General features: G+C 38.3%; 2 long non-coding RNA genes across 2 annotated transcripts; both read left to right on the top strand.

Moving 5' to 3' along the window:
- Nucleotides 1-26494: 26494 nt before the first annotated feature.
- Nucleotides 26495-34753, top strand: LOC125322407. The gene is made up of 3 exons (XR_007201981.1): nucleotides 26495-26607; nucleotides 26941-27134; nucleotides 34468-34753. It is a non-coding gene; the product is annotated as an uncharacterized LOC125322407 (long non-coding RNA).
- Nucleotides 34754-46100: 11347 nt separating this feature from the next.
- On the top strand, nucleotides 46101-59360 carry LOC125322636. Its single transcript, XR_007202132.1, has 4 exons — nucleotides 46101-46184; nucleotides 56899-57046; nucleotides 58094-58217; nucleotides 59218-59360. It is a non-coding gene; the product is annotated as an uncharacterized LOC125322636 (long non-coding RNA).
- Nucleotides 59361-72089: the final 12729 nt, after the last annotated feature.

Raw genomic sequence — 72089 nt, 5'->3', positions numbered from 1 at the left:
CTGGCTAGAGGAATATTTGAATGTATAACCACTCAGGAACACCCTGTCTCACTGGAAAAATTAAAGGTACCCAAGAAGACAAGACTTATCTCTAACATTAAGAGTTGAGTACTTGCTTTTGAACTCCTCACAAAATAACAGGCTAATTTTCATAAGGCACAGGATAGACAAAATATTAAGTATAGAGACTGGTGTTGCACCCATGGTGCCTTGTGCCAACTTGGATACCACCTTGCAGGTAGAAATATGTACAGAATAATAAATTGTTTTCAAATTAATTTCCCTTCACTAGAATGTTTCCTTTATTAGGCATGGTTCTTTGGAACACAGGGTTTCATCCTGGAGAATATTATCAGAATTTGTTGGACTGGAAATAGAAAAAAGTGGGAGAACACTATAAAAGATGAAATTATTTTCCATTTATTTGTTCTTTTTTGAAGATACCGAACTTCTTCTGAAACAATTCCAAAACTCCTGAAATGGAAATTCCATAGGTCAATAACAGGAAATTTACAACTAATAACTTTGGGGCAAGGAAGAATGTGAACATTTTCTAGTATTTGATTTGTTAAAAATCAGTTTGTGAAGGAAAAGTTGGCTGAAATAATTTTGATTTCTTTTGTTTTATTCTTTTCTGGCCCATTTTCTGATAGAAAAATCTTTCTTCCCCATTCAGTCAACATCTTGGATAACTGTTGTTTTGATAATCATATCTGGGTATGAAAACTGTTGTTACAAACCCCATCTTTTTATGGATTCCTTATTTGGCATTTTGTTCTACTGAATTATTTCCTGTGTTTTCATTGACTGTGTTCTTGTGTATGACTTAAATTTATCTCTGCTTACACACAAAGGTAGCAGAAGGTGTCTTGGTAAATGAATAAAAACTAGTCCATCACAGTACTCACTGAATAAAATACCCGTGAAGATGTGTTCAGAAAGTGGCAGCAGGAAAGAACTGGGACATGAGCACTGAATTTGTTGAGAGAAAGACAAATGAGCTGCTGAAAACTGATTAGAATCATTGAAGAAACGTGCAGCATAGGAGTGAGAGGTATTCAAAGCAGAGATAAGCAGGACAATAGATATCCTCTGTGTTCATTACAGTGGAATCTAGGTGTCAAAAGTGGAAAATAAAAAAGCCAAAAAACAAATTAATGTGGATTATTAACTATGAAAAGTACTATCAAATACTTGCCGTCAAACAGTCAGGGTAAAATGAACCTGGAGGGAAAAAAGAGAAGTGTTGGCTTGGCTGCAGTAAATGCCATCCCTGAATAAAATATGAAACAATGCAGGAAGGCCTAAAAGCCCTCCTCCACATATTCCCTCCTCCAGACCTCCCCAAAAAGAAAGAAAATAAAAGCTGTACAACTTAGAACTTTTTAAAGCTGCCATTTAAAAAAACCCCTCCATTGCTGAGTGTTGCCAACTCATCTATGGAACAGTAGTGAGAGGAGAGAGAGTGGCAGGACAATGCCTATAAAATTTAACATTGCACTTCATGAAATGGAATCAGTTGGCTTGGCATGGTCCTATGGACAGGAAATACAAGGTTAAAAAACAGAGTGATAGACTCCAGTGCATCTTATGTGTGGTTTCAGAGACTGTTTCCTATTTGATAAAATTCGTGTCCAGAGACCTCTTTCTCCAAAGGAGAAAATAGATGTAATTCTGAGACAGGTACCTAAGTCTTATCACGTTGGCAGGATTTAAAAGCATGGAGTATCACATACTGTGAATGTGGATTTGAAAAAAGCCCTCATCCCTCTTACTGTTCTCAGAAAGACATCCTGCCCCTTCTTTAATACAATTAGTGATTTTATGTGAGGAGTCTGTTAGGGCCATGGCTACTGGCAGAGACACAAACTCATTAGACACTATATTAGCAATCCACACACAGTCACAAGTCTTTAATCATAGCAGGGTTCACTTTCATCTCCAGAAGTTTAATGAAAGAAGAGTTGTTTGTTGTTCCACATGTGTTTCTACTGATGCTTGTGAACAAAATGTTCTGTTTTCATAAACCAATGCCAAAGAAGTCCTACTATAGTCTTCAGGAGGGCTGACTAAAAAGTTAGTGTTCAAACACGATGTGTCTTTTTGTCCTCTTAAAATTTGTTTACACAAATAATTTCCAGACTTCACTCTTGAATTTTGTTTTGTTCAGAAGAGAGGAATAGCTGAGCTTAAAATTTGCCCTACCTACAGAAAAATCTTGTGTCTTCATCCAATGGTAACTAATGTAGGGGTTAACAGCACCTCAGCCTATTGCTACAGGGGCAATCCAGGAATACCCCAACAGCAGAAGTCTTCAGGAAAACTTCACCACTCATTGCTTTGTCTCCTGCATGCAGCTGTTGCTGATTTTTTTCCTCCATCAGCCAGAAGAAGCATCCCATGCAAGTATGACTTTGCCTTTTCCTGGATATGACCAATGGGGTCTTAGGGGTCTTAACTTTGTGACTAAATGTGAGCATGTTCAGTACAGGACTTACAGCTAGTCTTACCCCTAATACTCAATGGAGTTTATCTAGTTTATATACTCAGTAATGTATCTAATGCAATCCATCTTACCCTAAAGTCAATGTCTGTGTTTTCTGAATGAATCATGTTCCGAACGCCATTACTCTGAGAATGTCAGCTTTGTTGCAGATCCCTACACTGCCATTTAAAAAAGATTAATTCCACAGTGAGGTTTCATTGTATCACAAAACTGATCTATACACCTATTCATACTGCTCTCAAAATCAGTTATGTTCCCTGGGCAAACAGGGAACACAACTGACATGTAGACAGAATAATTTATTGTTAGTCTCATTGAATTCTTGACACATAAAACAAATAGTTGTTATTAGCCCAGACATAATAATAATAACAACAGTCATAGTCCAAAGGAACACAGGAAAAAAACCCAAAGAACCCATCTTATTAACAACATGGTTAAAATATTCATTTAAAAACCCCCAAAACCTGCAAAGACCAAATTTCCTCTTACGTAGCTGTTTGTCTCACTGATGTTATGGTCACTCGTTCTCTGAGTCACCATGTCACAGCTTCAGAGTCCTTCCAGAAGGATGAGGATATCAAGAGTCATTGGTGCCCTGGATGCTTTTCCCAGAAAGGGTTTGATATTGGTCTTTCTTGGTGCTGCAGTCTCCTAGGGGTTTATCAATCTCTTTTTCCTGACATATATGTATGTATATGCTCTTTCATTGCTTGTCATTTCTGTTTCAGTTGTGTTTGTTGTCCCTGATTTGCAGGGCTGCACTCCTGCTGTGACCAGTGGCTGCCACTGTGATTTGTGTTTGCTGTAGGGGACCTCTGATATCTACCAGTTTTGGTGCCCTTCCACAGCACATTTTATTCCAGAATTTATGCCACAGAACACAACTACTGGGTGTTGTTATTAACAATAACCATTAACCACATCGTTGCACAAAATTAAATGAAATCTAAAAGCAATTTAGGGAACAGTTACATAGTTGCCAGACAATTGCTGTCACAGTTTAAACAAGCTAAACCCAGCTTAAGACAAGTCAACATCAGTTCTGGGGTCTATTCCCATAACTAATGGCAATTTGCATTTCATGTGCTACAAAAAGGAGCCGAGGGCTGCAGATGGAGTGGGGGTGGAAAGTGGCTGCTGGAGCAAAGTATAAGCTGCAGTGAGAACTATTGTGAGATGTTTTAGCTGTGCAAAGACTTGGGGGCCTTGTGTAGGGCTCATCCTACAGATGGGGTTGGAGTCAGTATGCCATTTATTTTTAGTACCTGTGTGTGATTCAGTGACATCACTGCACTGAGCATGTCCACTGCTGAGAGTCTCTTGCCTTCATGCAGCTTCATTTTCTGGTACAGTGCCAACCATGTAAAATCTTCACAGAAAAATATACCAAAAATTCAGTGGGGTCAATCTCTTTTGAAATGTCCTTGTCAAGGTTACTGAATGCTGGCCAAGCCTCTTTAATCAGTGGAAGCTGCCATTTGAGTTATGATTGTAACCTTTGCTTTACCGTGTTTAACTCCCAGTGGAATCCCATAGAAAATGTGTTATATCCATGGGAAATTTATGTTACCTTCTCTTGATTAAGCTTTGTTATTTTAGGTTCTTACTCTCTTGCATTTTAACCTCAAAACATAAAATTATCACAATCTCATTCATTGTAACAATAATTTCATCAACACTCTTAATTTTTATCAAATGGATATAATTTAGATTTCTTTTTGCTCTAGCCAGTTGCTTCTGTCAATCTGAAAACCTCTGCCTGCATCTTTAATTCTCCTTGCAATAGCTATCAGCTTAAGAAATTTTCAGAAGAAATTCTTTTTGACATAAAGAAAAATCAAATCTGTTATGAGTTCGCATCTTTTCTTTTTGCCAAAGTGTACAGAAAAATGTATCCCCCAAATAAGACCATTCCCAAATGAGTCAAGACATTTTATTATAGTATTTTAGGTGCACTGGTTTTTTTTTTCTGTTCAGAACAACTCAAATCTTTGAAGTTTCTTTCAATGTAAACATAATTGTTATTGGTGTGTAAAAGTAATAATTTAAGACATCAGCTCTTAAGCAGCTCTCAGAAGCAGTCTTTGTAGCATATTTTTATAGTCCACAACAGTCACCACATGATTACCTTCTGCTTTATATTTCAAAAAGCGGCACTCTTATCTTAGGGAAGAAAGAAGCAACTGGATATCTTCTTAGAGACAAGGGTCATCAGTGGGCCTGAGGTTGCATGAGCCATCAGCAACATATCACTTTAAGGGAAGAAGAGAACCAAGTAGAATTGGTATCCTAACTTTTTCCTGGCTTAGTAAGTTTTGAAAAAAGGGATGCAGATATTTATAGAAAGAGAAAAAAATGCCACGAAGAATTCTTGCGTCATTAAAGACAACTAAAATACATTAAATCGTTTTCTTCAGTCACAGATTAGTCTAAGGTGTGATAAATTCTGGTGAGGGTAAGGCATATGACAGTTCCCCCATTAAAAAAAAAACAAAACCAAAACCCCTTTTGGAAATATTTAACATTTTTGGAATCCAAGTAGATATACATGCATCCACCCGAATATCTTCCAGTATACTCTGGTGTGTCAAAAATAAAGGCCTTTGAAATCATTCTCATAGGTGTTTCAGAGTTGGATTTCTCTAGGTTTCTGTGTGAATTGTTAATCATAATGCTTCCTATTATTTGTGAGAAGATATTTTGCTGTCACACAGACAGCATGAGTGACAGGTTTTTCTCCCACCATTTTATATGAATAATGAATAGTTTCAATGCACACATAAAAAGGACATAATTTAGAGTTAGTTATCATTCCCAGACTGTGCTTTATCTATTTTTTACTGGGCAGAAAATGAGCCCATATCTTACTGCAGGCATTTCTACTTCTAACTTCTTTTTAGTATTTTTCAACAGAGAGTATTTACTTTGAAAACTGTCTTAGACCATGTTGTCAGTGGTTTTGGTTTTGTTTCTTTATTTGGTTGATAGGGTTTTGTTTTGGTTTGGTTTGGTTTTTTGTTTTTGTTTTGTTTTGGGATTTTTTTGTTTGTTTGTTTTTTGTTTTGTTTTTCTGTTTGGTTTTATTTTTGCTTTATATTTCAATCTGGTCTAAATGAACCGCTTCTGGAAAACTGGTATTTAAGTTCTGAGATTTGTGCTTTGTTTTTAAGAAGAAATGTAGGCTCTTAGCATCTCAGTTAAGCGTATGATATCTTGAGTATATCATCAAGTCAAGGGAAAGCTTTTGCCTTGAATTTAAGTGGAGAAAAATGCATCAAAACTAAGGCAGAAACCCATTTGGAACTCTAAGATATTAAAATACAAAGAAGCATTGACTATTGCAGAAGCTACATACACTGAAATGATTTCAACTTTTTTCATACTCCCACTGTTCTCACTGAATTACTTTGTCCATTATTTATGAACTTCTTCTTCTTAGTTGTTGAGTTAAAGTTACCCTTTTATTGTTTAGTTCGGTGAGTAATTGACTTTGTCTCATACTCCTGCTGCAATCCCAGAACGGTGTGGAGGGGAAATAATGTTCATTGTTGATATTTTAATTTTTTTCTCTTCTTTTTCTATATTTCACTCTCATTCTCCACTGCTTTATGTTTTGCATAGCTACTAATAATTACACCTGTGCACCATGGGAACTTAAGCTTTTTGCATCAGAACAAGAGAGTGACATGTACAAATGATGGGAAAAAAATTAAAACCAAAAAAACCACAATAAATGCCCAGAAACATCAGGCTACAGCCTGATTTGTTTGTCATTATTTCTCCATTGTCTTCAGTATCAACTACTGGAACTACCAGAATCCCTTAATATTCTGTAATTTTCCAACTGATATGCAGAAGAGTCTCATCTCTTCTCCCGTTAAACAAAGATGATGTAGAAAATATACAAAATGTACTCTAACAAGTTACTTCAAAGAATCATCTAAAACTGGTACCCTTTTGCTAGAAATTGAGCAAGGCTGGGTGCTTCTGAAGAAGATGTAAGAAACACTAGATAACGATGAACTAACTTGTCATAATGACCAATTAGTAGCTGGCTTGTGAACCTAAGCAGCAAGGTTGGTATTCAATCATCTTATTTTTTTTAACACCTTTTTTTCTTATTGCTTTTCCCCCTACTTTATTTCTCTACAGCAGCACTGACTGTGCTCATTATCTTCATAGATGTATATTGTTCTGACCCTTGAGAAATTCTTGGCCTTACTATGTCAAAGAAATATATTTATAGGCTAGTTATGCGATATGTTAAAGTGGCAGGTCTTTTTCTCAGTTTGTTCCGTGCTGAATAGGTAAGTGATAAAGATTGGTGCAAAGCAGAGCCACAGAAAAACTATACAGTATCAGGAACATCAGGAAACTCAGGGACAGACAAGCTAGAGGACATTCCTTCATCTTATCCAATGATTTCCACCTTTTGATATTAGAAATCATATCATCACTGTCATAAACATCAGTGTTTATGCCTCTGAACTCCCACAGGGAAGCTGTTCTCACTTTTATGCTTATGAATAGAAACTGGCTTCACATTGCCAATGTAAATTTATTTATGGACAATGTTTTTCCCTTTGACAAATCTTTTTTTTTTTGGTCTTTTTTTTGTTTTTTTTTAAGTTCTGGTTGGTTCTTCAGACAATCTTGCAAGATGCTGTTGGATCCTCACTCATTCTTTGGTTCACTAAACAAGTTGAGTTTTCCTAGCCTCTCCTCTGAAGATCATCCACCAAGTTTATATTTTCTTACCTGGTTAGAAACTGCTTTGTGCTAGGAACTGAGGATTTGTGCAAAATCCTGGTTAAGGCTGTACCAATATCTAATAAAATATTTCAATCCCATCCATGCATCTACTAGAAATAGCTTGTCTTCCTGTTTACCATTTTCCAATATTTAGTTAATTTAGCTTTGTTTACTGAGATTTCTGTTTTTTAAATTTTTTTTATGCAGGCTAATTATTTGTGTTCTTATTGATATGCTTTTGATGTCTGCAAACCTGGAACTGTTCTCTCATTTTTTTTCTTTTTCAAGATTCAGATTTTGGATAGTTTTTTTTAAAAGTATCTATCCAAATAAAATTCCAGGTGCCCTCTCAATATTTTCTTGATACAGTTAACTTTACATTCCTCTTCTTTAATTAAAATTTCCTCTTTTGGCCTAAAGAATATCAATTACAGATTTACCTTTATTGTTTCATTTTGTTTAGATCAAGTTAATTATAGATCATTCTTCTTGAGATAAATTTCTATAGCCATTTTTTCTACAGTGTCCTCAGTACTTTACATAACTAATTTTTTTTTTTTTCAGCTAGTACCTGATAGGAAAAATACCTCATGTTATTATCTCCAGGCACATTTGCACCCAAATTACTATAATTTCTGTCTCTATACCTGGAAAGTTGAATCCTCCTGGAAAAGAAAAATAGAAGGTTGATACTTTATTTCTTAAATTCTATTGCAGAGATTTTCATCCATAAATCAGTCCAACCCTGTGAAAACTGTACTAGAGTCCTTAACTTTCCTTTAGCAGATCAGAAATATTCCACTGAAGATTAGTTGTAACTCTGTATCTTCCTCATTCTGATATCATCATTCTTGTTCTCTTCAATAGTTCTTCTCATTGGCAAGAACTGGATTCTTTTCCTCTCCCACTGGGATCCATTTCATCCTCAAGTCCAGATTCAAGTCCTCAAGTTTCAGTCTCATGGACTCACTGATCCCTTCTACAGCAATGAGCTTTGAAAGCACAATCAGACCAAATTCAAATTCAGAAGCCATGGCTGTTGCACAGCCTATAGATCATCATTTGTCCAACACTTTCTATTTAATGTCACGTCTTCTTTTTATCACTCTCAAATCAAGGGTAATGCCAAATAGGACTGGAATAGGATGGCAAGTGGTATTTTCATTACAGCTGGGATCAATTATTACAGCTCATTATTTTCAGATATTTTACCTTGTGTTATTATAAAATGTTAGGTCATGCGAATGCTCCTGCTCCAGTGATTCCTAGAGAATATTGACTATCCAATATTCTACTCCATTATTTTTCATCATTATTTTTACTTAGAGTTCTTTAATTTATATTTTCCCTAAACAACAGCTCTTTGTGACTGACTTTTGCCTTACACTCCTGCAGCTAGCTCTCCCTCGCTGTTCCTGCACATAAAAATCAATAGAAGTTCTGCAAGGGTAGCTCATGCCACAGAGACTTTGCCAATCCTCACTTTTTCTGGTCAGACCTCAGAAGGCAGAATCCATATCAGTGGTAGGGGCTAGGACTGGCCCCATAGCTGCAAAGCAGTCTTCCAATTAATTTGTACTACACTTATCACTGTAGTATGCGAACACCTTGCATGCTCCCTCTGTAGATTTTTAAAGACCTATTTTACTCTGAATTGAAGAAAATACACTTGGCTTAGCTGTTAATTGCTGACAGACAAGACAAAAAAGTAGATGAGGCAGATATAATGGGGGCACAATGTAATGTTATCTGGCTAACGATTTTAGGAACTGTCCTTAATAAATGTGTGCTCTACCAGGTCATCTCATTGAAGTACTGTTGTGAAGAAGGTTTCCCTTTTTCTGCCAAAGGCGAGCTAGGCATGTGATCAAAGAGGACACACATCTTTTATTAAAGTAGTGTCACAAGCCAAATGTTTCCGTTTGTCAAGGAAAATAAAAAGAACTCTCATGACAAGGGTGAGAACTGCTGGTTAAAGCAAAACTGGAGGACAGGAGATTTGTATTCTCTTCCTGTTGCCGATACAGCAGGCAGCTATGACTTCAGACTTACCATTTATGGTCTGATTTGAAGAGCTCACTTTGTCTGGAGCAAAGGTGTGCTCAACACCTTTGAAAATAGGCTTCCTAATTGTTTTGTGCTCTATTGCAAGATGAGGAAGAAAACAAGATCTAACTCATGATTTGTAAAGAGCACTGGAAAAGGCTACCCAGGGAAGTGTCAGGCCAAGCCTGATAGAGCTCAGGAAGTGTTTGAACAATACTCCCAGGCAGAGGGTGTGACTCTCGGGGATGGTGCTATGCAAGGCCAGGAGCTGGACTCGATGATCCTTGTGGGTCCCTTCCAACTCAGCTTATTCTGTTGTAGCAACTACTCTGGAAAAGCTGCTCTTGCTGAGCTAAGCTATGCATAACAGGTGCAATATTCCTAGGAATGATATCATGCCATACCCCTCCCTTCACTGATCTTGCCCTTGCCCTTGAATTTTCTCCAGGCTCTAGCCTCTCCAAGCCTCTGAATTGAAAGGTCCATGATGTACTTTGCTGCAAATAGCAGGATCTCATGAAGCACGTTTTAAAACAACAAATAAGTCTGCAATGGCTGCTCATTTCACAAAACTGTTAAACATTTCAGGCTGTAAAATTTTTTATATTTCACAAGTCTTGCTTTTAGGGCTTTCAAGTTCCTGATTTGCAGGGAGAAGCTAGTATTACTATCCTAAAGCACTTGTGTAGTATTAAGCTGATAAAAGTCCTTTAGGTTTAGTCATATATAAAGAGATCATTCATCCCTGTGTGCTGACTGGAAGAAATACAGACCTACCATTTGTGAAACATATTTGTTAGCAGATTATCTATTAGCACTCAATTAACTTATTCAATTTAGGATCTGTATTCAATCTTACATTGTAAATAAGAGATAAAAATACATTTTTGTATCATGGTAATATTTTGTGGAGATTCTTTGCTGTAAGCTTCCCCTATTTTGCAAGGTTGTATTTACATTGTTATGTGCTGGTGCTGCACAAAACATTTAACTGTTCCGGTCTCTGCAGCAGAAGCATGTTTTATACAGCTTGGTGTCTTCCAGCTATCCACCTTTCTCCTTGCTTTGCTGAGGACATCTTCCCAGATAGAGGAAGAGAAGGGAACCCATCATGTCGCCATCAAATTGTAGAGACCTGGTGCGGCTGCAGCTGGGTATCTGCTGTCTCTCTGCAAGTTTTTTCCAACCAAGCCCCTGTCATTTTGCCACAAGTGGGCAGTAATTAACTGCTAATTGAAATCACAACAATCTCAGATTTCTCAGTCCTGGCCGAGACTCGTAACCCTCAGCCTGCTTTGGCCCTACCTCACTATCTGCTTTAGGAAGGAACCTGGTAGTTAGTGCCAATTTGCTCTGACATTCCTACAGAGAGTGATTTAATAGTCTGCACGGGAGTAGGGGAATGTACATGTTTCTGATTGAGGAGTGACACCCAAAGCACCTTTCAGAGCTACTGCTATCACTTGTTCAAGCCTTGTGTTCTGCTCCCAACAGTTTACATAAGAAACTTAAGAAAGTAGTTTATGTAACAAGGTATTTGCAATATTGAAATTACTGCAGTTCTTACAAAGATAAAAAATTCCAACAGAACAAATTTAAGCAAATCAATTTGTGTTTGGTATGATTGGCAAGGCTTTTGGGGCCAATGTTGCATGGTGTTAGTACATCTGGTTTATTGCACTTGTTATCCTGAACAATGGAATATCTGCTTCCATTTAGTTGGATGATATACGAAAATAATAATTATTTAAGTCCAGGTTCTTGCCTTTTTCATTGTAAGAATATTGTCACCGTGCTGTTTTGGAAAACTGAGAATGGTTTTACCTCACTTCAGTCTCTTTTTAAACTAGAAGATGACTTATGACTTATGACATGACAGGTAATACTTTATAACAAAAAGCCATATGTAAACATGACATGTGTCCCTTGACACATGCCAGCCAAGTGAATTAAATGCTATGAGATGTTTGTCTCATTTTAAGTTAGTGTGTCTTGAAATGTGCTGACAGCAGGCATTGAGGCATTGACTCCAGGCAGGAGGACAGAAGAACTGGAGTATGTGAGAACTGAACCTGGAAGATGACTGAGCTATGCATGGCTGCAAAACTGTTTCTAGGAAGTTAGAATGTATGTAGTCCCATTATGGGAAAAATGTCAGCTCTCATGATGGTGGGAGATGCTGACAGCAGGCATTGAGGCATTGACTCCAGGCAGGAGGACAGAAGAACTGGAGTATGTGAGAACTGAACCTGGAAGATGACTGAGCTATGCATGGCTGCAAAACTGTTTCTAGGAAGTTAGAATGTATGTAGTCCCATTATGGGAAAAATGTCAGCTCTCATGATGGTGGGAGACCTCAGTTCATAGCTGAGATTTATCCAGAAGAAAGGTCTAGGCCAGCAATAACTTCTTCCCCAAGGAGTGTCCACTTAGCCTCTGTGGGAACAATAACTTTTTTCTTCATCCTGCTATGGACATTTCTCTGTCACTGCTTTGCTTATAAAGGTGTCTGCACACAGAGACAGGACACTCGAGGTGGGGCATTTCTTACCTTCTGAGGCTGCCTGCGTCCTCTCTCTGCCCACGCAGGCCTGGGCACAGCTGGACCCCACAGCCTACTGGAGAGTGTTCCAGCATCTGGATGGTTTCCAGAGGTGCCAAAGCCCTTTTCTGCATGGAAAAGTCCAGTGTAATCAAAAAATTCTTGGCACATCCAGAAATCAAGACAATGTAATTCTGTAATCCCCCCCCACCGCAGTCTCATGTCTCATTTGCTCTTCTGACCACCTCTGCTCACTGAGCAGATGTCTTCAGTGATCTGTTCATGATGATGCAGCCAGTGTACTACAATTTTGCTTGGAAATAGGCAACAGATGGTGCTAAGAAGATAAGAGAATTTTCTGCCATTAAAGGGAACAGGGCCCAAGACCAGCAAATGTGCTCCCCTCCCCTCCCCTCTTTTTTTTTTTTTTTTAATTTGAAAGAAGGACAGTTCAGGGAATTATAATATGAAGCTAAACAAGGGGTAAATAAATAGACAACCAGGTAAGAAAAGCTTAGGATTAAAGAAACACTGGAAGGGAACGAAGTTCAGATGAAACTTATTTGCTTTCAAACAAGAGCAAAGACTGAATAAAAAGAAAAAAGAAAATAAAAGGAAAAAAGTTTTAGATGTATATAGGCAGTCCGTGTGCAATTTCAGGGGGCTACTCAGGAAAATGAACAAGTCAAGTAATTGAAAGGAGAAATGAAATTGCAAAGAATCACAGGATTTCAAATTAAGTGAACAAATTGTATGGGGGAAGGGTACAGACCATACAATACAATAGCTTGAATTGGCAGACAGCTTACAACAGTGGTTCTGAGTGAATGACCCTTCATCTCCTGTGGCAAATTGAAGATAATGCCAGCATTTCATAGTCATTTCACTTTTATTATCACCAAAAGTTTAGGCCAGCATTCTATTACCTTGAATGTCTTTAGGGTGTCAAGTTGAGCTGGACAAGAAATGAACTTGATGACAAATTTTCTGACTCTGAAAAAGCGGGTAAGAGAATAAGGTAAGGCATGTAGGATTATTAGAAATTTAAAGAAATAAAAATGATTCAAATAATGCATTTGGAATTGAACAGAAAATATTTTACTTTGTTTTGAATAATTTTTGATATTTCTAAACTTTTTTCAAAAACTGTATGTCAATATAGAGAGTGGCAATGCTATTTCAGGAGATCACTATTTTACATTTTAAAATGTCAAAAAGTTATGGCAATTTTGAAGCAAAACATTTTTACCAATGAACAGCTTTCTTCTTGTCTCAGAAAATCTTGCCTCTTATAGTTGTCCCAGCCAGAATTTTCTCCTAATTTGGGTCATAACCTGGCTTTAAAATGTTTTTGATTATTAGTACATTCACTGGAAAAATCTCAGCCAAATTTGGTGTCAAACGTCCAAGCTGTACCTAACCCATGAAGCCTAAATTTTCGTGACAATGACTAGGATGTGACTGAGTCTGTCAATACACAAATCCAGGGCACAGCAATAGTAAAAATAAATAGGAACAAATTAAAGTCAAGAGAACTGAATTAATCAAAATAAGTTACCAGCTACTGTGGTGACTCCATTAGTATTATATTCAGTTTTCCATCTTCTTCTTACCTTCCAAATTATTCCGCTGCTTAGACTGGTGTTTGCCACACTCTGTACAACATGAAAAAGCATGTTTTGCTTCAGAATTCTGCATCTTAAGAGGCATGGTGTGTTGTGGGATGACAGCTCTTAGGCGCTATCCTGCATCCCATATTTAAAGCAAGATCCTGATTCTCTGTCGTACCCTTCTTCCTCCACTTCCTTATGAAGTGTTGCTTCCTACTCATTGCCAATATACAAGGTTTTACTCTGCAAATGGACATCAGCTCCTGTGATTTGACAGATGACTGTCGCAGACATTCAGGAACATGAGGAGAAAGTGGTATACACTATAAAGAGATCATGTAAAATTCAATACAGCATATCAAATGTAACGATTTTAAAATTCATATATTTAACTGGCAGCCAAATGCAGCTCTTTCTAGGGGGGTTATATGTGCTCCTGGCTTTTGCTTTTCTTATGAAAACTGTCAGTCACATTCTGCATCAGCCTGGGTTTATGCTTAGCTTTATCAGGCAGACCAGTCAGCACTGAATGGCATTAATGCCATCTTGGGGTAATGAAAGTGCAGATAACCATCTCAGAGACTGGCTGGGAAAACAGTACTGATGCAAGTAGCTGAAGGCTCTATTGACTACATAATTCACATTTCTCATAGAGGAAGTTATGATCTATAAATTGTTTTAGACTTTCTTACTGATGAAACAGCAAGAATTTTGCTGCTGATGGGCACAGGAAGCAGTAATAAAAAGCTGTGGGTGCATACACAGGAAAGAAAAATGGTTTGCATTTTATCAACAAAGAAAAGGAATCAAAATGTAGCCCGGGATGTTTTGCAAGTTACAGCACTGTTAATGGAGAAAAATGTGTCTTCTGTATGACAGTGATAACATGAATGATAATACAGAAGATCATTCACCCCTTCTGCACCAGCTACCTGCTGCATGCTGCATCTGTAGAAGCCATTCCCCGATGACAGACCACAACTGAGTGAAATAATTTCTAATGAAACAAATCTGATCAACCTTCATGGTGGTTGGACACTTTTTGGGCCTTGAGACATTCAAGGATTCTTCTACTTCTAGTGGTAGATCTCCTGTTCACTGCTACATGACAGCACAGCTTATATGTCACTTTATGAGTGGGGCATCTAAGCAGTGTTCTGCTGTGCTAGCCAGAGTGCTTAGGCTGGAGGGATGCCTCACAACAAAATGTTTTCAAACCTTTGGGTGGAAAGACAATAAGAAAACAGGAAAAAGTCCTTTCCTCTTTGGACCAATTTTAAACAATTATAAAACCAAAGGTAACATTTAAACAGGCTTCATGTCATTTTGAGAAAAATGGTACAATACTAGTCTTCCCCCTTCCCTCATCACAGTCAAAATAATGTGACCAGGATGACCAATATACGCCTTGACTGCTGAAAGGGATAACTATGATGAATCACTGTTAATTGTTAGTTAAGCTAGGACCCTACACTTTCATGAAAAGCAACCCAGGAGGAGTTGCTGCAGTGTTGCAGTGGCTAAGTCCACTTTACGCCTCCCAAGTTACCCTAAAAGTGGTCTCTCCCTACAACACTGTGCTAGAAAGTTCTCCCTTTGTCTAGATCCTGCTGGCCCTCTCCCTCTCCCATTCCTTTTCCCATTGGCCCCTGTTAACTCACTCAACCTTGCCTCTGCCCCCTAGCCCTCAGACCACTGGTTTTGGATGCTCTGCCCGCCTTTGGGAGCTCTTTGGATAAAACTGGCGTGGGCTTTCAGTTCTGGGTTCTTCTTGCCTCTGCCACCCTTCGGGTGCGTTGCCATTAAACACCTCGGAACTGCAATCAGAGAGCCCCTCTCGCCTCTCTGTCTCCAGTTCATGCACAGACTGTGGGTGTGAGCGGCTGTGCACAACCACCTGTGAAGGTGACATCGTGTGCACGCGCAGGTGCCGGCAGAGCTGCCTGAGCGTGTCCATGAGGGACCCAGGAGGGACAAACGCGGCATCGATCCGCCAAAGCTCTCATTCAATACTGCACTGTAGTTAAAGAAGGTCAGTATGTATAAAAAGTGTCCATCAAGAAGGACTTGCTATGGATTCAGCCATTGTCAGTCTTCCTTAATTTGATTACTGGTATATTTATATTTTTATGTACAGTATGATAAATATACATATATATTATATTTTCAGAGCTGGGGGTGATCTGTGATACTTTCTATAGTAAACTGTGGCTCAAGGAGTAAGCCAGAGAGCTGGTGAGGACAGGGAATCAGAGAATTTCTTGAGGGAATTTTTGTGAGAAAGGACTCTATTGTATTTAGGGACAAGACTTGCCATGATAAGCTGTGTTTGCTAAAAAATGTGCACACTGACACAGAGATAATACAAACATTGTTGGAAAGGTGGATTACAAGCCTCATCTAGAGCCAGATCAATAACTCACAAGTTTGAAATTGTTGGGAAAGGTGCCCGCTATGTCACCTGGTGTGTCCAAGTGAGCAAGAGAGGAAGAGGAGCATATAGAGTGGATGGTGATTGCTGAAGACTGTCTTCACAGGAATACAAACCTGTCCAGTCTGAGACATGAAGTGGAATCGATTTCAGTACACCCTTTTAAGAATGAGGGTCAGTCAGAAGGAGGGAGGTCAGGGTTGGTGAGAGATTGGACACCAAGCTTTTGAGAATTAATAACCTCATTGAAAGGTCTGTGGGTTAGTACACAGAAAGTGCAGTGTTAAAGCCCTGATTTGTGCCAACCCCTGAGAACATGTTCTCTGGTGGATGAACTGTTGAGCACAGAAGGTATGGTTTTTCTTCATTCCCTGTGATGGGGTGGTTGGTACTATGCTTGTTTGAGCCAGTCAGGAGTGGCCATCATTGCCTTCTCTTTCCTTGCACCTTCCATGCAGACCCTCATCAGCATCTTCTGAGGTCCTGTGTCCAGGATGTACAGATTCAATGACTGTACAGATTTCCCATGATGTAGTATGTGCAAGATTTCAAAATATGCCCAGGGAAGACACCCTGTTTGCCCAAGCACTTGGGGTCACTGATCCCTCCCCAGAAAGTGAGGTATGGCTGAGAGACCTACTTGGACTGTAGGTGTCCCTGGGATACCTCTGGCGTGAAACCCTGAGTGACATTTTTATAAACTGTCAAATGGCTCTGATTTCCACAAGACTTCTCTTCTGATCCCGGGCAGGTCCTATATGCCACATATCACCCAGTTTGATGTCCCCTGCTTGCGATTATGTGGCCACTCAGAATTTGTTAACTCAAGGTATGACCAAAAAGAGAGGAGTTCTGCCCACCATTCCACATTTCAAGATTCCATCCTTATTTGTGTATTATATAAGGCATGGTCAGAAAGAGTAGGAGGCCTTTGCAGCTCTATCCAACTCCCCAATAACAGATGTACTCATAGAGCAGCAGCCTGGGTGAGTTGCTGTTAATCATCTTAGACCTTGCTGTCCTAAGTGACCTAACAGGATGATTAATGACTTTGCTTTATTTACTGAAAAATTATCAGACTCAACTTTAAACAGATCTGGGTGGAGAACCTCTGAAGTTGGCCAAACCAATTTTGACAGGATTCCAAAGAAAAGAAAGGCTCCTTTGAATCTTTCAGAAAAATAGTATCCTTCACATCTGCTGCACTAACTATTTAAATCAATTCCTGGTGCCAAAGGCAAAGTCTGAAAGAACAGACAGGGGCTACCCTAGGCAGAGTATAAGAGATGAGATTCCACTATAGATGCTATGTTCAGAAGAGATTTAGTGCTGCAGTGTCTTACTGTTCTAGTTTTCCCACCAAAGGATGGCACATTTTAACTTATTCATTAAATTGTTTGCTTCTTTATTAATTATATAAAAAATAGAGTTTAGAAAGTTTGTAGAGTACTGTATAAGGCAGATAGGCACAAGAGAGAAAAAAACCCTAGAATTTTTCCTGTGATTGCATGGTTTATCTAGGTTTAGGAATACAACTCTGTTATAGTTGGAGATGGGGGTCTGGAGACAGTATGCAGCTCTGAAAGGCTCCAAATCTCTGCAAAAATGGGCAGAGGATATTTCCTGAAAAGAATCTCTGTGACTCACATCTTTCCCCTAACTATCTACCAGTGGACATGATGAGAAGCAAAGTATCAGCCCAAACTGACTTCTCTGGCCCAGGCTGAGAGTTTTTCAGGTATGTGAACAGTTAAGATTTTTCAGAAACTTCAAAGAGGGGCTCCATAAGACCTGGCTGATTTTACAGTGCTAAATTCAAAATTGCCCTGTCTCCAAGCAAACGTACACTAAATGACTTAACATTAATGTACCATGCCTTCTAGATAATGACACAGGCAGTGGCTCTCATATATTCTTTCAAATAAAATGCTATACATCTCAGAAAGGTGTTTGAGAATCTGCTCTGCAAATTTATTGGCAAGATAGTCTTTCTGTTTCATTCAACTGTTTCATACCTCTGGAGCATATACTCTTCTTTCCCTTGTCCTCCTCCCTACCCCTCTAAAGCTGACTTTATAAGGTACCATTTTTCAATATTGTAATATTTACTTTATTAAAGTAGTCTTACACAATTGACTGCCTGGCTTCTCATTTTGCATTTCAACATGATACATGTAGAGTTTTTACTTTATATCCCTTATAGGTTTTTGCATATATTTTTGAGGAAAAAAAAAAAAAGGAGACATTTATAATTCAGAATAAATAAAATATTTAGTGAGAACAAAGAGACAGTTGCTACTATCAGAGGCTTGTAACTCACAGTTATAGTATCAGGAAGCAGCCAACATTTACATCTGCCTCTGTCTAGGATGTATTTGGTGCTAGGTACTATGTATGGGGTGTGAGGGTGTCCCTGCCTTAAGGAAAATAAAGCTCTGAGTCGTCAAGGTCACTGTTGCTGAGAGCACAGGCATTCAAGAAGCTGAGTAGGTGACTAAGTTTGACTTCTAGAACTTTCACATTTTTAACACAAAGATAGCTCTTTTAAGCCTAAGATATTTAGTATCTTTAGACTGTCACAACTACAGCTATGACAGTCACATCTTGTTCTCTTTCCTCATGAAAGGAGATGACTGCACTGCCAATTGTGCCATGCTGTATTGTCCAATTAACTCTGAACAAGTTATTGCAGGTACCAGAAATCATCTGATTGCAGCAGCATGGAGATCCACTTGGGTTAATTTCTCCTGATTCCTAGCAACTTCCTTGGCAAAGAAATTGAGTCCACACGATGTTCTTGCTTTTCAGCTGAGCAGGCTAGCTTGGAGTTAGTCTGGATATCCATCACCACAGTGGGCTCCAGAAAACCCTGTGGGCAAAGCAGAGGCAGACAAGCACCCACTGAGATGTGCTAGGAGGAGTGCACTCAGGAGGGTGAGGGATGTGAGACCACTTATGGGCCCTCTGGTACAAGGGGGGCATGGGCAAACTGGAGTGTGATCTGCAGAGGCCCACCAAGATGGTGGGATCTGGATTGCTTTCCCTGAGAGAAGAGACTGGGTAATATGGGCTCAGCTGCCCTGGAGAAGATTTTAGTGGGGGGTTAACAGCAGCCTCCCAGTCTCTACCAGTAGGGTGTGATGGTGCCAGGCTGCTCACAGTGGTGCCTGGCGGGAGCACAGATGATAATGTGTGTAAAGTTGAAACAAGAGAAGTTCAGAGATAAGCTTTTTCATCCTGAGGGCAACCTAGGACAGGAACATGCTGTCAGGGGAAGTTGTGTGACCTCCCTCCACAGCAAAATCAGCCTACATCAACAAGAAGGCTCTGCTAATGAAGCCTAGGGTGGAACTCATGTTTTCACATGACACACCACATACAATAATTTCCTCATCTTTCCACATGATCCACAAGATACACTAATTTCCTCATACTGCCACAATGCAGACCACCATCGTCCAGCTGCTTGCCTGTTCATTTTATACCTTTTGTCACTTTTCCCATACATAGTCTTTCCTGTTAGGACATATACTGGAATTAAATTATTTCATTCTCTAATGACTTATTTGCAGCTTGGTATTTCCTTTTCTGTGACCAGGTTAGGTAAGTATTTGAACCTTCTCTGTGACCCTTTGATATGCTGTGTAGCTTATTCCCAAATGTTCTATAAATAGTCTTTAGAGGGAAAATGCTCATGTTGAAACATTAGAAATGAAAGAGATACCAGTACTTGCAAACGTAATCCACATAAAGTTCTGTAGATTAGATATGTGTATCAAGGTGTTTCCTTCTCATTCTTTATCCTAGCATATGGGCTCGACAAAGGCAAGTAAACCCTTCAGCAGTGTAACACAGTGTGCTGCAGAGCAGTGCAGGTGCATCCCACTACACAAATGGGTGGCAGTATAAAATCCCCAAGCAGATAGAGAGCTTGATTGACCTGACAGAATCCTGTACTAACAGAGACTAACAAAAGTGCCTCAACCACTCCTGTGGTCCACAGCATTTCTGTAGTTTTAAGGTTGCTGGTTTGACATTATTAGCAAATTAGCAAATTAGCAGCACAGCTGTTTTGCACTACCTGTTGTTCCCTCCATATAGCTTCTGTCTCAGCCCAAGACCTTAAGACACAAAAATCCTTCAAAAAGCACAAGGTCCTTTTCATTTAATGTCGGTTGTCGATCTCAGGAATTGCTGTATATGTAGATTCAGACATCATCTTCCTTTCTTCTTCTCTGGATAGCAAGATACTATCAGAGAAGCCCTGACTGGTAAGAAGAATATCTATTTCCAACTCTTTCACAGCTGCACGGTTTTCCATCAGATTAAAATAGGAGATCACAGTGTCAGAACTAGGGTTAACTGCAAGATGCTCTCACAGTGCAGGTCTTTTGGTTACAAGTAGCTTTGAGAATAACCCTTGCCTGTGAACCGGGCTTCTTCATTTTTAAATATTTGACCCACTGTCTCTTTTCTATCTTTAATATATTTATTTTTACCATGTGATACAGTAACAACCTTTGTGTCTTTCTCTGTGTGCCGTTGAGATTCTGCTAGATTCTTCCTGACTACATTTTATAACAACACACTTGAGAGAGGACCCTGACGACTGTGAACTTAGTAGTGTTTGAGTATATTTAACACTAGAGATATCAACCTTCAATGATTTAGTATAAACACTTTCAGGAATGAAGGCAGTAAGAATGCAGATAATTGGATTTAAAAGTGGCTTTGACTGTACATCTATATAATAGGCTTGCTAAAATCTACTGTTGATAAGTTGATATCCCTTTTGTTTGGAGCTAAAGACATCCTGTTTTCCTGAACCATTACCGGAATGAAGGGCTAAAATCTCATAAAGTTCAGTGGCTACATAAGTCATGTTTATTATTTCCCCCTGGAAGGGAGTCTCTGATATTCAGTCAGTGGAAATGGAATAAAAGAAGGAAAAAGAGCATAATATCATTTTCATGTCACAGTAACATAATGAATGAGACAAGCCATTCACTTTGCGAGGATTGGGCACTCTTGATGTAGGCAATCCATAAATCTCTTTCATTGTGTTTGTCAGCAGTCATTTTTAAGGGCTTCTTTCTCAATTCACAGGTTGTGGTTATTAGTAACCTCATAGCTGTGCCGCAGATGTCATTGAGGTTTATTCCTCGGAGCTGTGTCATCAATCATGGTTTTCACATACTGGAGCAGAATAATCCATAGCATTTTTTTCCCCCTAGTAAGGATGACTTCAGTAACTTAAATGGAAAATGTAAGATATAATCATCATGCACATGCACAAACCACATTGACTTGGCTGCTTATACTGACACAAGGCAGTGACATTTTTGGTAATAATGTGCATTTCTCTGAGGATTACCCTGTATGCATGGAAAAGAAAGGCAACCACAGCTCTGAGTTACATGCAGGAATTGCTGCTGATGCAGCTGACATTGGAGTTGCCATAAGCTTGTTCCAGATATCACTTTTCGCGAGGCAGGCTGCAGTGTCACTACCCCACGTGTTGCCACGTTATTAAACCATCTCACATAGTCAGAGCTGTCCAAAAGTATATGAAGAAACCTATGCTTAGGATTTGTGACGTTAGAGTTTTGTTTCAGGGCAAGGATGCTTCCAGGACCTTATGAATGCATGATGCTTGCTAGAGGATGAAAACTGTGGCTGAAAAAGTATCTGTTTAATGAAAACACAAGAGGTGTTTCATACATTTCAGCAAGAAAATGTCTGTAACCCTACTATAGAAAAGGTCTTATCTAGTATACAGTTCTCAACTGTAAGGTGGAAGATGAGGAGTGTAAAGTTTTCTCTAAAATATGGCATAAGTGAGGTAAAATATTATATGCTTTCTTATATAATTAGTTCTAAGTGTGTGCATGTGCATTTTCTAATTATGATATTTCCAATGCAGGAGGCATTGGAAGTACATTGCAGATGTGGTGAACGTTCAGCTTCTTCCCTGGAATGAGTTGCACCTTAGTAGTTGTATCTCATAAATTTAACCGATAGGCACATATATCAGAGTGGTGATTTATACCTCAGCTGTTCATCAATGACACCATACATTTGCTGCTTGTTTGCAGAATAGATGGAGTATTTTGGATCTGTGCAATTGCAAACTGAGCTCTCCACTTTACTCTCCCTGGCAAATACTCTTTTTCAGCTTGAGAATATTTCCTCTGTGCTTCGATTATGGGTTTAGCAGAAAAATACAGCTCTGACGAGCTCTTCCTGAAATTGCTGCTGCAGCTCTCCTCATCCACTTAAACCATCCCCACAGACTGTCAAAAACCAAAAGCAGAATCTGCCCTGATGTGTAAGCTTGGGGCACGAGCTTCTGCTCTTGCCTTGTTTCATCCACTTAGTTTAAATTTGGTGCTCTCAGGCTTAAATCTGAATAGCTGACATCACAGGCGGGAAAACAGCCTTGGAGGAGAATGTACTGATATTTGTCTTCCGTTCTTCCAAGCACAGTGGAGGAAATGGACTCTGCTTGTAGAATGGAAGCCTAAACACAAGCACAGACTCAGACATGTAGATGGGGGACAAGTCTGCCTGCTGTTGGTCACCATTTTTGAAGAAGCAGGTACTGTCAGATCACAGTCTCTCATCTCCTCTGGCAGTTTCTCCAGATTAGAAAATATTTCCTGCTGTTGATAGCTATTTGAAAGAAGTGATCTAGCAGTGTGGTGGAAAGCTATTCAATCACAGTGTAGGAGTACAGCTGCACACAAGTACAACATGCCATGTTCTGTTCCTCTTTCACTGGACCATAAAGGTGGCAGCTTCCTGTGGCTGCTTGTAGGAGAGCATTGACTTAGAACAAGCTCTAGACATTCTGTTCTTTGATAATTTTCTGGCTGCTCAAAACTATCCTTTCTTATGCAGCCAAAACAGTCAAGCTTTTTTTTCTCTGCCTGACCCTTTTCTTTGGCAGGTCTGATTTCCTCCTATTATTCTGTGCACCCGGAAAGCATGCATCACATTCCATCCTTGCTTTCCTGTACAGAGGTGCCATCCATTACTCTATCTGTTCTTTCATGTTCCTGATGGAACTTGCCTATTTTGAACTCAGCAAATGTGTTGAAAAGATCAGATCCCAAACGGGACCATGAATGAGGGGCAAAAAGTTCAAACTGAAATGTTGGCTGTTGGACAAGAAGTTGGATGCCTGGATAAAAGTGGTTGTGTTTTCTGCAGTGCTAAGCACTTGGAGCTCTCTGAGCTCTCATTGAAATCCAAACCAGGAGCTGTTAATATGACCATATTTTAATGCCCTTGGAATCTGACAGGTTGAGTGAACATAAATACATGACATTGCCTGATGTTCAAGTGCAGCAAAATCCCACAAGTTCCTTAACCCTATTACCATATAGAAAAAGTGTAAATTTTTAATTTCATTACCTTGTTTAGCCATGTAAGGCCCATTAAGATATTGACTCTATCACTGGGGGATTTTTTGCCACAGGGAAATTCTCATTCATTATCTCAGAAACATCCCTTCAAATGCTCACAGCTTTTATTCTAATGGTGACTTCCTTCACTTGTGGAAGCATTATAAAGGTCCATAAGTGATGAGCAACACAATGGGGAACAACATTAGTTTCAAGTTCAATGTGAATTGGCATATGCTAAAGCAAACCAAGGTCCCCAGAGATAGCTGGTTTTACTCCCTCTGCTCAGTACATTAGGCCCATCGGATAATTCACATATACTTTGTACGACTTTACACTGATGACATTAGAAAAATGTGAACTATCAAATATCATTTATTGAAACACCTGTCAAAACAAAAAGAGTTTGATGGAATAATTTAAAGATTCTTAGACTAGTTGCTAAAATGTCAATTTTCAGACTTTTAGTTCTGTTTTTTTTTTTGTTTTTTCCCCTCCCACAGAGTAAAATTTTCTTATGCATATATTCCTTTGGTTTTATTGAGAAATGAAATAGTCCAGTGCAAAGTGACAGAAGTAAAGCTGGCTGTGTGCTTCCCAGCTGCTCTGAACCAGACCAGCTTTGTGGAACCTTGTCACTGCAAAGCAGTACTTCCACTCCATGAAAACTTGTTATACTCTAGCAGGAGCCATGGAGAGAACCTCTTGTGTAGCTCACTCATTACTAGTGTCTTCTGTGTTTTTCTTAGATGATTAAATATAGAATTTTTGCTCTTCCTTCATATACTGAAAGGCAACTTCTTTTCTCCAAAATTGTCCTGTAGAACATGACGCCGTAGAAGGGAAATCGTTGCAGTTGGCTAAAGAGATAGGAAATTGGCAGAGAAAGTAATTGAGGGCCTCTTAAAGTTTAAGGAAAAGAGATTCTTGGTGCAGAGAAAGCTTTTATTGGTGTTTTGTTTTGTTTTGTTTTGTTCTGTTTTTTACAGCAATAAACAGCAATAGGTCAGATGCAGAAGGTCTCTGTTTTGGAGAAGGGAAAGGTCAAGCTTTGCAGGAGGTTGAGAAAAGGTGTTTCTTTTATGGTAATTTAGATTATGTAGCTTTAGAGCACAGATGATTCAAAAAATCTGGGGATTTGTCACCTGCCAACTTGTAGCATCTATTTCATTTATCTTAGCACCTTGCCGTGCAACACATCTGAAAGTGTACTGGGTGCAAGTCTTTTCATGGACCACAAGTTTAAAAGAGTAGTCACTGACCTTGGATATCCACTGTTGAATGGGAACCCTGAGTCTGATTTTCACAAATGCTGGTATTTTTAAGACTGGATCTACAAAATTATAAAAAGGCTGAAGACAAGTGCTCAAATATTTAGATTTAGGAATTTGTAAGTATTTATATTAAGTGAGTAGAAGCAAATCAGCATAATATATACAAATGTGTAAATCTGGATGCCATATCATAAAGTTGAATATTGTTATCTTCTGTTGGGTACATAGTGATGACTTAAATGAGAAACATGTTCTTCAAAAGAAAAGTCCTCAGAGACCTGTAAGACACTATAACCTCTGATCTGAATGTTCGATACCTTTTCCCTTCTGTTTAAATATCTTTCTCTCATATAAATTACAAATCAATACTAACCACAAGAGATTCATCAGTCTTATCTCCTGCTTGGCGTATACTAAAACAATCATGATTATCACTTGTAAAAAATACTTGTTAATTAAAGTACCTCTTCAGGTCATTTCTTCACAGCCTATGACCTGAGATTAATGGCTACAGCTCAGTAGACCATTGTTAGAGATTGCTTCCTCCATTTTGAGGAATGATAAAGATTTAATTAATTATATCTTGATTAATGAATTGGAGTAGAACATGATGGTGGGAGGTTCATTTCCTCCTAGAGAAAACAAAAGTTTTGAGTTTTGTTCCTAACAGGATTTGCTAGCTAGTATTGAGATATTGGTATTTAAAATAGAATATTTGAAATGTTCAGATGAAACTGATCAGACTTACATTTTATTACGCAGCATTACATATAAAGGCACATTCAGCCTTTAGGAAGGCATGACCTGTGGTTAAAAGGAGGACAGGGCAAAATAATGAGCTCATTCCCTGACATTGACTGACTTGGACTTTTTCATCATGTTGCTTCCCCATTCTCTCCTCACCCGCCTTTTCAGCAGAATGTCTGGCAGAAGGGTGTATGGCCTGTGCTGTATTATTTGACAAATATATTGTGTTATAAACACATACCCTATTTTATATCACTTGCATAAAGAGTAAAGCTAATAATTGAGGTGTCATGATAAAGTTTTCATGTCTCTATGAATCATAGTTGATCTTCCTTTTCCACAAAATTTTAGAATAACTTAATAATTTTAGAATAACTGAATCCTCAGTGTGTCTATGAAAATGCCTATTTAGTATTAGAGCTGAAATGTCAAAGCTAATCACAGTGCATTGACAGAGTTCTGGCTGACTGACACAATGTTCCTTAACAATGAAAGGTTTTGTGAGAAAAGGTACTTAGGGTCATTTGGAAATTCAGGAAGTTCTAAGATCCTGAAATTAGATACAAATAAAACTATGCTTCATATAATCACATGTTATAAGGAAAGAGTTCTTGAAATGAGTGTGGTGCTGGGCTGGGATGTTGCTCAATTTGAACTGGGGACGTTTTAGTTTCTGACATTTTCTGTATCAGTAACCCTCGATGTACAGTGAAATTAATGGGTGACTGTGGGGGTATACTTACAGCTTTTTACTGGCTAGGCTAGTGGTTGAATGCCTTAGAAAGCCTCGAGCAGCCTAGATAGGTAGCACAGGCAATCCAGCATTTCAGTAGCTCTAAAAGCAGTAAATGTATTAGCTGCAAACCTGATACCACCAGCAGAAGCAAAGAGGGAGAAATACAGCTCTTAGCCTGCTTAATTTCCCGCAATTAGAAACTTTCAAAGAAACAGAAGCACACAGATGTTCGCAGAAAGAGTTGCAGAGCCAAAAGAGGCAGGGCCTTCCTTGATCCTGTCTTTTATTCGGAGAAGGGGAAAGGGGAGGACTGGGGGCGGACCTGAGGTGACCGGCCAATCAGACACTGCTAAAGAGTTTGAGTTACATTTGGTTTTGCCGGTGCTTGGAACAAAGGAGCTCGGAGCACGTGGCAGAGGCAAATGTCTTGGGGAGGGGGAGGGGAAGCTCGGAACATGCAGCAACAGGTGACTGTTCTTTCTTGCTTTGTTCTCTTTCCCACAATGCCATCTTGCATTATATGGCTGATTTGGATGGATTATTGCTTCTCAGCGGTAAGGACCTGCATGTTGTGATCCTTTTCTTTTTTGTTGGAGGGAGAATTGGGCAGAGGGTGAGCTGTGCAACTCTGGTGGCTTTTGAAGGATGCTTTGGACAGCTGGATTGAAGCCCAGACCTTGCTTTGAACCTCAGTCTGTTCTGTCATGTCAAGTACCTAGTGGGAGAAACACTTGCCAGGATGGCATTGGAAGATCTTTGGATTTTTATTCTTACAGCAGAAATGTGCTGATTCCAGATACTCCAGATACTCTATCTATCTGGTGTAAATAGACCAGCAGAGTTGAATTCTTTAATCCCAATACCTATTGTGGTTTCTTTTCTTGTAGACAGTGCAAAGTGGACAAATGATTGTGTCAACTTAATGCGGTCAGTGTTGAATGCAGTCAGTGTCTCTGTGAAGCCTTCGAGAATACTCAACAATTGCTCAGCCTGAATGAAGAAACTCAGTCACAGACAACACAGTTTTGTCTATATAGGAGTGCTTCTATTTCTCAGGACAAACACGGCTGGATTTTGGGAGGTAAATGCCATGTTTTCAGTGCTCTGAAGATTTAAAGAGCAGCAGGCTGTGCACACATCCAAAGAAGACTGGTTTGTTTTGAGAAACTAGAGAGCTTTTTTATAGTCCAAGCTGATTCTTGTTATGTCTCTGGTTATAATGTCACATTACTTACTGTGTCTGAACTACACCAGAAGCCTATACCCGGAAGACAGCAGCTACTACTATTTCCTTCTACTTCTTTTCCTGCTTAAATAAGAGGAGTCTGAATAGTTTGTTATTTCATACTTCACACAATCACATACAGACATAGAATAATTACCTTTCAAAATACACTAAAGTTTTATTAAACTATTATTTAGTTTTTATCTTATTAAACATGTATACTTGAGTTCCAGTGATGTTTCACATCAACAAGAACTGACAGAGAATACAAAAGGTTTCTTATTTTGTGTAAATTTATTTCTTGTTTTCTGTAGTTTACTTTTTCCTGCTTTTAATTATATTCATGTCTGTCTGTCCATCTCTATTGGACTCTAATGGTAGAAAAACAGGTCTTCTAATGAGGAAATAAAACTACCAGTTTGATCAATTGGAAATGCTGATTATTCTAATTCCACTGCAGTCGTTGATTTTTGGGGCAAAAATATTCTGAAGAGCCCAACCTTTTAGTTCATGCTGCCGGTGTGTGTTGAAGGGGGAAAAGGAGAAAGGCACTGCAGTGATATGGGGACAGAAGGGTGCAGTCCTGCTCCAGGCTGGGGAGTGCTGGGATACAGAGGGTGGGCTTGTAATGGGAGAGGCCTGGGTACAGAGAGGGTCCTTTGAGGGGGAAAAAAGAAGGGACAAACCTATTCCTGGGTGAATTGGTATTGAATGACTATAATGCTGACTTTTTTTTTTTTTTTTTTTCTTTTTAGTGTATCACAAACTTTTCATGAATATCTTTCCAACTGACGATCTGGTATCTAATATTTTCTTCAAACTAATTATCTAATACCTAATTTCTTTCCATAAGGGCAAACTTCTCATGATGCTATCAGAAAAGTCACAATCACAAAGCACCAAACAGCTTTTAAGAGCTGCATGAGGAGCAGACATTTGATACTGTTAGAAGGGAGAAGTGTAAGACATAGGTCCTTCAGCTGAGCCAGATGTGATGTGTAGTAGGTATCTTTGTAGATGGATACTAGTGGTCATCTGGAAGAGAGAGAGATGAACAGAGAGAAATATATGGCTATATTTCTAGGTATAGGAAATATTCCTTAATTATAAAGCTGTTTGCTTGTAAAGGTTTTGCCTGTCCTTCATATTACCTCTGCATAAAAGGATTTGATGAGGTTTATTTCACTATGGACACACTTGTGGGTAAAAAACATCCTCAAATAAAGGCCTACAGTTTATAATTATAAATCCTGCAATTGGTAATAATGAGCCTAGAAAAGTAATTTTATGTGCCTAGATCTTTGGTATGAATTGTATGCCAAATATTACAAACAATTTCTGAACCTATTTTTTATGGTTTATCGCTGAATTTTCTTTGTCACAAGGTACATCCATTTTACTTATTTCTTCATCACTTATAAAAACATTTCTAGTCATTGGTTTTGAAGAGGCACTGCATTATGGAAATAAGGAATATGTATCTTTCTCCATCTTGATGTAATACAGATGACAAATATTAATTAAACAGCCAAGTGTCACAGTACAGGTTTCCATCTAGATCTCTCTAATCTCCTTTTTGTCGACTTTATCACCTCATAAAATAAGGTAGAACTACTGATCAGGAAATACAGAGTGATGCAAAAGGCAAAGCAAATTTGCATTGGTATGTTGAATGTCCTGTGAAGTGCCCTGTGCTATCTTGTAAAATCTAATCAAAACTCTTTGATGCTGTGCCTTCTGGATGAGTGATTTGATTTTAGGCAAATTGGCTCTCATATTTATGCTTTAAACTAGATGTGGCATATAATGTTCATGTTTTGATCACTGCTCCAGTAAACACAAAGGGGTTTATTTAGTATGTTACGAGTAAGACATAGAGTCGAAAGATTGTGCTTGACTTGCAAAACAACAAAATAAATCATACAAGAAAGTCAGCATTCAATAAATTATGCACTTCACATCAAGCTGTGTCGACATCTTAAATGAAGTATAGCTTAAAGATAAGGTGTTAAAAGGGAAAATTATAGATGTACAGTGAGTTTCTTTAAAACTATCACTTATCCCCATTCCATCACTGTAGCTGTCATTTTCTCTTTTGGGCTTTAGTTTTCTTTCTACATTTTTTGGCCTAAAGTGTCTGAATTATGACAGAAACTGCCATATTATGAATAATTCTTGATAAATGCAAAAGGAGATGAAATCTCTACAAACTCAATGAATATTTAAGGTCACATATATAATATTAGCTCTGACAGATTGTTAAACCTGAGGGCTCTTTTTGAACTGAAGGAAGTTTCATTGAAAACCTGGGATTTTCTTAAAGCATGTCTTGCATGTAATACGTTCATATTACAAAATTCTTGTTTCTAAGCACACATTCACTTTTCCTCCCTGTGGCTCCAGTCTGATACACAGCACTTCTGTTCTTTTTACCCTCTCACACTACATGCCTATATCATAAGCTGCTAAACAAAATACACTTTTTACTTTCACTATTGGGCTATCACTTCAACAGGCTGTTTTGAGTTTGTAAGAAAGTTTACAACTGAAATGCGTGAGAAGAAATTCCAATGAAGAGTAAATCTCAGAAAATTCAGAGTTTACATTTGCTTTGGATCAGCATTTAAAACTTCACTTATCCAGCTCATGTTTACTGTAGTAATTTGGCATTTACTAATGGAGCCATTTGCTCCATTAGTAAATGCCAATTCTCCTAATTGTTGGCATTTCCTTCTTTCTTTCAGGGTGGAATCAGGAAATCTGGATGTTATGAAAATATTTATAATAACTACAAGAGGCTAATAATTATCTTCAAAGCAACTAAAGTCAGGAAATTCAGGCTTAAGCTTCCAAAATTGACCTAAGATTTGATGCTTATTTCCACTCTCTATCAGCCTCCTTATAATACAGGATCTGAATCATATATCAAGGCATGACAGCGGTTTGAGCCATTTTAGTCAACGCCAGGATGAATGCTGGACACAGCTCTTTTTAGCAATGAATTGTTTCTTTCTCTCTAAAGACAGAAAATGGGAAGAGGGATGTAGAGGTGGTTGATACTTGCTGTGTGACCAGTAGTTTCAGTGGATTATGCTGTGCATTTTTGCCAGCAACCCTTACTTTACGGCTGTAAGCTGTGTTAATAACTCACTTTGTTTTTACCTTTGCTTTCCTGATATTGGAGAAAGCTGCAGGATTTTGGACTGAGTATGGTGTTTTACAGTGGTAGGTGTTTGGGGAAGCCTGGATTGTACATGGGGACTGAAAACTGATAATTTAAGAATTTAAGAAACTTAGTTACAACTGTTAAAATTAAAAAAAACCCCCAGACAAATAAACTTTGGTTTATCAAATATCCTGCAAGTCCATGCAGTTCTCTATTTCTTTTCTGAATATACATTTACAACATTATCTGCATCTGAATTTTAATTTATTAGTATGCAAAAACTTGCAAATATTGGATTTTTATGTGCTAATTCTTGTTAGTAGGGTAGAGACGTCATTCAGTAAAGTACAAGGAAACTTAAATCAGATTTTTACCAGCGAAGCTTAATTTGTGTGGCTTATTGGACAAATTTTGCTTGCTTTGCTGGCTTTCATTGCAACCCATATTGTCTTAAGGGCACCTTGTAGTTCTGCAGGCCATGATTCACTGCCCCCAGAGGCCTGAGAAGTTTTCTATTGAGTTAAACAAAGAGTGTACCAGAGCCAAGAAATACACTGTATTTTTTGATTGAATTTATGAGCTTTGTAGTGACTTGATGAAGTTCTCGAAGATAAAGATATTTTTTGAGAAATGGCTCAAAATTACAACTGAATCTTCGTGAGATTAACTAATGTGAAAGCAAAGGAAAAGATGCTTAAGAGATATTTTAAATAAGTCATCATCACATAATCATTCCTGCATATATTTTACAAACTCCAAGCTCTATCCTTAAAAGCTTCCTGCAAGTGAGATCTGATTTTAGTGTTTTTTAATGACTTAGATGCAGCTTTGAAATAACTTAAGTAATCAATTGATTCTTTTTGCCCATATGGTATCCTCCTGTCTAATGACATGAAACTTGCAATTCTGTAAGATATATTTTTGTTTTGTGTCTGAGGAGCACCTAAAGACTCATTATTATTAGAAACACAAGACATATCTAAAGTTATATGAAAGCCACGTTTTGCTGCATAACCGTTTGTTCATTTATGGTTCTGATGGCAGTTTTTAAGGAGCAGTTTCTGAAATATGGAGCATGAAGGAAGGATGTCTGCAATCCTTTCTGTGACTCTAGTGAATGTATACTGAAAATCACAATATATGAAGAAAAAGTATATTTTAGTTCTGCATTAATTCAGACACACAGGAGAAAGAATTCCCTTTAATCCTTTGACATTCTAGAGGTCAGAACATGTTTTTTAATTTCTGTGGAAAACTTTGACATTTTAGTGATTTATGTTAGTCAAAACTCTGAAATATTTTGGTCAGGAAATATTTCTTAGTGGTTCTAGTTACTGTATTATTTAGGTTCTCTTGTTTCTAGTCAGACTACATCTTCCCTCATGCATCATAATTCCTCAGTGAAGTCAAAATGTCAGGTTTCCTTCTTCTCACATAAAGCTTGTCATATTCAAAACTCTTCTTCAGTATACTCTTTGTTCACAGAACATACTGGCAACTGCCTAAGAATGTAGCTTTTTTTTTATGATTGACAAATAATCCACAAATGTGGTTGTGGTGCATTTTCCATTTACTGCTGCTGGGCTCAAATACCTTCTTTGGAAGACAGGCAATTACCTATACCCTGACTAGTAATTACTTATTTCTGTCCTTTGGTCCAATTCCAGTCCTTATTATTCTGCTTTTTTTATAAACTTGCCTTTCTAATACCCAATATATATATCTCATTTATTCAATTTTTTTCTTTTATGCTTACACTTATTTTTATAGTTCAACAGAGAACAGCCTTTCAATTTATACATCCAATAAAAATTTTATAACAATAAATTGTATCCAAAACTCTCTGTAATTGCTTAAAAATAGAACATATGTATCTGAGAGACAGCTGCTTGACAAGACAAAATTCGTTGCTTTGGCACACAGAAGAACAGATTACCAGGGGTGTGATTTTACTAGATTTTAGCTTTGTTAGTCTAGTCCCTGTGAGCTGTTCTCAAGGTAACAGAAGAAATACGATTCAGCTTTTTCTTCTGCTCAAATCATCTTCTTATTAGAATTTAATTTCCATATTTGAGACTGAATGGGACCATGAATCAACCAAATCCTTTCTCTGCAGCTTCTTAAGGAGATTTCTTCCTTATATCTTTTTTTTTATTGCTGTATAAAATAAAAATTGTAAGTAGAAAAGTGTGAGGTAATTCTACCTTAGATAGCCTTGGGCAGCTGCCACATGAAAGCCTCTCATCCTATCCCAGGAGAGATTCCTAGATTACAAATCTTTCCTTGAGGCTGGACATAAAACCAACCTGCACAGCAGGAGACATCTCTATGATCCTTAAAAAAATCTGCCAGTAGTGTATGGCATTTCTCATGTTCCATGCCCATGGTGAGAGGACCTATTGCTCTGTCTGACTTGGCATACTCGTTCAGGCTGAGAGCTCGATCACTGCATGTAAGACTTATTTTTTAATATAATAATACCTTGGTAATTCACATATGAACCCCAAAACAGTTAAGGAAATGCAGTGTCATGTCTTCATTGGCATGTTAGGAGACAGCTGCTTCACTGGATTCTAAAGAGTTTCTTCAGCTAGCTCAACAGTGTGAAGCAGGCTAAGGAACGCTTTGGAACTAGTGTGGTGAACACTGTTTTACCACCTCCTACTGCAATTTCAAGTTGTTAACTGGGAGACCATCACAAATTGGTACCTCCCACCAGATTCCTGAGTGGTGCAGAGAGAGATGATAACCATGGTATTTCTTAAAGACCCTATCTATTTATTTTGTTAGATTTTGTTGGGGAACTTGAGACTGACTTTGCTAGAGCATGCATTTTAGAGTAGATAAGGAAGATTGTTCAAGCTTTTCCACATTTCCCTATGATCTCATTTTCAGTGATCTGAATTCCACTGTTGTCAGTGGAATTGGAGTGACTTTCTGTCCCCTCTCCCCGCTGTAGAGACTGCTTTCACCTACAAGAGAGGCAGAAGGCACAGTGAGTTCTGTCCTGTCCTCCCTGTCCCCACACCATTGCACCCCTCTATCTCATGGACTGAAAACAACATAGATGCTGTAAAAAATCTTACTGCACTTCAGACCTTGCTGTGTCTGACTTCTACCTTACATTGACAAAATGCTGATTTTTCACAATTATTCTCTTCTGAGCAATTGCTGTGTATGTTACCAGTTCACGTGAAGAGTGGCAGACACTGTGTAAGGTAGAACTGCTACGATGGTAATGAGCTAGGGTGCAAAGAAGTTAATGGTGTCAGACAGGCAGAGCTCGGAGACTCAGCTCATCAGTGTTCTTCTAAACTCCAAATCACCATTTCAAGTCCATCCCTAGGGGCTGTGATGAGTGAGACAGCAAAGATAATGCCTCAGGACTTCTGATATCCTTGATGACAAGAGGAGGTGGACCTTTTCACTCCTTTCTCTTGGTTCCGCTCATTATCTTTCTGGGACCCTACTTGTGGAAGTGCTGTATCCCAGATTATGAGCTTTGGAACGTCAAATACAATTTCTCCTATGTTGTTTAAGAACTGTTGAATAAGGAACTGCTGATGTACATGATGAAGGAGAGCAAAATAAAATGTCCCTCCCTAGGACACTGCTCACTCGATGAAGAATTCTAAGAATAAAAATATTACATAATTGTATATTCAAGTGTTCAATAAGGAGAACTATTGATTGAGAGAACAAGAAATCTCGAATGACTAACAATGACCATCGTGGTCCAGTCTTTCTCCAGGTGAGATTATACTGAAATTATCTCATTTACCTGACACAAATTTGATTGTATGGCACAGAGAAATGCACATAGTGATCTGTCAGCACTTTCTTTAGGGCTAACAAAAATAGTAAATACTTTGCAACAGCAACATTGCATTAGCACATTATTTACCTCAGTACTTTGTGAAGAATTTGCAGGGCTGAAGAATAGAATGAGGTGTCAGAGCCCTATGAATGCTAAAGATAAATTATTGCAAACTAAGTGAAAAGTAACTGATCTTTTTCATTTAGACTTGAATGCAGAAGGACACCCAGGAGTAAGAAGAGGACGATAATGATGGGGTTCGGGTCATTCATGATGGTGCTGCTGTGGAAATGGTATGGAAAGTTCATCTTGTGGGATTAATGCACTTGTCAGCTGCCTGAAAAGCCAGCAGAAGCATGATTGTGTATGGAAGCTGATCTGGTACTTAAAGAGAAGAGGGCCCTGGCTCCTGCTGCCACTGAGACTCAGTCAGCTTTTCTGACAATTGACCTGAACTGTCAGATGCTATGCTTGTCTCTGCTTGTTCTTTGGAAGTGTAGATAATGTGTTTTAAAAAAGGTGTTTTTAAGTGTTTACTTTTCTCTTTTCGTTGCTTGATCATTTTGATTTTAGCAAAAATAAGAACTTGTTAAGAGTAGCACTGTGAATAAGCTCCTCTAGTCCAAAGGGAAGTGTTTGAATTTTGTCAGAAGAAAGTACTGAAATCTGGATAGTTTCTTAAATCTGCCTCCTTCTTGCTCCTCTTCCCCTTTACTTTCAAAAGGTATGAAGTTTTGTATGGGGACTACTGGCAATACACACACACACACCACCAATTAGAGAAGATGGGAATCCATGGAAGTACTGCTAGCAGTAGCTACAGGCATTTAGCACTGCACATTGTCATGCAGAGATAGCTGAACTAATTCTTCTCAGACCACTTGTGTGCCAGAAACTTCTAGTTTTCTGATGTTCTGCTCCAGCTGAGTTATCCAAACTCAGGAACTGCACTAATGTACCTACTTTTGGTTGTTGAGCTGGCTTGAAGAAATGTGAATATGTACTTTCATATAATATTCTGCATGGACACATGCAAGGTTCACCTCATAAGGGTCTGAACATACAAAAAACCACAAACATGATACTAATATCAATCCTGTTTAGTCATCTAGTGTACTGGATTTGTTAAGGTCTGAAATGAGTCCTGTATGAATATTTATAATGGAACTATAATTTGAAATATTAAAAAAAATATGCTTTTATTGCAAGTCAGTGTAGCCTATTGTCATATAGTTAAAAAGAAAAGGAAAAAAACCTAACAGGTGTTTCCTTACATGTGAAATTCCATAATGCATGTGCTGTACTGCTACATACTTGATTTATGCTGGAATCAAAGCAGCCAGTATCACATAATACATTGGAAATTCTGTCATACAGAGAGCTGAGGTTAATACATTGAGCAGTACTATGACCCTTAGTGTTTAAGATCTTGTGATCATTTTAAAAGAGCTGTTACATTTGTCATTGATCAAATTTGACAGCTACATCAAAATAAGGGTATCAGCAAATAGACAGAAGGAAGTTAAACTGCAAGGAGACTTGAAGTCAGCATAGTACAATTCAGGAACATGACATACTTTTGTGTAAAATACCAAGGAGGAAAAAAATACCATAAAAAATTGGAAGGTGGATTTCCTGAAACCACCCGGGAACATCTGGTTATGATAAAAAACCAAAACCCACACCCTAAACACAAGACAGATGTTCTGGATTCCATGTGGAACCTCGGAGGACATAGGGTAGCTTCTCTAGCGCTGTGAGTCAGTATGTGGAACAAAGCATGATCTTTTGATTTCATTACATAAGAAATATTAAAGAAACTGTGAAAATATAAAAATGGAAAGAAAAATTCTCTAGGAGACATTAAGTCAGGATTCTGATGTAAGAGATTTGAAAAAAACTCAAGTAGCGTGAGTGCTTACTTCCTAGTGGCTTTAGAACAGAGATATGGGTCAAATGGACATTATTAATTCAGTAAAACACTACAGCGTAGGCTTAATTTTGAACATGGGCTTAAGCAGAGCTCTTCAGACATTGACTTATTCTCCAAAATACTGGGGAAATACAGAATTTAAACATACAGGAGAATTTTCATGTTTGAAGGACTTTGCTAAATTGCAACCTATTAAGAGACAGGGAAAAAAATTACTGGAAGGAAATCCTTGTGCAGTGGGAGATGTATGGAATAACTGATATTTGGGAAATGTTAATTACCCTGTTTACTTTATTTTGCTTTGGTGTAAATAATGATTCGAAATGGAAGACCTTTATAGTATACCTTAAAACAGATTTCAGTTCTTCTTGGACTTGCTGGGATCTAAATCCCTTAGTGAGAAAAGGAACAAATGGGAAAACTGTTCTTCCACTGCTCCTTCTACCTGCATTTGTTTCATTGAAAATTCTGGAGAAATAGGAAATTTAGCTTTTCATTCTGTTAAAAAAAGTCTGCCTTTCACTGTCTTTTCCACCTTCATTTTCTTTCACCTTCTGGTTGGTTTTTGGTTGGTTGGTTGGTGTTTTTTTCAATGCAGTGGATATACCCAAGATGACTGAGGAGTTGGAAAAATTAGGCTTCAGCTGCTAACTGTAACCTGCCATTCTCATACTGAGGAACAAAAATGCCTCAACTTCTGCCCCTGTGTATGCACAGTCATGAATGCTACCTAGCAGGAAGGAAAATGCAACTTGTGGAATCAAAAGAATGTAATATTTTCCTCCTCTAACAGAATTAGCAGCAGAGAATTTTTGTTATGGGGAGAAATATAAACAAATATTTTCTTAGTGTGGAAACTTATGAAAACATTCATGTGTGCAGTTGAAGTTAAGAAGAAATAATTAATGACCTCACCTAAAAACAGAGGCTGCGATTGGCAGGTCTTGAGTGCATAGCCCAGCTCAGAGGGACCAGCTTTAATTCACCTCCTATACCTTGCTTTTCTTCCTGGCGATGTGAAATGCTGTCTGATAAGTTTCTGAAGACTTCTCTAGCAGTGCTGACTCTGAGCTTTCCAAAGGGATCTTCTGACACAGCTTGTTATTCCAGACTACGTCCCTTATTTTTTGCCTCAGCACTCTTACCCTGTCTATATTCATCTGCACTTCACTGTGATGTTTTCAAAAGACTTTTTTCTATCAGGCTTTGAATATCAGGCTTTTTATCAATGAGGAAAATCCAGCACTGGTTTCTGAAAATGCTCAAGACATAGCATAGCCTGTCTTTAAGTTCAGAAGTCGAAGGAGAGGTATCCCCAGGTGTGTTACAAAACCACCTTTTCCGACATAAAATCACGAATGTGAGGTGTACTGATTTGATCCTTGAGAAACCTACCATTTACTAAGGTCCTGGAAGTCTTATGGGCAAAGCTATAAAGGCCATTTCAAACTGTGCTGTATGTTTCAGGTGGTTTTCCCCATTTCACCTATAAAGGGGGAAAGATTATTCAAGAGGTGAAGCATGGAAAATAACCTCAAACATCAAATGCAGTTTAAGAGGTGCAAAAAAAATTTTAATTAAATCTTGATGATTATGTGAAGATTGTTTTGGTGAGCTGGAAATGAACTGAATTTTACTTCATGTTAAATTTTAAAATGCTTTGTCTGTTTTTCTTTCACTAGACTTTCAGTGGCTTCACAGGTTATCACAACACTTGGAGATTAAGAGGAGAAGGACTAAAATATAGTTTCTTTTAGGATGACTTAGATACTTAAGCACAGACTTGTAGGTGTTGCAAGACATCAGATCCAGCCCAGCAAAAAGACTTCTGTGACTAACTTTTACCAGAATTCACTGGAGTTAGATGTCTGACTAGCTTGGGTGATAAGCATCATGATCATGAACTAATGCATAGTGAGTTGCAATGAAGGTCAAGCTCCCAAGAAATTTTATCCAATATTTATGCCATCTTCTGCAAGTTTACCTTCAGTGGAGGAACTGCAGTGTAAAGGCATGGCACTGTATGGAGGAATGAAAAAAACCTGGGACCGCCTGCTTCTTGGGACTGATAGCTACTGGCTCCTGCTGAAGTCAAGAAGAAGCCATAGCAGCTAGACTTGAACAGTTAATATTCTGAATAGAACACTTTGGTGCTTTGGAGATCTTTTACTATATATCAAAATAAATACAAAAATAAATAAAGACAGTCTTACTGGGAAATGATCAGATTTAGCAAACCAGTTTGTATGCATGCATCCTGGCAGGCTGGTGAACCTTGTTTACCTGCTCTATTTTTAAGGACTTCCTCACCCCTATGCTCTTTTTGCCAGGAGTTCAAACAATGAGTAGGAACACCTTGTTCTGGATGCTGCTTTCCAAAGTACTTGTTGGAGAGCACACAACAAAAATATTTTACCACAGGTGAAAACAAATATCCCTGAACAGCAATTACAAACAATTACTTAGCTTTTTGAAACATTATAGTTGTGTATCTGTTTGTTTCCTCTCTCCTTTCAGACACTCGGTTATAATTTGTTAAACTCAATCAAATAATTTTAGAAAACATAATAAACATTTAGTATGCATCAAAGCCATCTGGAAGTGCTCTGCACTGCGCACATAAACAGTGGGACACATCTATGCATATTCAGCATTGAAGGTTTTTCACTCTCTTTTACATTAGCAACCCAAACAACCCAGATCAAGAATGTGCTCAAGCAAAAGAGACTAATCAGTGTAAGACTTTTAGAGGCAGGGCATTTTGAAAATCCCACAAAACATCCCTATCCTCCTTGACATTTAAATTCCAGCGAGCACCTAACCCTTTATCAGATCTATCTCAGCCGTTTGGGGGACCTAATGCAAGTACCCAGGTCAGAGCTGATGAGAGTCATGAGCTGGCTGTATGCCCAGCTGAGGCCAGTGCTGATTACAGTGTCAGACAACCTAAAATACAGCAAGATTTTTTTGGTGTGTTTTATATGTAGCAAACACCACTGTCATACAGAATTACTAGGATCAAGTTAAAGCAGGTGATCAGCACAGAAAAAGGAAAACCCTGGGAGGGGAACATGGCTCAGGCTCTTAAAAGATCCGAGACGTGCCAAGACTGCTTGGGTCAAGCACTGTTGGTCCTGATTGCTGATTTTTGGTGCTGCAAAAACCCATGCATATTATCGTACATGTACCAAACGTTTGGGTGATACCACAAGTTTGCTCTGAAGGGCTTTGGCCCTGACACAGCAGAGGAGGAGGAGGAGGAGAAGGTAGACCAGAAATTTTCTGCTTCAACAAACCTTTCTTTCCTCTTCATTTCTCAGCAGAGTCTTTCCCTGGAAAGAAGGATGGAGAGTACCAAAGTACTTGTTTTATATTTTATTGGACAGATGTGTTTGGAATGTATTGGACAGAAAATGATTGTATTGATAATAAAATTAGCCTCCCTCAAAATTCTGGGACTCAATGCCTGAGGTGTTTTACCTTCACATATGAAGAAGTGATTCCTACTCCAAAGAACTTGCAGTAGAAGAAGAAATAAATTTAAAATACTCAATTTGGTCAAAAATAATATCTGTAACTTACACAAAAAGGAATATAATTTTAAAACATTTGAGTAGTTTCACATATAATTCATTGAAGTAAATCCCATCATTTTCATGGAAGGGTTCACCATAAGTATCTCTAGGTGAGGTCTGAGGCTTTTCAGATGTAGGAAAGGGAAGATGTAGGAAAGGGGAGCACTCCCATCCAGTACCTGATGCAGGTGCAGCAGGCTGTGTCTAGCAGCCTGTCTGCCTGCTGCAGCAGGAACTTTACCACGTCACCTCACCCTGGCTTTTCTTTCATGCTTATTGTGACCTGTTACTGCTTGAGTAATGTGGAGTGCAAGACATCTGTTGAAACACCCTGAGGCTTGAAAAGGTCCACAGTTGTCCTGTAAGAGCATGACTTCACAGCTGTTGAAACAAATTTCCCAAATTTTTTGCTCCATAGTTTCTACAAATTAAAATACCTCCACCAATACTTGCTTGTTACATCACTAATTGCTGGTTTCCTTGGGCTAGCCTATCTGTTAACTCTGGCTAATTCACCTGCTGTGTCCAAACACTACTTTGATGGTCCAAACACTGTAGTGTATTTTGTGCTACAGAAACATCTTGCAGCAAGAAAAATTGACTACATTCAACTATAGTTTGGGCAACAGATCCTTGCAGGTACTAATAGTTGGCAGGTCATAAGACTACAATGTAAGAAAAAAAATCCTTTGATTTTTTTAAGTGGCAATTGTCGCAATATATTGAATATGCAGGATTCCAAAATATGAGAAGGATTATTCCATGACAGATCATCTGAGTGCATGTAGCAAAATATTATATATCTAACAAGAATTTATGAGCACAGTCCTTTCATGAGGCTTAACTGCATTTTACCAGCACTGAAAGCTGGGATGCAAGAAGAAAGTATTAGCAGTCAGAGCTTTTTCTGCAAGTTTTCATGCGTGTCAACACAGGGAAAGACATGCTTGAGCTGGCAGTGAGCGCAATTGAACAGATAGCATGAGACATGCCCTTCACTCTGCTGACATGCGCTCAGCATACGTCAGAGCACATTCAGCAGAAGCAATTTCTCTCCTTGAGCATTCCCAGGGAAGGGATGTGCTTCTTGCCCTTCACCTGTGCTGCTCTCCAGGCCCTGGCTCCTGAGTAACACAATGAGGGCAGCAGTCATAGCTCCTGTCTGCCCATGCTGGATCTATAGTGTGAGATGAAAAACATTTTCAATTCATATGAGTAATGAGCATTACAAATTAGACTCAGATCAATTATTAAATGAAGATGATTATGAAATATTAAGAGGAAGCTATTATATATAATGTATTTGTCACAGATTAAAAATCAGCATTCAAATAATAAGCTTCTCTGCCTGATAATGTATTTGGATATTTAACGTATTTAAAGGGAGTGCAAAAAATAAAGGTAAGTGGGAGGGAGGTGCATCTATTAAAACAAGAAATGGACTTGCTAATGCTTCTGCAAAAGGGAGTTTTCTTCTGTCTTGTGTATAGTTTATCTCTAGATAAACTAACACTTATCTGGTGAGAACATGCAGACCCATCGTCTCAAGCCTGTGTATCACTGTTACCATTACTGACTTTGAAGACACTACTTTATTGTACACATTCTAGAAGAAGAAAAATTTTGATTTAATGTGTAGACCTGTCAATTGTGTGGAAGCCCTGTGGACTAAAGAGTGCTTTTGTACTAACAAAATGAAGTTGCTGTTTGGCTGGGAGTTCGTCATGACAGAAGGTACAAGCAGCAGAGTGACTTGTTCCCTGAGCTTCTTCTAAAGCCCTTCTGTGCTGAGATATTTTGCATTTCATCTGATGAGTCAGTGGTGCAACTTTGTGTCTATGCTTGATGTGCTGAGGACATGATGCTTCTACAAAACCTCATTAAATTTATCTCAGGACTAGAGATGGTTGAAAAAAAGAGGAGTCATTGATAGAGCTGTTCTTACACCAGAAAATACTGGCTCCATGGAAATGAGACAATCTGTGGAGATTTGTTGGTCCTTGTGAATTTTACAGTAAGAATCAGGCCAAAGGGCAGAACGCCTGGTTCTCCATGAGCCCTCCTGACTCCCCAGGTCGTGAGGACGCTTCTGTCTTACCTGACACCCTGCTTTCTCTTGGGTTGGAGGTGTCCTGACCTCAAAGGTGGGGTGCAGCTTTCCCAGCATACCAGCATCAAGGAGAACACACTGGCTTCTGCATCCCGATGGCTGAGCCCAGGAGGTATCACTGAGGAGAAGGGACGGGTGAAAGAGCAATGGCTGTGAGGTTCCAAGGCACTGCAACTGTCTGGGAGAAAGGGGTGGGAGGCTGCTGGGCTGTTTCTGTGCTGTGCCAGGGCCAGGGAAGGGTAGAAAGGAAGCTGAAATGTGGGCTGTAGGAAGAGGCTGCTGGCCCTTTGCACCATGCAGTGGGGTGCCCAGAGGGTGGGGAGTGAAGCAGGAAGCCCATTAGATGGACAGATGGAATGATTACATTTAGCTGCAAGAACAAAAGCAAACTATTCCAGAAACCTCTCCTTTAAGGTTGTTTCCATATTTCCAAAATAACATCTGTTTTAAAATCAGTTCATTTCAGGGTTTTGCCTTTTTGTCAATACTCACAAGGGAAACTTAAAAATCACGAGTTATTTTGTTTTTCATCAGGATGGACTTTTCCTATTTACCTCTGCTGCTCTAGTGATAACAGCTTATGTTTGGATTTTGTTTTTATTTTGGAGAACTCCCATTACAACAACCTTTGTCATCCAAGAACATCACATCCCTTGTATGTTAATACATGCAGGTATTTTGATTCTTCAGGATGTAAGACTGCCTCCTGCAGCTGTCCAGTGAGAAAAGAAAATTTTGAAGCCCTTGTGGTCTATTTTTGTCTGTTCTAGAAGGAATATCCCACTCAGACCACTTCCAAGATATTATTGGTTGAAACCAATAATTAAGAGACTCGAAGAACATTATTATATACTATTAAATAATATTCAGTTCATATATTTATAAACTGAAAGGCAACAGATTTTGGAGCAATGGTAAATTATTAACTTTTTTTTTAATCTTTCTGGGAGGATCTTCGTTGAAGCCTTTTATAGCTCTTGAGTAAATATGTGCAGTTATAATTAGACAGTTTTGTCGAACATGTATTATGTAACCAAAAACCTGGAACAACTCCAATGCCATTTCTCTGTATTGTGTAAATATGTAATTAGGCAAGATTTTTTCCAGTACTTTTGCTGATTGCATTTTCCTCGGTCATGCAAGAATGGGATTTTTCTGCTCTCAGACATACCACAGTCCGAGCCCTACAAGCCCTGACGTGGTGTACTACCTTTCCACTCCCATTTACTAATTCTTTGTATGTCTCCTTCCTTTAAATGGGGTAAACCCCATATGAAATCTGACATAAAATATCAATCTAAGAGATGATTAGGTACTCATAATGGCACTGAAAATAGGGATGACGGCTAAAATTTTTCCATCACTTGTGGCTAGTCAGTCACAAGTCAGGTCAGAAGACCAGAGGATTCAGGTCATGGTCATGCCACTAGTACTCAACTATGTGGTTCCACTTTGCACATTCCCTCTTCTGAGAGAATGCCAGACACAATAAGTCCTGTGTCTGTGGAAAACACAGAAATTGTAGTTCCTGCCCTTGCAGCCCTTATTTGTGGACAAAAGTTCTGTCCTGAACTCTAACAGCCCTGATGACCAGCAAGGGAGGCTGGTCATGAGTGCTGAGCTGGACAGGCTGTACGAGTAAAACTTACCGTGACTACCTACATCTGGCCCGCTTGGCTGAAGATTAATTTATGCCTTCCAAGGGAACTTGGTTTAGTTGTGGACCTTGCAATGTTAGGTTGGACTTGAAGATCTTAGACGTCTTTTCAAACCTTAATGATTCTATGATTCTTTTTCTTGCATCGACCAGAAAAATATAGACATTTTTGTGCAAGTTATGTGACACTTCTGATAGCACGTCCAAGAGTAGGAAAAAGTGGCAAAGATGACTGAAAGGAGCATATCAGCACAGGACAGGTATCAGTTTGATTTAATTCTGGCACAAATCTCTTGTGATTTTGCCAAGACCTTTCTAACAGTGGATTTTCATGTTTAGAAATAATTTTGAAGACAAGTGAGTAATTTTGAGGATTCACGGGACTTGGACAGCATTTTTATTATTTCTGGCTTTGGTTGTAGTTCCCCAAGAACATGTATCACTTTGAAAGACCTGTAACATTCACAAGGCAGATAGAGCTTTTTAAAAACATAATTAACATTTTAGTGAACTTCTGAAATAATTCATGCATTTATGAGCCACTAATGACTCAGTGGAAGGGAATTTCTCACCCCCCACCAGTGAAAGAGAGCTGTGTGGTGCTCCCACACTGTATTTCAAATGTTTGTTCTTAGACTGGTTGTCATTCTCATTTCGGTTGCCCCATAAATAAACTATAATACTACTTTTCATGATGAGGATAATACTAATATTGTTCCACTTGATCAAGAAGTTAGAAAGAATTATATATATGCTTTGAAAAATCAGAGCTGGTGCTTCAGAGAACTGGAGAAAATTAAGACTTATCTCAGCAATAAAATTGATGTTTAAAACCAAAATTATTCAATTTGCAGAGATTTGAGGTAATTCAGACATACAGCAGCAATTTTTCTTTAAAAGAAAACCATCCACCTCTAACCTATTACAATTTTTTGAACATATGAAAATAATGGAAGTCTGTGGGAAAAAGGTCAATATAAATTGTGAATATTTTTAAAAAAGCCAATAATAAAGTTCATTTAAAAACTCTGTGAAGTGATCCTATGGTGAGAAATGACCCTCAATGCCTGTAAAACAGCTCAGCTGTGAAAAAACATGTGCTCAGTCCATTTTTTTAAATTGTGGAAAGTTAACATCAGGTATTACTAGGTGCTCTACAGGATCAATTGTTCAATTATCAATTTTACTAATGGGAAAACACTCTAAACCTATTAAGTATTACAAGTGTGAAGTAAAGCAGTAGTGGGGCTGAAAAGAAAAATGCTGAAAGTTTCCTTGGACAAAAAAATTATTTCAACTAATCAGTGCAACTGAGGACCGAAACTCATCAGGTCTTAAAAAAGAAGAGAACAGAATTTTCCAGCTTTGATTCACTGTTGATGTCTGCCCATTGTCACATACAATGACAATCTCATTTCTCTTACTTATCCCAGAGCAGCTTTTAGTAATCCACAGTTTGGGGATTTCAAGAACAATCTATACTCCTTTATTTGGAGAAATGGGTTTTCAGAAAGCTGTGATTAGATAAGGTTGGATTTTTATTCTCCTACCCCATATTCTGGCTCAGCTTTTTTGGGCGAGCCTGTAGGTACACATGTATGGCAGGAGAGGGAAGCAGAGCCAGGGCAGAAACATCACAAACTGACACTTCCCAGCTGCACCCATCTGTGTAATAGTGGCTGGATATCTAAGTATTGGCAGAGGAATCATACTGAAAATAGTAAAAATCAAACAAGTTAAAGAGAAAGGAAAAAGCAAAGTTATTTGCTCATCTTTCTGAGATGCAGGTTTTTGAAGGCCAAGGAAGCAGGGTGTTCCAGGTGTTTTGGACTGAATCCCTAGGAGGATCCTTGTCCATCACATCTTCATTTTTTTCATAATCAGTAGAACCCTACTGTCAGGGAAAGCGTGGAACTGTTTCCCCAAAATGCTGCCCTGCATTAACAGTCATGAGAATTTAAGGCAGTTTTTTTAATTGATCTGAACAATTCACCTTAAAATAACAGGATGGCATTTCCCCAGAGAGAGGAAAACCAAAGCCTGATCTGTCATAACTAATAAAATGTGAATTTTATCAGTCAAACAGTCAGCAAAGACCTCAGGGAAAGGGAATTAATGGGATTAACATGTTGCCATTGCCTGAACATGTGCAACAAGTTCGCTGTACAGCTGTTGAATTAAAACGTGCCACAGCATTTTTGCAAAGTGGTGCTTTTTGTTCTATTTTCTTACCTACTGTAAAACTTCAAAAGAAAAAAAAAATCTTTAATTGCTCTGAAAACAAGTTTGCTCATTAAGAAAGGCTGAAACAATGCACATAAAATGAGCAATGACCTAATCTTTATTCATATTTGGAGTGAAACCATATGTGTGATTTAAGGAAATGTAGAAAACTGCAACTGATTAAATGATTGTGGTTTTTTTCCTCTCATAATTATTGTTTCACAGTATTCAAAGGCCATGTCATACCACAACTATTTTTGCTAATACAAAAAATGTGAATATGGTTTTTTCCCTAAAACAATAAAAAAAGCTTATAATAAAAATTGTTTGCATACAGGTACTTCTGCATCTCAATTATTCTGTTGTCAAATGAAAACAGGATTTAGATGACAGGACAAGAGGAAATGGCCTCAAGTCGCATCAGGGTAAGTTTGGATTAGATATTAGGAAAAAATTCTTCTTGTAAAGGGTTGTACAGAATTGGAACAGGCTCCTGGGGAACTGATGGAGTCACCATCCTGGAAGCGTTCAAAAAAACATGTGGATGTGGTACTTGAGGACATGGTTTAATGGTGGTGGTGCTGGGTTGATGGTCGGATTTGATGAACTTAAAGGTCTTTTCCAACCTTAATGATTCAATGACTCTGTGAAATGCTTCAAAATGCAGCAAACTCCCCCAGAACTCCATGACTTACACGAACTGCTGTAAAAAATTATCTCCTGTCCCTTTGGTGTCCCTCCTTGCTGTTAAAGGGGTTCTGCAAACACTGAGTATGAGGCCAATCCAATATGCAGGTATGGATCCTTATGCCTGCAATCTGCACGGAGGATTTTAGTGTGACTGCTCATGCAGGTAAAGTTGAGGGCTTTTTTGAAATGCTGTGAATAAGAGGCTACAAATGGTCTTTTACTTACTTCTCTTAGAAGAAAATTATGTTATTCACAGTTTCTAATCAGCTTAGAGTTGTAGCAACTTATAGAATATCAAATAAAATAATTTCTCACTGTGTTCTGTCATGTAGCATGGATCAGAAAAGATATGTTTGTCAGGAAGAGCTTTTGCTTCCTGTAGGTGTTCACAGGAGGGAGGTGTTGGTGCTTTGTTCTGCCTGCCATGTCTCTGAGGCCCCACTACAGCTTCTGGCAGCACCTGCTCCTGATTGAGGGGCCTGGGTGGGCTTCACCTGGCTGCCAGATGCACTGGCAACACATCTGGAAAGCAGATGCTGTAACTTTTAAAGAGAGTAGCAGATGGTGGTGTACTCTTTTGCCCAAACAGAAGGCATTACAACATCAGGAGTATCTGAAATAGGTGGGTGCTTCACCTCTTCCAGCTCTGAAATAGCTCTGACTTCACCCACAAATACAGCTCTCCTTTTGACATTTGTAGTTTCCAAAAGGTCACTGTGATAATTGAAGTTGCTGCCATTCACTTTTTAGGATTAAATCTCGTGTCCAGAGAAGACTTTTCCAGGCAAGGAAGCTGCCCAGGGTGCCCAACCCCACAGCTGGGTCTGGCTGTCCGTACAAGCTCTGGCCCTGATGTTTCCCGCAGCCCCTCAGGCTGGCACAACCTCTTAGTATACTTCTGGCACTGTTATGTTCCACCAGAACACTGAAATCAAGGGACTAGAGGGCAATTCAAGCCTAAGGAGATGAGATTCCCAGAAACTGGCACACAACAGTGGAACTCACAGGAGGTCAAAAAATAGTCCTGTCTTCTGCCATTACGAGCACTTAATACAAGCCACATTTTTTTAAACTGAATTTTCCTTCAATGCTAAAAAAATACTGCACACAGCACATCATCCCTCCACATTGCCACTCACCCACATGAACCTTATTAGGGACAAATCTGTTATCTCAAGCAAGAGCTAACTGAATAAAGCAAAACTAATTGAAGTGCCACTTGAATAATATGAGGAAGGAGGTTAACAGAGGCACTGATCTTTTTTCTGTTGTGAAGTGATGGGATGCTGCCCATGTTTGCATGTAAATAGCTACCTCCTTTGTACAGATACTGGGGTTTTATTGACCTCAAAAAAAAATGCTGTTGGTCAGAGCTGTGAAATGTAAGTGAATTATAATAATATAAAAATACTCTGAAAAAAAGGAAAGCTGTTTCCAAAAGTCCAAGTTTCAAAATAATGAGGTCAAAATTACATCTGTAATTAAACATAGAAAATGTGGTCTCAAAAAAACCCTGAAAAAATTGATACTCCTTATAAAGATCATTTAAAAATTGATGAGAGAACTGAAGTATCAACCCGTTGCCTGTAACAAACATAATACAAGCACAGTGTATTTTTAATTGGAACAGCACATTCAGGATGGAAACAGAGTAGATCTTTGCTGGAACAGGAAAGAAATTACAACTTCAATAAAACACAGATGGGAAGATATGTATTAAGAGTCTTAGTCATGCATGTCTTACCATGATATGAACTAACTATTAAGACTGGTTTAAAGCCATACCTATATTTAGTTCCAATATTTATTTCAACTTTATTTAATTATTTCAAATTATCTGTACTAATCAATTTGTGCAAAACAGATATTAGAAAATATATGAAAAAGAGGAAAGGCTTCCATAGAAATATTTTTTTAAGACATCACAGTCAGCTTGTGACTTTTTTCCCATACTTTGCATTTCACATGGGTTTCTCCCATCTCTTTATTTTCCTAATAGGTTTTTGCACCAAACCAACATAACCTAGATTTGAATAAGAGCACATGTTTGGGCTGTTGCATTCTCCTGCCTGTTTTGCTGCCATTTTTTTTCTTTGGGGGTGAGATATTGGATGTTTTATTTCAGAAATTTTTCTCAGCACAAGACAGCTTTTATTTCCCATCTTCTCTGTCTCTTCCATGTAGGATCACAGTAATACATTCAGATTTGTTTGTAATTCTTAATGGCAGTTTAATTAAAAATTTCATGCAAGTAGCAATTGAGTATTTGCTCAGGATAATACAGCTACTTCTATAATCCTTCAGGACTCCATTATGGCCAAATTACCAGCTAGGTTTTACTGGGGGGAATTCCTTAATGCTTCTACAGAGGATAAAATACTAATTTTTCAGGGCTCTTCTGTTATGTCAGAAATTTTGGCATTGGAAGGAATGACATGCAAAACATTTTCTAACTCTACTTTTTTGCAATGATTTTGATATTGATTATAAAATCTTTCTGAGAGATGGGCTAAGAAGAGATGAAAATTGAGAAGGAGGCTGAATTCCAGGCACAGCTCCACTCCTCTGTAGCAGTGTGGGCTCTGGGGCTGAAGGGAAGCAGGGGTGTGAGAAGGCAGAAAGAAGGTAAATGGGGAGAGCAGAGGGTCCTGTGAGCTCACACTGTCAGTGAGAGTGCTGAACCAAATGGATATTATTCACTATTAGTAAGAATTAATCAAAAGTGAGATATTTTTTAGACCAAGTCTGTCATGCGGAGGTTTTTGTGTGTGTGTTGTACTATTCTGAGACCTTCTGTAGTTCAAAGGGCAAAGCTGCGTAACGGCTTTATGATCACCACCTCTTACAATGTCACCATAAAATTTCTTGTATCTTTTTGAGACTCATGACATTTGTATTGTACTATAATTCTTCACCCACTTTCAGGTGTTTCATTCACTTTGGTGAATTTTATTCACAGAACCCAGAAAGAAAAAGCCATGTGCTCCCAGATATTTTAAATATAACGTGTAGACAGATAAAAATCATCTTTTCCATGTGAAGTTCCTTACACCTTACATGTAAGCTGCATACAAAAAACCAGTTTCCACACACAGAAAACAGTTTGTGTTTTGAATGGAAAACAAAATCAGAGAGTTCCCTGAAGTCCTGACAGCCAGGAAATGGTAATCCTGTGATCTTGCTGCCTCCTGAACTGCCTTTTGGAGGAGCGCTGGCTGGAGAGAGAGATCTTCATACCTACTGAAGCTCCAGGCTCTCTTGCAGCTGGGACAGGCTGAGCTATTGATGTCATTAGTCCTTCTTTCCATCTTGGTCCTCTCTACCTTCTTAAAGTTTAAATGGTAATAGCCCTTGAAGGGATTCACCCTTACAGTGCAAATACATTCACATGCACTTAAGCTTATATGAAATCCAAAGTGAAAATACCAGCAGTTAAAAACTGTTATCTGAAAGGGGGAAAAAAAATGTTTTACAGTGATGTTTGTTCTGTAGAAAGAATGCAAGAGGGTGTTTTTTTCCTACCACCTTTTAAACAAACTTCTTGGTGCCTCTTAAAATTCTTTGAACTATAGCTATGAGTAGTATTGCTTAATACACCATACATTAAGGAAAAAGACCTTATGTGAAAACACAGTTCCATTTAGATTATGCTTTCATACATCAGAAAAATTATTTTAAAAACTTCTTGAGTGCCTTCTGAGAATTGACTTGATTCCCACATCACTTTTCTCAGAAGTGCAATCAAAATCTCTTAAGAACAAGTAATTGGCATACTTAAAAATCTTAATTGTGACTAGGAGACAGCAGCTTATTTTAAGAATGTGGTTTCAAAGAAAGAATTTTTTTTCTGCAAGAACCATTACAATGGTTAGTTGTCTCTTTGAAAACTGCATGAAGGTTTTAGAAGTTCAAACTCGGATTTTTGAAAATTAAATTGTTCTGTTGTCCCAGAAGATATAAATTACTAATGTTTCACTCTGCAGGTATAAAAATCTTTCTTCTTTGTGTATTCTTGAGTGTTTCATAGACAGGTTTCAGGACAGAACTCATGTTCTTGTTTTCCATTAATGGAAATTCCTTGACAATAGGACAGAAAACCTCAGTCTTCTGGCTGTCTTAATACCTCCATATGCAGTGAGAAATACTCATATGTGTCTGTGACTGGAAAGATGCACAGGGTCTTCTGGTGCTGTTTCAGGCACTGGTTTATCTGTAAAGTCAAATCTTCTTATTGCCACAGGAAGCCTCCATATCAGATACCTTCAGTTATGTAAAGATCAGGATTCTTGTCTAGGAGAGCCGAGGAAAGCCATCTATCTTGCCAAGAGGTGGGTGTCACAGCACTTCCCAGTGGTAAGCCATCGTTGCTCTCTGTCATGGGTAGGAATAGGAGCTTCAAAATGTTTTAAAGAAGCCCTCCTGTTGAGTCACGAGGTGCAGAAAAGAGAGAGGAGCCTGAGTACAACTGGATCCTGTCCTAGCCCCAGACTTTGTCAACAGTTATATAGTTTTATAACTTTGTCCTGCAGGTTTCAGTTTTTGATGCAAGACCCAGATTGGTCTCATCCGATTCCCCCAGGCTACAGGTGTCCCATAACTATCTGTCCTGCTAAATCTTGAGGGGCTGTCATGGTGAAAGATCTATTGGAAGTTGCACCATAATATTCACAAATAAAAATTAAAATTGGAGGTGTGTTACTCTTGAGTAAACACTTTTAATTTGAAAATCCCCTGAAACATTCCTTGTACATGCCTGTATATGAATGTTCAGTCTACTGTCAATAGGTAGGTTTGTTTGCTTTTATTATCTTTCACAGACCACTTAGAAGTAGTCTAGAGACTTGCTCAAGGACCCATAGATGGATGGTTAAAAAAAATCCTCCCCAGAGTAAACCAGAAATTCTGTGACCTGTTTCCTCAGTTTCTGTGTTCCAGTTTTGCTGGTTTTTGGTTTTGATGTAAGTAATTTTCCACAGCATAAATGAAGACTTGTGTGGAACACAAGCACAACCAAGACAGGTATATGTGGCAACTTCTAAGATAAAATGGGCTAGGCTAACACATAAAAAAAGATTTTAAATATGTTGTCACAGAAGAAGGTGGGAAGAAAGACATTTTGTGAATGATGAACCTCTGAACAGATAACGGCTTGTTGGAATAGCTGAGAATTTTGAGATGTGGAAGACAAAAAGTGACAAATGTCATAGAGAGAATGAAAGAACTACAGTAAGGTTTGTAAGATTAAATTAGATTTACTATGTCAAAAAAATATAATAAATCATAATGTTGGAAGGGACATTGAAGTTTTCCCACCCAGGCAGATCCATTTTTTCTTTTGCATGTTTTTCTAACTTTCCTAAAGACCTTGATTAGTCATTTTGATGATCTGCACTTATAAGAAAGATTTTCCACCTATCCAGTTTAATTTTTCTGGATATTATATATCTTTCTTAGCAACAATTTTTTTGCTTTTGCTCGTCTTACCTAAAACTAAAAACCCCTTTTCTAACAATAGCTGGTTTTTATACCCTCTGTGCTCCTCCAGTACAAAAAAAATTTAAGATTCCTTCTCCGTCTCTTGTAAAAACGGTATCTCCCAAATTCATAGATGTTTTCTAATGCTAATTCTAAGCAGAATTTCACTTTCAGTAAAAATAATATTTTGCTTAAAGACCTACAAACCCAAAGAAGGGGGAGGGAGGAATTTACAGGAGGAATTGATGCTTTCGATTTATGAAGAACAATTTTAAAGAACATGAAAAGGATTTAATCATTTTTCAAAATTCTAATAAGAAAAAACATGAAACTTACGAAACTTTGGAGGACATTTAATAAAAAATAGTCCTTTTCAGAATAACCTTTTTCAGTTTGCATACAAGTTTAATAGGATTTAATAGGAGTCAAGCACAAACTGGGAGAAGGAGGTAGATGCATCCAGTTAGAGGCTTTTAAAAGTTTTTCCTTGATCATAAACATCTTCCTAGAATTTTCAGTTATTAAAATATGTTAAATATATTAGTTCTTGCTTGAGGACTGCATGAGATTTTTTGCAGGCAATTATTTCTCTTCCTTGTCACTAACACAGGAAATGTTTGACGTACTAAACAAGAGGTGCATTCTGTCCCATGGGTGTCCTGTTTAGTTGCCCTGAGAAAGCTTTACTTATTCAGTTGCTCTGGTAAACAGGTCCAGGGTAACCTGTAATAACCAAAAAAATAATCAAGGGAAGAAAGAGAGGTGTCCCACACAGATTTCCTAGAAGATACCTTCAGAATGTATAGGATGAAACTTAGCATACACATACACAGGTAGCACTACAAGGGTTTGTGAAATTTGTCCCCTATGAATTTTTTTCTACCTTTCATAAGAATGGAAGAAAGAAAAGAATGGAAGATCAGCAGAAACAGAGTAAGACATGTCAGGTATAAAGAGCATATCCCAGTGTGACTTACTAGGGAGAAGTGAGGAGCAAACTTACTGGAAATGCTGGCAAGTTGTTCTTCCATAGCATGGAAAGGAAGGAAGAGGAGATTGCTTTGAGTGAGTTTTCTGTCTTAAAGCTATATTAAATCCTTTCATTTTATAGGCTGTCCATGATACACTCAGTAATTGTCTCTTAAGGTAGTAAACCACAAGGCACAACGTCTGGGAGGACAGGATCCCAGGGAAAGCAGTTGGGTTTTGGATTCCAGCTTTCAAGAGAGGCTAATTAATTTTCTTCCATGCCTGAAAGACCCCAAGACATTGCATTTTCGAACTGCAATGATTTGAAAAATTAGGAATCTAATGGCTGCTGGCCCTTGGAATATAGAAAATTTTGAAAATATCACATTAGAATATTTTCTGGCAATTGTTCTGAGTTTGCTTGGGGTTTTTTTGTATTTTCAGAATAAAATGCAACTAGATTCATATTAGAAGAACATTTCAAAGGCTCCAGTAAGGGCTCCAGCAGCCTGCTCTGGTGAAGACTCAGCTGGCCTTTGAGGCAAAGTCAGTGCCCTAAAGTGCACTACTGAGCGTGGCCTTCTCAGCACCATGTGGCTCCAGGGGCTGCTTCAGGATGAACCCTTGAATTTAGCATGTCTGGAAGAAAGAAGGATGTCCTCGCTGCCTTCATGCTAAATCTCAGCTTATGCTGCCAAACCTTGACAAGAATTGACAGGAGGAAAATAACTGGAGCAGTCTGAGGAAGGACAACTATTTATTTGCAGCAACTTTCTTCAAATTTGTTTTAGTTGTGCACTTAAAGGAAAATGAGACTTTAGAAAAATGCTGTGCAAATTGAAATTGTGCTCAAACATCTCTTCTGAACCTGAGATGTCCCAGTCTTCAATTTTTCTCTGCAGCTTTTATTATAAAGATCCTTTTCCTTAGATACCTTATTGCTATAAACTTAATAGAAATTTATTTTTTTGATTAAAATTACAAGATTTAAAAACAAAAGATTTTTTTTTCATTTACACAAGAATATTAATTTAGAAGGGATAATATATTAATAATTCAACTCCTCTGCAAGTGCAGGCAGCAATGGGTAGAAGTGTAAACCAGAAGGATGCACAGAATCTCAATTACATCTTCCTGGAACAGCACAAACTACAAGAACTGACCTAATTTTTTAGTAAATGCACAAGATCTGAGGTAGGGCAAGAACCACCTTCAGAGAGAAGGAGAGCATGAAAATGTAGCCAGAAACCAAGATCTCTGATGCAGTTTGGATTTTTTGTACTGAGACTCATGGGTGCTTTTCAAGAATCAGGCTGTTCTTTCCTTACATGGGAAAGAATTCATTTTTGCCTGGGCAGGGAAATAATTTCCTTCTTGATCCCAAATGTGTTGTCAGTCTAACTTGTGTGCAAAACTTGTCACCAAATTTTGGTCAAACACAATTGAAAATCAGCGCTCTGTGCCTTACACTGAGCTGGTGTTAGTAGTGAGCAACTTCCAATGCCTTCTGGAAAGGTTTAAAAGCTAAACAAAAGATACATTTGGAATCAGGGTTCCAGAGAAGGCGGGAGGGAAGAGAAAGAGCTCGGAGGATGGAATGCCTTTCTGTCCTCTGGAAACAGCCAACAGGAGTAGCTTAATCTCTGTAAGAGCAGGGCATTGACAGAGGGATCTCTGACAATTCTAGTCCTTTGTAACAGAGAAATTGCAACCACATTTTCTTGACTTGTTGGCTTTTTAAAAAATGGCCTCTGCCTGAAAAAACCCATGGTTTTCTTATATTTGTATATATGTTTCCATTTATATTTGTAATAATCTTTCTAATTTATCAAAAATCATCAGTTATAAGATCATTAAAAACAGAAAAAAAAGAGATTTATTTCAGGTCCTGAATATTAATGCGAAAAAAAAAAAAAGATAAAATAGTAATTATACTTTTCAAGTGGTTGAGCAGAGTTAGTAGCACTTCAGTAATAAAGCAATTAAGTCACTGCTTTATTATGATAGTTGTTATATCATATTTTAATTCTCATTCAAACTCACTAGTTTGTCCTTTTTTACTTACTACCTGATCCTTCAAACCCCAAAAAATTCTGTAAAGCACCTACTGCATAAGTATTTCTGAAAAAAACCCACATTCCAACTGTTCTTTAACTGTCCAATATAATCTGCAAGTGCTTGTATCTCCTCCTCAAAACATGTGTGCTAAAAATATTTGGAAAGTTCTGCGACTTGTCTTGAAGAATCAGCCCTATTTTGCCCTGAATTTTTGGAACTTGTGGTTCCTCATCAGATGTGAGATTATGGGTGCTGGTAAGGGTCCTGGCACCAAGATAAATGCTGGGTGTGACATGGGAGCGGATAGATGTACTTCTCATTGCAGGATCTGGGCCTCTCTGGACCCCAGTTGCTGTCCACTACCCCATCTGTTGTTTCAAACTGTGACATGTAGACCTCTGGGAGGAATTTAATAGAAAGCTGGCCAGTAAGTAAATTTTATTTCAATGGAAGATTAAAGAAAAATTTTTTAGTTTAGAAGCATTTTTTCAATGAAATGAAAATTTCATTGAAAAATGAATTTTTCAATGAAATGAAAATTTTTTACAGCAGCAACATACAGGTATTTTGATTTTGGTTTTCAATTTTTAAAGGAAATGTAAAACATTTATTACTTGGAAAATATGTTTTACATTCTTTTTAAACAAGAGTAAAACTTCTGAGCATTTGCTTGAACTTTGAAATAAGCAGAAGTTTGTGCCTTTGAAAGATCTATAAACAAGAACACTAAACCTCAGGTATTACTTCAAAAGACAGTTCAGGTGTGGGAGAGTGAGAGACAAGATGACTGACTTAGGTTAGTCCATTGCTCCAGATAGTATGTGACAGAAATCATGCCTAGTGGTGGTAGCATTTAATCAGATTTAAGAGGCAGAAGCATGTTTTCAAGTCTGGGGATGTCATGGTATTCAACGGCTTATGTGGAAAATAAATCCAATAAGCTCCTGAGATGCAGCATCCTGAAAACATACTCAAATAAATTATGAATTTAAATGTATTTGAATAAGCCATTTTGTTGAACAGGCAGAAAAGCAGTGCTGGTTTTTATGGTGAGGTATAAGAACCAATGTAATAAACATTAATTAGTAGGAAAAATCTGAAAGCAAGAATTTCTAAAACACTTGGCGTTGGCCCAGGTCAACAGGCATTGAAGTTATTGGAAAAGTTTTTCACCATGTGCACTAGTTAGGCCAACACTGAGTGCTTTTAAACATCTCCTGTAGTTTTATGTATTAGAGACAAAATGTATGCATGATCAGTACAAACACACAGTACATTTTCAGTGAGAAACTTAATTTGAAGAAAGAGCAATTCAGATTTTCCCATTTTACCCTTTTGGTAAAGGCTGGATAATTACAATAATTTAAACAATTAGCAAGCTGAGCTTGCTCAAAATTAAATAAAAACAGCATTGTCCTTTGGTTATGAAAATGTTCTCTTAAGCTTTTTTTGGTTATTTATTCACTGTTTCACACAATCTTATCAAGTCTTGTCAAATCAGAATGTTTAACAGAAATACTGAAATATACTGATTGCTATAGTATTTTACTATCTTACAGCTCTTACATGTCATAAAATTTCTAGTATTTCATATGAAAAAGATAGTCCCTGACTACAGCATTTTTAGGATGGACATTATAATTAAAGCAGAGCACAGAGTAGAACCAAATAAATTTTTAAATTGGCCTCAGTGTCTTTGATTGAAAAAAAACCAAAACATAAAAAAACCAAGAAAAGTAATATTTATAATTTATTAGCTTCAAGAGTTGCGAAAAATACCTACAAGATTTAAGTTACTCATTCATAGCTTTTTCTTTACATACATATTACTACAGATTGCAAAAGCTTTGTAAGTGAATGTGATAGGCCGTGTAGAATACATAATGTAAGTAAAAAGGGAAAAAAAGATGTAATTAGAAGTGAATGTCTTGTTTTGAATATTTCTAGGTACCAGAACTGGATGTTTAGACTGGACATTAGGAAGCATTTCTTCACCAAGACGGAGACAGATTTCCTTGAGAGGTGCTTGATACCCCAAGCCTGTCAGTGTTTAAGAGGCATTTGGACAGTGCCCTTAAGAAAAAGATTCAAAGTGGTGAGTCCTTGGCCAGGCAGGTAGGCTAAATGATTTTTGTAGATCCTTTTCAATTAAAATAATCTATTTTAGTCTGGTCTGGTTTAGCCTATTCTACCAGAAGAGCTGTTTCAATTCTCCTGATGCATTGATCAAACTTCCCAACTGACCAGGTGTTTATGTACTGAAGGCGTTATATCTAACATATAGGAAATTCTATTTTAATGTTAAAAGTTGTTTAACACAGTTTATCTAAGGGCTTTGCCACTTCAACTTTGCTAATAAATTAATTAGTACCTGAGGTTTTTAAATTTCCATTAGGACAATTTCAGCCAAGCTCTGAAAATAAGCTCTATGAAGTAAAACAGAAAATATACAGAGAAAGTTAGCCAGAAGATCAAACAGAAAAAGAAAAATTTCTAAAGCTCTATGGGATGGCCATTTCATGTACAATGTCCACACCAATGGGTTATTGTACTTACTCACCTGGACAGCTCCCTGTATTTTAATTTTAAGGACAAATAAACAGGTTGCAAGGAGTTTTCTAAGGAAAAAAGGAATGAACAGAAACAATGAACAGAAAGAAAATTGGAAACAGCTTGCGTATACAATAGTGGTCAGTAATAGCATTTCAAGTTTTCACAACAGTACATGCAAAAAAAAAAAAAGCAAAAGATATCACAGGGCCAGCAAGTTTCATTGATTGTGGTATGAATGGGATGAAATTTTCATATCTGTCCACCTGTTGCTGAGATGATCTGACCTCATTTGGCTTCAAGACCTGGTCTTCCAGGATGCTGCCTCTAACATGGTGCTGTGACTTCCCACATCCCTGGGAGGGAGGATCACTTGCTGTAGGATAAGGCTGTTCCTGCTATGAAAAGGAGGTGCAGGTCCCATGATCCCAACACCCCTGACCTCAGCAGGGAAAAAGGGAGGTGTAAAGAAACAAAGTGAGGCTGACCTGCTGTTGGAACGGTACAGAAGGTTAACACTGCTGGCTGAGCCAGAGTGATGCTGCTTGATGTTTAGATGCTGACGGTACATTTTCTCTTTTCTGGGATTCAGACTCTGCTGCACCTGATCATCTGTAATGGGATGAATTTGCTCCTGTAGGAATGAAATTGCTCCTGATCCTTGGTGATGTGAATGCTACTAACATAACATTTAAAGGCACTACTCATAAGATAAGGTAATTTTAGAGATGTCTCCTGCAGATACCCAGAAATGCAATGAAGCATTAATCTTTCAATCTTTCCTTGCTTCTCAGTGCTTCCCACAAGGTTTTCAAAATTTTTTCATAAAGTGATCAAAAAAATCCCCCTAGGAAGTCTGTCAGGAAGAGACTGATTTTTTTTGTTTGTTCCGTTGGTTGGTTGGTTTGGTTTGGGTTTTTTTTGGTTATTTTAGAGTGAAAAACACATGAAAATCTTTCCAATCTCTCAAAAGCAGTGCAAGGACCTCCGTGATGACAATTAAAATAAAATGTTTATTCTCATTTCTTAGACAGGATGACTTTTCCAGATAGCTGATTCTTTCTTTGCCACACCAGGCAAAACCCACATTTCTTTGATTACCATACCCAGGCAGTGTGTCAGGCCATTCCTCCAATGGCTTTTCCAAAAATCAGTAATGTCAGGGGATATAAAGTGTGACAGCCATGGGTTGTCTGGATGGACAGAAAAAGAAGGTTGCGTGGGACAGATCCATCTTACACTATGAGCCCTGTGCAAAATAACTGAAGTTGCCTTGAGGGAAAATTGCAGTGTCCTTAAATGCTCTTCAAAACACAACTCTTGTGGTCAGAATAAATAGACATATAAAAAAGCCTTTCAGCTGCTCTTCCTTGAATCACTCCTGTATGAGGCGGTATTTCTTTACTTAATGCCTAGCAATTCTATAATATGCTGATGGATAGGAAATTTAAACAAATTATAAATTAAATAGGCTAAATTTGTAACTTTAAACATGATATAAAATATCTTTATTTTAATGTCTTTATTAATATCTCTCTATGAGTTTCTGCCAGTGAAATACTATCCAAACAGGAAAACTCCTTTCACTTTCTGGCTCTTTGCTACATTTTCCTCTTTAGATGCATAGAAAAATCTTGAAATGCAACTGGATTTGGTTCAACCAATGTTATTTGCTACTCATTCTTGTTTGCTGGTTCTCATCTGATCTTGGCCTAGATCCATGAGTCCTAGTGTCTCAGGGGACTGGAGATACGGTTGAAAAAAGAAGGTGGGATCAGAGGAAGACAAGGCCAAGTGGGAAATGTCCAGCTCTGCTATTGTTTTAGCCATGCTCCAATGGGGAAGACACAGAAATCAGAAGGAGCTCTGTCAGGATCTTCTGAGGTAGAATCACGAGCTTTGATTCTAAGTTTCCAACAAGCTGTAAGGAGCTGGTTTGGACTCAGTCTTATTTAAAAAAAGGAGAAAAAAGATTTCGTTCCCTCCTTATCTCTGTCACATCCCTGAAAATTGCAAGTGCGAACTGTTGGTTATTGATCACTTCTAATTTCACAACTCACATCTAGGTAAAATACCCAGTTCTTTCTCTTCTTGAACAGGTTTTTTTCCCTGCTCTAAGCCCCTTCCCTTGCCAGAGACATTAGCTGTTGAAAAGTTTCCTTTAAAAGTTTCATATTATTATGCAGTGTTTAGCATAATAGCAATAGATTTTCCTGCTGTGTATTGCAGTAGTGGAAAACATTTAAATATCCACAAAGCTGAACCTTTTTATAATCACCCCTTCTGTTCTCCTTAGTAACTCAAAATAATTCTTGAATTGAGCCAGCTAATATCCTCCTGCTCAAGTGTTTCCGAAAGCACTTCAGTTGTGCACACACCAAGGTTTCTTCCACGCTTTCCTCTTCCATCCCTGTCATTCAGTGTTCCAGTCCAATGGTTTTTCCATTTCTGTTTCCACTGAGCTTATTTTAAAGCTCCAAATCACTTCTTACATTTATATTCTCTATTCATTTTTTTTATTTCCATTTCTTTCCTTTTTTATATCATTATTCATATTAGCATTGCCACTATCTTTCAGTTTGCAAACTACATCCAAGTTTATTTTTACTCAATGGATCTGGAAGGTGTAAGAGGTGTACTTTGATTTCTGTAACCAATTTGCTACCTTTTTTTTTTTCTTTAAAATAGAGTATTTTCTCTCCTTTTTACTGATTAAAAAAAGATCAAGAATTCCCAAACATAAAGTTGCTTAGAAAAGCAAGTCTGTTGACTTATTCTTCTATATTAAAGTTTTAAACTAAACAACCTCCATAGATGAAAAATGAGCTCATATTTTCTTAAATGTCAGTTTCCTAACTCAGATTGAAATAAAAATTATTTTTTGAATGAATTCTTTTGCTATTTATGCTGTATCCTGAATGAATATATATCTGTAACTCAAATTGGTATTCAGGTTTCATTTCCAGACCAGTTGGAAAGGACAATTATAATTTTCCTAGGAGAACAGGGGAAAATGGCTACTATATTACAATGGATTTCCAAAGTCTGCTTTTCAATGAGATATCCTGAAGGCACAACAAATATTTCAAACACTAAGGAGCCAAGGCACTAACTGCTCTAAGAGTCAATTTTAGCAATTAAGATCTTAGCTCATAAAAAAAAGTTAAGCAAATGCAGAAGGTTGAGTTGACCACAGAAGATGGAGTGCTGGGAGAACATTTCAAAACGAGAGGACCCAGATAGGAGCATGATGGATTGCCTACCAGTGATAATAAATCATATGTACCTGTTGCATCTGCGAGAAAAAGGCTAATGGTTGCCCTGGTTTCAAAACCCAAAAGCCAAAGAAAATCTTGGCTCAGATTCTACTTTATTACTTATTTCTATGTCCAAGTTTAGAAATTAAGTAGTATTTTTTTTCTTCTAGGTCGAGAAAATAGCCCTATGCTAAAAGTACTGAGATAACTTGCTGCTTCCAGAAGTTCTTGAATTCTGAAGATTGAGCCTTCTGGAAGAACTGAAGCACTGCAAATTAGACAAAAGTGCTGCATTGTGTTGATAATGCAAGATCGTAGGTCTTGAAGTCTTACTTGTTTGTGTACAAGGATTTCCCTTCTAAGAAAAAGTAAGATGATCAGGTTTAAAAATATGTAGCATGGGAGTTTCAGGAGTTATCTGCTATGAATATATTTTCCACTGTATTTAACTTGTTTGTGAATGGACCATGAAGCATACAAAGATGTTTGCTGTTCAGAACTGTTCACAAAATAATGACTAAATCACCGAATATAAATCTAATAACTGTGAACATTTCACTGCAGCTTGTTTGTTTGTAATATGTGGTTGGTCACTTGAAACACAAGTCCTTGTTCGGCTTCCTCCGATGACAGAAATACTTCTGTTGCAGTACAAGTAATAAAGAACCAAAGTTCTGCCTCTGAGGGTACTCAGCATGTTTAAAATCAGTAGTTATTTATCGTTCATAGCAGTAAGTCCATTAATTCCATGTCCCTGAAAAGATAATGATGATAGTGATGACGATGACGATGATAACAATAATATGCTTCTTGAGTTTTGCCAAAAAATTATATAGTCTCAGCACAAAATGGTGGTAAATGTTAATTCTGGTCCTCAGGCCTCTGCTGCTGAGGGGCAGTATTATTTGTTACTTCTAAGCTAAAGTGCTAAAGAAAGGTAGGGTGGATTAATTTTTTCACAGGACCAGTGGTTTGGGCCCATTTTGTCCTTCTTCTGGCACCCTTCTCATTACCAATCCTATAGGCTCAGCACTCCACATGGCTGGCAGAGGGAGGGAACTATGCCACAGCAATGCTTTCATGCTTACTGCATGTCCCTGCTTAACCCTGTAGTCCACAATGGCAGCTGGGGGAAAACCACGGTCTACATTACATTGCTCCTGAAACTGGGATTGGTACTGGGAAGGGATTCTCTTACTGCTTGCAAAGGTTGAGAACCTTTAGCTGGTGAAAGAGCTCAGTAGAGTTATACATCACTGAAGGTGTTCATCAGACTAGACATAACACATAGAGAATATGTTTTTATAGTCATAAAATCAATCTTCAAAAATATGCAGTTCTACTGCAAATGTTTATGTAAAGTGTTCAGTGTTCATTTTGTGTACTCTTTATGTTCCTCTGTGACTTATGTCACTCATTGAAGTTTCCCCTGAGATAGAAATTAATTTTTTTTTCCAGGATGAATCTATAGAAAAATATCTGAATGCAGAATGGAGGTTTGGGTTGGAGTTTTTGTTTGTTTGTTTTGTTTTGCTTGGGGTTTTTTTTGGGGCGGGGGGAGTTGGGGGGGGAAGTCTGAGCTAAAGTAATGGGTTTTGCTTTATAGTTGAGAATCACCTCATATTCACAGCTCCTGGAGAAGAAGGTTGCTGTCTTACATGAGGCCAGCAGCTGCTGGCTCAGCAGGCAGGGGTCCACTGAGGTACCTGTGGGAATGCTGCAGAAATTGAGACCTTTGCTGTCCCATGGTGGGGGATGCAGAAACAGTACCACTGTGTTGTGTGTTTCGATGCATGATACATACGGCTGGGGATACTCAGGATATCTGGGAAGGAAGGGTCATCCTTTGGATCAGGGCAGTCTCTTCTCTGTCATTTCCTGAAATAAGACACAAAATTGACAAAGTCTGTTCCCTGTGTTTAAAATTCTATTTTATTAAATTTCTGTGTTTCTGGAATTTTTCTGCCATGTCATGTTGATAATAACTAAATAATGCCATACACATTTTCTATAAAAATGCATCAATCACTCCCAAGGAGGGAGGATGGTCAGCAGTTCCCTGAAGTCTTTCTGAGTGGCTGGGTCTGTGAGGTTGCAATACCCTGTTCCATGCTGCATTACATTTTAGAGCATCAGGCGGATTGCAGTTTATAATGGTCAGCGATATTCTGGTACAGTTTTCTCAAGCTGTTATACACTTACATACACTTGTAGGATCAAAGTTCGGCTGGAATGGAGAAGCAGTCCCACAGATCAGTTCTATTATGCAGGCTGGAGTCCTGACTAAACAGATGGTTTAGTAAACAAAGTGTTTTTTTCTATCAGTGCCTATTCAGGTGTTAGTGAAGACATTTGAGTAACTCCTCAACATTTTCTACTGACACAGCCTATGCACTACAGAATGCAATTTTATGCCAGAATATCTATATTAAAATATGGTTCTAGAACAAAAGTGGATATACAGATGAGCAAGCCCACCCAGCACAGATTCCTCATCTCCACTTTTTTCCCTTCTTTTCTGTTTTTTTTCTACATAGGAAGTCATCAGAGTTATATTTTTCCTGATTAACACATTTCTTCATCAACTATAATTGCAACCATTAAATTAGATTGCCTCCTGTTAATCTTCCACTGCTTCTATCCTATTATGCAGAAAAAGAATGTAAACTGTCAGAGTGAGAGGATGCAAGTGCCAATCTTGAAACTGGAGAAAAATATTGTTTTAATAAAAAGTCTTTCCATCATAGCGAATCTTAAAGCAATACAGAGATGGCATTTTCTTAAACCACAAGAAATATGCATAAAAAATGGAAATCTTTTCATTAACAGGGAGAAATAAACATCATATCAAAGCTGATGGCATTCTTGCATGCATCATTTATATAGCTCATCAGAGAGCTTAGAATTAAAGATAACCTCAGGCAAGGAGTCGAATAAGCAAATAGTCTTAATTTATATCTCAATATAAAGTTTATAAGGCTAGATAAAAAAGTAGGTACTGAAATATTAAGTCCCAACAGTCTAGCCAGTCTGATTAATATCGCTTTGAGCAGAACTTACATTAAGATAGAGACAGCTGGATTTAAAACACAAAGCCTGGCACAGCTGGCAGGCTTGGAACATAATGGAGGTGGAATACTTCCTTTAGAGGTAACTTATGTTAAAATACCATATTAAGCTTGCAGGGAGTTTTAAGGATCTCATGGTCTGAGAGAACTTACTTGCTTTTGCAGTACTGAAACATTCTATACATTCTCCTCTGATTTTTTGAAGACTTTATCAAAGATTGATTAGAGCTGCAGTATGGTCAGAAAAATCCTGCATTTTGAAATGTTAAAATAAATTATAAATTGTCCCTACTTTTCTAGAGTATAGATAAAACCTATGACCCCTGAACTGAATAATGGATCTTCAGTGCCATAGTAGCCCATGGTCAATGAATTATTTTTTGATATTTGAGATAGGGAAAAACTGCTTATTACCAGAATAAGTGGAATTACATTAATTTTGAAGTGAAGAGTAAGATATTAATATTTATAGTAATCTACTGTTTGTTTATTATCTAATTTCTAAGATGGCTTAGGAACATTGTCATTGGTAGATCTTAAGAACTGGTTGTTCATTCAGACAGAAAATGTGACTGGAATGCCAAAAAAAAAAGAAAAAATAAATAAAAATTAGACAGAGTACTTCCATAAAACCCCAGCTCATACATTTTCATTTCAAGGTTTCTCCATCAGTTTTTTATAGGATGAATTTTTTCTCCTGTAGGTTATCATGAAGGTATTCTCAGAATTCATTCAGGTTCCCATTTGTAACTATTATTATTACAGTAAGTACTTTCCCTGCAAGAGTAAAAGTTCTCATGCTTTTTTTTTTCCAAGCTTATTCAGGCTATTGCGACCTTTGCAGTCCTCTTTTCCTTGGTGCAGCAACCTGGCCATTCTCCAGCTGTGGCCTGCAGGGATTAGTTGATGCCCTCTGCCAGGAAAATTATTTCTATTTCCAAAGGGGTTGAAAGATGCTTAAATGTGCAGTATGTCTTTATGACCTTACTTTTCTGCATATCTAATTGCAGTATTCACCCTCAGCACATTCTTCTGCTGAGAGCAGTGAGACATTAACTCAGTGCTCCTGAGTTTAGGGGAAGTGTACTCAGGAGTGGTGATGTTTCAGAGGAGGAGATCCCTGAGTTGTGGATAGGGACACTGGGTATGCCAGGTCTGCAGCTCTGCTGTTGCAGGCTAACCTTGGCCAGCCAAGGATTTGGGAAGCAATTTGAGGGAGGCTCAGGCACATGCCTGTGGTCTGCAGTGTGGTGCTATGGTCACAGACATCTCTGGCTGGTTGTGTACAAAACTTACATGATGTAAAATATAACTGACAGTATTTGGAAAAGATAGTCACTGTGTTGCCAGTGGGAGCAGGAATGACTTTAACAGCTGAGGATCACAAGTAATGGAGAGCTCACTATTGCAGAGTATTTTATATCAGCACGGTGGCATGCCTTCAAAGGTAAGGGGACAGAAAACAGGAAAATGGGAAGGGCAACAAGGAAGAATTGCTCGATGACAAGAAAAAGAGGAAAGAAAAGAGACACAGAATGCAAGGCAGATATGAAAATGCTCATGAGGAAGAAAGGGTGGAAAGAAATTGGAGGAGATTCACAAAGATGCTGAAGGAAACTAAAGTTAGAATAAGCAAAGTGATTCAGAGAAGAAGAAAGTGTGAAAAACTCAGAGTAAGTTTGAGCAGCCACTGAAAAGAGATGTAAGGAAACTAACTGCCTGTGCTCCTGGAGGGGTGGATGATAAGGGGAGCCAACACATTTGCCATGGTCAGCATCCAGCAACCCCATTGATCAGACAGAACAGCAGAATCCTTGTGTTCTTCCAGACACATCCTTGGACCTCAATCCTTCCAACCTAAGCTGACATAATAAAAAGCAAAGGTACTGCCTGAAGTACATGAATGAGTCAGTCCCAGCTGAGTTCCTTCCCTGTGTGTAAATGTGATCTGCCGCAAGAAGGAAAGGCCTGCTGGCACTAGTGGAGTGAGACACCACTGAGGTCTGAGGAGATCACCCAATCCCTCTGGTGATGCCCTCAGACCACCTGCCTTTTTCACTCAGTTATGTTGTCACTCTGCCAGTGGTGACATCCATATGACATGTGGGTTTTTAACTGATGACAAAAGGCTTGTCAAAAGTGGATAACGCATTTTTGTTCAAGGAATTCCCATTCTGTGTCCTTGTCTCTCAGTCTGTCATATCTACATCTAAACTACCTACTTTGAGATCCAAGCAAAAGGTGTAGTCTTAATTCTATGAAATATATTCTGAAGTAGTTTATGTGTATGTTGGAATGTGGTGGGTGGAGCCTAATTAAGTTACCATTATAACATTATTTTAATGGTAAAAGTTATTACATATTTTCAATCTAATTACAGAGAAGTTTAATGACAATTGAAAAGTTATTAGTGTATCATAGAGTGGAACACTGTAGGAAATCACCATTTTGTCCCATTCACCTGTCACTGACTAAAAATATGATGATGGAATTGCTTGTATGATAGTCTCAAAAACATTTTGCTAAAAGGAGTTATTTTTTCAGAATTGGATGAGTGAGATGATGAGAGAGCTTTCTTCTTCTCATTCCCAAACATTTACATTCAATCTTCTCTCTACAAACCATGAAAATTCTGGTGGACAGACAGCCCTTCAGCATGTCCTCAGTTGCTTTTTGAGGTAAGATGGAGATGAAAAGTAGAAGAGCATCTGTATACTGGATGATAAGGGTGAAAACACAGTGACACAATGATTTATAGTATATCCAAGATATACAGGGAGTAATTTTTCTTTGTTTCTTTAAAAGAAATGGAGCTTTGCACTTGAGTCAGTTTCAGACTGTTAACTGGCAATTTTCAGAAGGACATGCAAGTGCAATGAGACTGCCACAAGATTAAACAGCTGAGCAGAACAAAAATTTTCCAAAATATGGATAAATGCATACAATTTACCTATGATGTTTTGCATTAGCTTTCAAATATTTTGAACAGCATCTTCACGGCCACAGTATTCATGAGAGAACTGCTATCTACTTAAGAAATATTTCAGGTAACCTTAAGACGGCACCTCAGTTATTTCTGCACTTGTTATATCTTTAGTAACTACCTCGCTCTGTTTAACCCCAGCCTGTTTTGGAGGGAGGACTAAGATCTGGCTCCCAATGGCCTTAGTGGTTTCTGGGAAAGAGACAGCTGGTTCTGAAGCTATTCAGGTCTACATGGTAAACCCTAAAATAGGGACTCTCTTTGAACCCTTGCTTTACACTGGTAAATCACTGTGAATGTGTGGAAGAGAATCATTTTGTCAATAAAATAGGAGAAAGGTCCCAGCTGAGGCCATGCTTGGGCATATTTGCTACTGATGGAAGTTGAAAAGCAGAGTGCAATGTGTCACCAATGCCTGCCAGTGGACTGTGCCAAAGCCCTGTGAGGAATGAGCCTGCACACCCGAGCAGCACATTCTGCTCCCTACTTGCTAAAGAGGTGCCAACAGGTTTCAAAATAATGATATTGGTGTTGAGTGGACTGCAGCAGGTTTTTCTTTTCCATCATCACCCACAAGGGGAGGCCTAATGATGCTGTTGCTTCTGTTGGCAATACTAGACTTTGCGCTGATCTTGGGACACATGCAGAAAGGGCTTCTGTGGAACTTCACCCCTCTCTCTCCTCTAGAAGAAAAACTGCAAGGTGCTTCCTGAACCTCAGCACCTATTATTAGGCATGAAAGTAGAGGAAATAAACCATGCAGTACAAAATATTTTTGTGGTGTAAATGCATGTTTAAAAAAACTCAAAACCTAACATGCTGAATCCTTTCTATTCTTGTTGAAGTTTTAGCCATGGAAAGGGAAGGACTGAAAAGAAGCACTGACAAATCACTCTTCAAAACTGGAAAGAAAATTTTTTAAGTGCTCAGAAAATTTGTACATGTAGCTATTTTAAAACTACCAACAGAGTGATGACATCTTGGAATGAATGCCTAGAGGGTTAGAAAGCATAGGGTAAATTAGTTTCAGATGGATGACAGATATATATTTTAGAAAAGCTTAAGTGAGTTAGAAATCTCAATCTTCCTTTCGGACATGACTAAAGGCACTTAGAGTGTTTCTTTCAAAGTGTGACTTGATCTCCTGAATCACAGACACCCTTTGAAAACTGTTAAAATGTAAGACAGTTTTCTTTGTAAAGTAGAAATATGAGAAATTTTAGATAGCCCTACATGAGGAGGTTTTTAAGAAGCTTTACTGAGTATTGTTGAGATGAGACTTCAAGAAATAGAATAGAATAGAAATAGAATTCTTGGAAACCTCAAGACTTGGCTAAAGAGTCTCAGGCTGCTTATTGACATTTCTGTTGTTCATTTCCCCAGATAAGCAGCAGTAGAGATGACAGGAGCAGATGAAAATATGAGAGTCATTAACCAAAGCAGATTATGTTTAAGTTTCATGAGTAAGGAATAAGGAAAGGAATCAATTTCACCAGAAATCCAAGCAAAATATAGGCATTTATAGCAACTTATCCTATAATGTTCTCAAAAATATATATAAAAGGGATGTGTATCACTCTTCCTAAAACATGTGGGGGCATCTTGCACCAGTCAGGAGCATTTCCAGGGAGATTCTTCTGGTTGGAAGTGCTATGTGCCCTCTGGCTTCTCATCTGTCCCTGGGCTCTGTGTGCTGTGATCTCTGCCGTGGAGAACAAGCTGGTTTTAGTTTAGTTAATTTAGTTACTAAAGAATGAGTTATTCTCCAGGCTCCAGAGATATCAATAAATTTTCACATTTTACAGTCTAAGAACATTTGTTCACAAATTGCATGCTCTGTTACCCCTCAGTTTGCCAATACCTTACGTCCCAAATCTATAGATTTTATGGCAACCTTGTGATTCAAATTTGGGATAAGGATTGCTCTGATCCCAAGTCCTGAGGTGACCGTATGATACTGTATTCCCTGTCATCCACCCTATGCCAGACATGAATTCTATGCTTTCCTCTGTCTTTAAGCTGTTTCTCAGGAGAGGGAGGAGAGAAGCCAGGCAAATTTTCAGAGCAGTTTTGTGCTCAAGGACACACACTCCCCTGCATTCCTGCGGCAGAGCAGAGGATGCACCTTCCTGCTTTCAGCCAGCTCTCGGCTCCTTTTCTCAGGAGAGACACGGAGAGTTATAACTCTTTGCTTTTTAGTTAGCTTCTTGTTCATAGCTGGAGCAAGGAGTTTCCTGGGACTTTGACTACTTCTTCTTTTCTGGACTGTTCAGCAATACCAGAACTTCACCGGGAGGCCTTATATCCCAGCCTGGGGGGACCCAAGCTGCACCCTGGCTCCAGAGAGAGCAGAGCCATCACCTACAAAGAACTCTGAACTCTACCCAGGTTCTCCCCACAGTGAGAGGTTTTATTATTTGACATTATTCTTTTTCCTGTGTCTCTGTGCACTTTTGCTTGCTAAGTAAATAGTTTTTCTCACTTTCCTCCTAAGAATTTCTTTCTGAACCTGGTGGGGGAGGGGCTGCTGAACCCTGCCTTTTAACAGAGGGATGTTCATTTTGGACATTTCCTCTGAATTTGTCTCAAGCCAAGACATCCCAGCATCACAGGCACACAGTCTGAACAATGTTAGAATTAGTTATCAGTGCTGTACAAATCTTATGTCCTTCACAAAAGCCAAATAAAATGAACATTTCTTTATGAACAGCAGAACCTTTATATACAGCAGAACCTTTGCTTTGCATGTAGTTGCAGTTAGCACACTATGGTAACACCTCTGTCGAAACGTGAGTCTTTGGCATTGAGAAATTTTGTGTAAGGATTAGAACAACGCAGCACAAAGACCAATCACACTTCCAATGTTATGCAGTTGGTAATTCCAGTAAATTATGTCTCGTATGCTTGATTCAACACTCCAGGTGGGGTTTTTTGCAGTATTTTTTTGAACACCTGTATGCCTTCTGGGAGCATCAGGGTCCTGATATAGTTGCAATCAAGACATGAAAAGGTATGATATTACTATATGTTGAAGGAGAATGCTATCGGAGTCTTTACAAGTAGTTTCTAAACTTGGGTCTTTGGTCAATATTGACAACTTTTTTCTCAGTATTTTGATAGGACTTCTACAAGTTGTTTTCAGGAATCCACGTTCTGCCAGGAAAATTGTAAGACTATTTTACATAAAAAAACATGAATAATCTGGTTACACCAAACAAAAAATATAGCAAAATAAGCTTCATTGATTTTAAGGCAGACATTTTCAATAAAACCAGCCACCCACAGACATATTTAACCACCTTAGTAAAGAGGATTTGATTTTCTATGGCAACCGAACATCTGTCACATACAGTAATTTCCCAGATACTTTGAATTTTTTGTTCCAAAACGGATGTCCGCAGCAACCTTTGAGTGAATATTTGATGTTCCATCTGGTCCAGGTGTGCTTCTGCTACTGCATTTGTACTAGATTTCTACCATCCAGACTTTTTAAAGAAAAATTTGTAAGCAATGTTGTTTACTTTTGAGTTCTCAGGCACCATCAGCCTCACTGACCTTAGGATACATTTAGGCTAGAGCAAATGTGCTCTCCGGGATATGGCTGCTTTCTCAGTCAGAATGTATGCTAATAAAAGTAACATTTTACATCTTTTTTAGACAGATACATCTGAGATTTTTCTTCTCTGAGCCTGTGAAATGCAGAATACCTTGGCTTTCTGTAGCATTTTGCATAAAGACATGAAATGAGTCTCCTTAGTGGACTGTGTGGTTTGAATTAGATGATCCTCTCATTCCGACACAGCCTGGCTGTAACTACTTCCTCCTGAAATAGGTTTCCATAAAGCAGAGTAGCTCCAAATTAATGTGATCTGCAGGTCTGCTCTCTGTCATTCACCCTGAGGGACACTTCCATACACAGTTATTCCTGTGGCTGGCAGTGGTTATGTCTGAGAGCCCCAGGGAAGCTGCTGTCTTCACCTGTGGACAAAGCTGGGTTAGCACTAATCATGCCTCCTTATCACGTCTAAAACGTACATGCCATCTCTTTGTTTAAATGCATGTATAAATGTCTTTATCAGATTCTGTCAGAGAGGGATGATCAGTCCTGGAAATTTTAGATTAATAAATCAAATTTGATTTGATGAGTTAAGATGAATTTTGATGATGAATACTTTGATAACATGAAATAACAATGGAAAAAGAGCAGAAGGAGCTTTTGAACAGAAAAATCTTAGCAAATTCAGATGTGATATAGAAATGAAAGCGGTTGCATGGCTTTCCTAACCAGCAGGGCTTATTACAGGCTTTAATAATTTTACTTTCCTAAAATGTCTATTTTCGTGTGCAGTTGATTAGATGAGGGGAAAAGCTACATTTATCTAAGTCAGGCATTTGATTTTAGAAAGCCAGAAGATATAAAAAAGATAAAAATTATGTTGTCTAACCTTGATGTTACAGGGTGAAGACCAACAATTTCATTTGGTGGCCCCTGACATCAAAACCTTCTTGAATTGTTAAAGGAACTCCGATGCAGAACAGACTGAACTACTCTTGGCACCTGAAGAAAGTTAGCATGACATGGAAATTGATATAAGTTAGTTCCTCATTTTTTAGTATAGACACACTTGGGTGGATTTTGTTTAAGGAGTAAAGAAAAGAGAGAGAGAGATTAAAGAGAGGTAGAGACAAAGAAAGGAAGAATGAAAGAAAGAGATCACCAGTTCCAGCTCCAGTGTTGATCCTGCTGTTGGTTTTAGGGTTCTTGAGGCACTGCCCAGGCTTCATGAGGGTGCCTTTTTATAGATAAGTTTCCTCCTGCTGGAGCTGTTTCATGTTTTCTATACAAATTATTTATCATGTGCAGTTCATTCTTCTAGACCTTTCAGGAAAAGTGTTGGAGGGCTTCAGGGTCTTTGCTCATATTGCTCCCACCCTACTGAATCAGCCCTTGGTAAAAAGTCCATGCCCACTTCTCAACCTCATTCATGTGCTTTTGTTGTGCTGTGTTGTGCTTACCTCCAGGAGCCAGAACAAAAATATTTGTCCCATAAAATGTTGCTCTACCTCTGTATGATTCCTTTTACAGCCACATCCTGTTCTTTCTCACAGTATGTTCTTGCCACAATTTTTGATTGACTCTGGCTATCTGGCTATCAGTGTTTTGAGACATATAGTGTAGTGCCTTTTCTTCTGGGCTTTTTCAATAGGAAGCAGAAATTCTAAATAAAAATTTGTTCTTTATTAAAACAGAATCCTTGGTCTATTTACATTGCTTCTCTG

The sequence above is a fragment of the Corvus hawaiiensis genome, chromosome 3 (assembly GCF_020740725.1).
Source record: "Corvus hawaiiensis isolate bCorHaw1 chromosome 3, bCorHaw1.pri.cur, whole genome shotgun sequence".
NCBI lineage: Eukaryota > Metazoa > Chordata > Aves > Passeriformes > Corvidae > Corvus > Corvus hawaiiensis.
This window is presented reverse-complemented; position numbering and strand designations above follow the sequence as displayed.